The sequence below is a fragment of the Vanessa cardui genome, chromosome 4 (genome assembly GCF_905220365.1).
Source record: "Vanessa cardui chromosome 4, ilVanCard2.1, whole genome shotgun sequence".
Classification (NCBI taxonomy): Eukaryota; Metazoa; Arthropoda; class Insecta; order Lepidoptera; family Nymphalidae; genus Vanessa; species Vanessa cardui.
The window spans coordinates 393-72481 of NC_061126.1; the positions used below are offsets into that span (position 1 = coordinate 393).

At 41.7% G+C, this 72089-nt stretch overlaps 1 protein-coding gene across 2 annotated transcripts; it reads right to left on the minus strand.

The window, feature by feature from the left end:
- Positions 1-12840: 12840 nt before the first annotated feature.
- LOC124544263 (fat-like cadherin-related tumor suppressor homolog) lies at positions 12841-50382 on the minus strand. Of its 2 annotated transcripts, XM_047122735.1 has the most exons (37): positions 50043-50382; positions 39116-39165; positions 32907-35981; positions 32530-32809; positions 32347-32453; positions 32038-32248; positions 31738-31928; positions 31439-31588; positions 31183-31344; positions 30904-31108; positions 30673-30812; positions 30330-30571; positions 29814-30245; positions 29505-29727; positions 29286-29387; positions 28981-29205; positions 28198-28725; positions 27832-28110; positions 25924-26056; positions 25621-25845; positions 25510-25533; positions 24076-24312; positions 23688-23897; positions 23197-23606; positions 22648-23104; positions 22253-22567; positions 20275-20433; positions 19750-20042; positions 19423-19681; positions 19171-19340; positions 18724-18945; positions 16102-18648; positions 15354-15969; positions 14559-15035; positions 14175-14486; positions 13987-14097; positions 12841-13912 (listed from the first exon to the last, which is right to left on the minus strand). In XM_047122735.1, exons 3-37 carry the CDS (start codon positions 35964-35966, stop codon positions 13761-13763), a joined length of 13866 nt encoding a protein of 4621 aa, XP_046978691.1. In that variant the 5' UTR covers positions 35967-35981; positions 39116-39165; positions 50043-50382; the 3' UTR covers positions 12841-13760. The 2 variants fall into 2 exon arrangements, with proteins under 2 accessions (XP_046978691.1, XP_046978692.1); XM_047122736.1 differs by lacking the exon at positions 25510-25533.
- Between the last annotated feature and the right edge of the window lie 21707 nt (positions 50383-72089).

Genomic DNA, 72089 nt, shown 5'->3' on the forward strand with positions numbered 1-72089 from the left:
TATAATACCGACTCTGTACCTCACTTCGTAATCTTTATACCTAAATAGTAGTCAACTAGTACTTAATACGTATTCTCTGCGCGATAATGGACTCATTGAGTCGATTTCCAAGCTAATGGTTTAGCGATAGCCTCGCTTTATAGAGTTTGGGGAATTTCTTGGAGCAGAGACCAAGGTGTAACTCTGAGAGGCTTAACTTTAGTTAAATATTGCAATTATACTCGTGCCTCGTACTGGAGATTAGTAATATACACATGTAGTTCCACATACAATATCGCCACTCACGCACTTAGTTTGTCTATTCTTTTTTTTATATACATATGAGGGTATGTCAGTTTTCCTCGGTATCAATAAACCGGCAATACCTCATTCACATTTTAGTGCTTCGCTGTGGTTACGCCGGAGACAGAAGACACATCGGTCACGGAGTTAGATGAGGTAACCTTGGATATTATATCAAAATCCTGTGGAAATAATATTCAAAAGGATTTGGCAATACGATATACACATTGCACATATTATCACTTCGGGGTTAGACAAGGTATGTGAAGAACTTCTCGAAAATAATTTACTACCCGGTCCCAAACATCAACGTCGGGGACTTTGAGGACCATGGAGCCTGCGGCGATAAAGTCTCAGCGATCGAACTCGTCGAGACCCTCGCAGCAGATGCACTTCAGCAGCCGCGCTAGACTCGGTACGCTACGCTGGTAAATTATCTCATTTTTATAATCAGTGGTCACAGATAACATCTGATAGAACCATACTTTCTTGGATAACTGGTTATGAAATTCCTTTTTTATCTCCGCCTATCCAATATTATAATACATCTACCTCGAAAAATTATACTGAAACAGAGATTTTTCAATTTGATCAAGCTATTAATGACTGAATAATTGGTGCTATTTCACAATGTAAACCCTGTGAAGGGCAATTTTTATCAAGTGTATTCTTGATACCAAAACCAAATGGTAAAACCAGATTGATTTTAAATTTAAAAAATCTTAATAAATTCATCCAAACAGAACATTTTAAATTAGAAGATTTACGTACCACTATAAAGTTAATATCTAAAGATTGTTTATTAAGTACTATAGACCTGAAAGATGAGTATTTTCTAATTAAGGTTAAGGAATGTTCACGATGTAAAATTCGAGAATTTGCACGCCTTGTAGGTCTACTGATTGATTTGATGATGACTGATTGATTCAGATTGTGCTTAATTTATCTTTATAATTCAGCTCGTGCTCAGCGGTGAAGGAAAACATCGTGAGGAAACCTGCATGTGACAAATTTCATAGAAATTCTGCCACATTTGTATTCCACCAACCCGCATTGGAACAGCGTGGTGGAATATGTTCCAAACCTTCTCCTCAAAGGGAGAGGAGGCCTTTAGCCCAGCAGTGGGAATTAACAGGCTGCTGTTGTAGCTATATGTGGAATTAATGTTTCTAAATTTTCCACACGTAGTATTAGACACGCTAGCACATCGAAAGCCCACAATTTAGGGATAAATTTAGACACCATAAGAAGAACTGCTGGTTGGTCTAATAATTCAAAATCCTTTGCCAGATTTTACAATAGAAGGATTAATGAATATAATGATCATGTTTTTGTGTCTAGTATAATTAATACTTGATAAATAATGTTAATTGGTATTTAAGAAGAATACTATTGATTAATTAATTAATATTATTGTTATAATTATTTTGTCATTATAGATATTGATTAAAGAATGTTTCAAGTACAACTATCTTTTTTCAATAGATATTTTACTATAATCTCTCAAGATCTACATGTGTATATTATTAATCTCGAGTAAGTGTGGTGAGTGTATCATTAGTAATGTAAGTTCTATTAGAACTGTTATACCCCTTAGTGTATTATGGTCCTCTTACGACTGTCGCGCTTACCCAATTTTTAACAATAAAATTAAAAAATGTCAAGTGGCAGATAATTTTGTCATATCTGTCGTTAAAAGCGAGCTCTTAAACTGCAAATACAGGTGAACTTTTCATTGCAGTTTTATTTATTTACATAATATACTCTTCTAAGTATGGCCCTTACGGCCTGGCCACGGGAAATTCGCCGACGCGAAATTTCGCGCGATGCGAACGGCGAAGCGTGTTCATTGCTATACGTTTGTCTCATTCGCAAGACACTTCGCCGTTCGCACCGCGTGAATATTCGCGTCCGCGAATTTCCCGTGGAGAGGCGGTTAATAAGGAACACGTGTGTAGTACTTTTTGACATATATACAGCATAAATAAACAGTGCTATCATTGTTTTGTTCTTCGGCTGCTCACAACAATTATCTAAAATAAAAACAATTCCGGTTCACGTTTATAGCAGTCAGTGAACTTAATATACAAAATGGCGAATTATGTGTTCTGTGTCGGAGTGATCCAGTTCCATAGCATAAATAATTTAGCAAAGAGATAATGTCGTCTTTATTTAATAATTTCAATCAAGATCATTTACTATCGGAATATTCCGAAGCGTCGGGTTCACACACCCGTGTTTGTGATTTGTTTTTTTTAAATGTCCTTCGTGTAATATGCTATGGTTTACTGTACACTGTAGTGCCTTTGAATAATAATGGTACAAATAAAAAAAACTAATCATTAAAAAGGCAACGAGGGCTAGACATCTAGGCATCATAAATTTGACAAAAAAAAATAATAGAAAAAAAAGACCCGCTGAGTTTCTTTCGCCGGTTCTTCTCAGGTCAGGGTGTTCCTTTTTCCGAACCGGTGGTAGTGTTTATTTGACAATCAATAAGTAAGTGTAATGCTTTTATATTGAATAAAGGAATTTGAGTTTGAGTTTAGGCTAAAACAAAAAAAAAATACTATTTTTTTTAGGAATCGTTTAGATAGTTTGTATTATTATGTCTTATAAATAAAAAATTTTAATAAAAAGAAAAACAGACTTCAAACAAAAAATTATTTCAATACAAATAAATATGCACTAAAAAGTAATAAAAATAATTGCATATTCAACACATTTTTTAGAGCCCTCCTAAGTAAAATTAAATGAAAAATATTAGACTACTTAAAAGTCGAGTTACGGTTATATAACGTAGTTATAGTTATTGTTATATTCGAAGCCGGTGTCAGCCAAGAAAACCGTACAGTATAAGTATTAAAAAACAATACGAGAATATTTTAAGAAAAATGTACCCTCGAAAGAGCTGCAAGCTACCTCAGTAAAAAAAACTTTTGCAAAAGAGCTAATATATGTCGTACATCATATGCCATCACATCACATACACAAAATTTGATTAAAGACAGTAATAAATTCTGCCCCATATCGCACCCTAACTGTGAGCCGTTCAGGAGTTCTATCACTACATAGTATAAAACAAAGTCGCTTTTTCTCTCCTTATGTGTTTAAAACTACGCAATGGATTTAGATGCGTTTTTTTTAAAAGAAGTGTGATTCGAGGGTAAGATTTGTGTACATAATACATGAACAATATAGTAAAGAAACGCTGATAATTTCGGTACCAGTACTGCACCCGTGCGAAGCCGGAGCGGGTCGCTAGTTGATTATATTATTCGACTATTACAATTACATGAACATAATCACGTTACGGAAGGTGACTCAAATATCCAAATAACCTAAATAAAAGATTCACCCGAGTATCGCTAACGTGCTTCTCAGAATGAAGAATGTTACTAGGTATGCCAAATCGTTTGAAATATTTCCTCAGTAAAGCCTGTATGTGTACAAATTAGAGTCCAACCGAAACTGGTTTTCCAGTCGAAACCGAAACCGAATATTCGGCCGTGGCTTCAGTTTCGGATACGAATCGTCGAGATACGATTTTTTTTATAGAATACTTTTTTTCTCTTTCTACGATCTAATATTAAGGTCCTATCTACAATTACGACCTCTATCGCGCCGCAAACTTAGTAAGACTTTGCCCGGTTTCGATTTAGCTAACACGGTTGTATCCACACGTAAAGAATTAATAAACTAACCAAATTATAGATCAAACACATAAAATTTATTAATCAAATATTTTTTATGCATCAAAAATAATAATTACACGTGGTCATTTTTGTCACACGTTTTTCGTTGTTTTCACGGATTATCGCAACACCTTCGCGAATAATTCCTAATCTTTCTTCGTGATTATCCTTCTTTTTCCTTCGTACTATTTCTCCGAGAATATTTTGAAACTGGTATTTCGAAAGCACATCACGCATTCACGCCCCTGTTTTTTTATTTATTTATTATGAGAATGTCGTCTCCTTACTTCTCTTGCAAATGTTTTTAACTGTTCTGATGTCAGGAACGAAATCTCCATTTTATTGGTTCATTAACTCGCTAATAGAAAATTGACATTCGTCGGAATTTTCTTTCAGGAAGGAGTAAATTGCCTCCATCGCCTCGTCTACCTTGTCCCCGTGGGTCGTCCTTTCTAATCCCCCTCCTCAGGTAGTGCATGATATAGATGAGAAATACATGTTCGATAGTATCGAGCTCCTGCTGCGACGAGTTCAGATATACCATGAATATGCTATTGTAATCGATCTAATCGCTTTATAGTAATATAAAGAACAAATTTTCATATTAGTTGTATTTTCACAGTTAGGCATATGATTATGATTTAGGCAAAGTATTTAGTTATCATTTCGACGGCACGGGCGTGCAATCGTGGGCGAACCGAGTGAGCCAGACTGAGCGTGCTGTACAATGACGTCACACCGTCACCGGCAGCCCGCGTCGTGCGTTACAACATGTTTTACTAATAAATCGGAAACTAATTGACGTCGAATTAATTCTTTCACTGTTATTTTTTATATTTGACAGAAAATATAGAGTGCTAATAATCAAAATTAGTAAACATTCTTCATTGTTCCGTTCCCTTCCGTTCCTTTGTCATGGATCCCATGATCAGAATCTTACTAAACTTCCACTAAACTACTCTTGAAGTATATTCTTTATAATAAAAAAAGAATCATCAAATTTGATTGGCACAATTTTGAGTTAATCCCTATTTATCGCGCATATACATAATGCAAATTTAAGACTTATATCGGTTTCATATGGATACCATCCTCCTTTTTGAAGTCGGTTGAAAATAGTTTGTGCTATTTGTCAATTGTCATACATCGAATTTCTAATTTTTTCGGGCTGTTTTTTTTCTACAATTGTTTCACTTATGAATATTGTATGCGAGTTAATAAAACGAGTTTTTACAAGATAATTGGAACTTTAATTCATATATGAATTGTGATCAGAAAATTAGTGTTCTATTAGTGTTACTCTCGCTGTTCGTCCGTTTCAAGAGACCGAATATTTTCGATTCTTAATCTTTCATTAGACAAACTTATTAATCGTTATTGTCTCAAAGAATTGTAATGTTCGCGTACCGACTCTAGTCGTTGTTCATGCTCATGTTCATCTTCGAGAGATCTAATAATATTGTGGTGCACCCTATCATTTGTCAAACGGTCTTCATATTGAGTAAAAGTTTCAGATTCTCGAGATAAAATATGACGTTCGCGGTCAGCTGTGAGACGCAATTCCCTCTCAGTGGAGGTTTCTGACTCGCGAGACAATATATGACGTTCGCGGTCAGCTGTGAGACGCAATTCCCTCTCAGTGAAGGTTTCTGACTCGCGAGACAATATATGACGTTCGCGGTCAGCTGTGAGACGTAATTCCCTCTCAGTGAAGGTTTCTGACTCGCGAGATAATGCATGCCGTTCGCGGTCAGCTGTGAGACGTAATTCCCTTTCAGTAAATGTTTCAGACTCGCGAGATAAAGTTTGTCGTTCGCGGTCAGCTGTGAGACGCAATTCTCGCTGTGAAGCAGTTTCAGCTGCTCGGGATAACACATGTTGTTCTCGGTCAATGGTAAGCCTCAGCTCTCGTTGAGAAAAGCTTTGAGACGCCCGTGATGTAGCTCGTCTCTCTCTGTCAGCTGCTAATCGCATCTCTCTCTCTGAAGAGCTTTCATTGGCTCGAGAAGTTGAGGCACTAACTCTCATAGAGTTTAACCGATGTGCTCTTTCCTCTGCCGATTCTTGAGAACGCGCATTTCTCATCCTCTTAGCATCTCTCGAATTTCGAGATAAAGATGGTCTTTTTTTAGGTGGCATTGTGTATTTTCAATCAACAGTAACCAAAGCTACCTTACACTTACGAAACCTATTAATATTATATAATAACTAAATATGGTATATAATTAAACACTACTTACATATACAGTAATAATTATATGATATACTTATATAGTAATAATTATTATTATATGATAATTACGAAAATAAACTATTAATATAATTAAACACTACCACAATAACTAAAATGCGTACCTACTACTACTTCACTTATAAAGAAATAAAATTTTAACTAATAATATGCTTAGACTAAAAGTCGCGCTGAAAAGCACGGTTGGTAAATAACAATTATTGTCTGTCAATAAGGTCGAACACTCTAAACGTCTATTCGCATCAACAGCCAAATATAGTATGAAGCTCGCGCGCGGACCCGCCGCCTTTTTATACCTCCCGCGGCGTAGCGCGTCGAACGCGGCAACCGATACACAAAAATAATCCTTATGGCATGATTCTGTATTCACGCGCGATGACTTATAGCGTATTTCATGTATAACTTTGGTGTTTCTACACCGATTTACATGATTCTTTTTTTTATTGAATAGGTAATAATGTGAACTTTTGTAATTAGGGATGAGTGAGAGTATTGTAAACGTAAGAGTAGACAAATATAGTCAGAAAGCGCCGAATTGCTAAGCTTCCGGAAGTTTCACGTGTTATTGTGAGTCAACTATGAAAGATAGACATATGCTGTCGAGGAATTTATTTTTATATAATAATTTAAGAACATTTGTGTCGTACATGATTTCTATGTAGCTTTAACCATTAAGGCTGCACACGCGACGGAAGCTTAAAAAATGGAGTAACTTCTCCCGTTTTCCCAATATTTCCCTTCACTGCTCTACTCCTATTGATCGTAGCGTAATGAAAAGTATACTATAACCTGCCCAGGAGTAGGAAGAATAATTGTGCCAAATTTCGTTAAAATCAAAAATCAAAATCAAAATCAAAATAAACTTTATTCAAGTAGGCTTTTATAAGCACTTTTGAATCGTCATTTTACAATTAAGTGAAGCTACCACCGGTTCGGAAAGTAGATTCTACCGAGAAGAACCGGCAAGAAACTCAGTAGTTACTCTTTTTTAACATTTAAAAAATACAACGTCATGTTAATTAAATACAATTATTTCAATTAATGTATCCTGCTTGGAAGTCAACAGGTATTAACTCCACGCTTTTTTATCATCTACAAAATCTTGTATCGAATAGTATGCTTTTTCTACCAATGTATTTTTAACAAACGATTTGAATTTACTAAACGGCAAAGTTAAAAATTTCTGCGGAATTTTATTATAGAAACGGATACCTTGCCCCAAGAAGGATCCATTGACTTTGCGGAGTCGGAAACTTGGCGTTATAAGTTTATCCTTACTTCTAGTGCATATACAATGATTATCACTGATTTTATCAAAGTGATCAATGTTACTGTGAATATACATGATATTGTTGTAAATATATTGCGACGCAACAGTAAGTATTCCTACTCTGTTAAAAACATCCCGAAGAGAGTCTCTAGCTCCAAGATTATAAATAAACCGAATTGCTCTCTTTTGTAAAATAAAGACAGATTCAATATCTGCAGCGTTACCCCAAAGTAATATGCCATATGACATAATACTGTGAAAATAACCAAAATAAACTAAACGAGCGGTATCAATATCAGTTAGTTGTCTAACTTTTCTAACCGCGTATGTTGCGGAGCTGAGTCTTCCTGTTAGGGATGATAAATGAGAGGTCCACTGAAGTCTGGAATCTAATTCTATTCCTAAAAACACCGTAGTATCAGCTACTTCCGTCGAGTAGTTTTTGTTTCTATAACGAATATACAGACAGACAGACAGACAGACAGACAGACAGACAGACAGACAGACAGACAGACAGACAGACAGACAGACAGACAGACAGACAGACAGACAGACAAAAATTTTACTGATTGCATTTTTGGCACCAGTAGCGATCCCTTATCATCCCTTGATAGTTTTTTTTTAAATAAATTTCATGTACAGAAATGGCCTCTCTACAGATTTATTATAAGTATAGATAATTTTTGATCAACATGCGAAAATAATATGGAAAGTGACAGCCGCCGAAAAAAATAAATTAAATTATTTTAAAAATGAAACCTTTGATAAATATGATGAAATTTATTTTGTATATAAGTTATAGTTAAAAGAAGATTTCGAGCAAATAACATCATCAATGTCAAAGAAAAAATCTTCAAATCAGTCGACGAACTTGTATGAAGTACGATTGCTGCAGATCAATTTGCCAACATTTTCAGGTGAATATGATGAGTGGCAAACTTTCTATGATCTCTTCGTTTTGCTCATCCATGAAAATGGAAATTAAGTGGAGTGCAAAAGCTGCATTATCTAAAGAGCAGTCTTTTGGGGGAACCTGCAAACCTTCTTATAAATTTATCTACTACAGAAATTAATGATGATGAGCATGGAAAATGTTGATCTAGCGATACAATAATTTGAGATATAATACCAATGAGATTATGAAGAAGCTGTTTTATCAAAGAAGTGTAATAACTGATTCGGCGGTTAATTTGAAACAATGCTTGGATACTACTACGGCGTGCCTGAAATCGCTTAACAACTTAGGCGTAAATATTGAGAATTGGGACTTATTCATTAATTATTTAGTTGTTGGATACAGTTAGATAAAGACTCTCGCAAACAATGGGAAGTGCATGTTAGTCAAATTGAATCAACGCCTTACCGATGTGGAAAAAAATATCAAAATTTCTATAAAATCGCCTTAAAATATTAGAGATGATAAATCCATCAAAACAACTAATCAAACAGAAATCATTTCATTTTATTCTACTAATGAGAGAAATGGAGCTATTTCACGTACAAATACCTGCACTATGTGTTCTGGATAACACATACTACAACATTTTCATCATATAGTTCAGTTTTGTCCCCATCAACCTGCTGTCGACGTTGTGGAAAACGTCATCACTTTTTGTTGCACTTTGAACGGAAACAAGAATCAACTCCTTACGAGTCGAAGGAGCTTAACATAGCAACTGAAACGGAAATTAAGGTATCAAGTCACTTTACACCGGAGAGATGCAGGGAAGTATTATTGACCACAGTAGTGGTCAAAATCAAAACCAAAACTGGCTATTATCAATTTGCACGTGCTCTTATAGATCAAAGTTCTGAAGCATAATTTATCAACGAAGCCACTGTTCAAGCTCAGTGGGTCTTGAACGGACTTCAGTAAATGGCCTTATAACAGGAGTGGGAGACGGGGAGACACATACAAAGAGTTCGGTTTCATTTATATTAGAGTCGAGATATCATTCGTTTACAATGCCAGTTGAAGCATTTGTCTTGAGTACATTGACTTCCTTCTTTCCAAATAATACATCTTTAATCACGGACTGGCCAGAAATAGAGAATTATCACTGACCGCAACTTGGAGACAGAAACAGAGTTGATCATATTTTGGGAGGGTCTTAAGAAACATCCATCGAAGTGTGGCCTTATTGCACAGAACACGCAATTAGGTTGGAACTTATCAGGACGTATCGGTAAGACTACTACATCAAATAGAATTATCAATCTCCATCTACAATTTGAAGAGGATCAACTCTTCACCAAATTTTGGGAGACAGAAAGAGGACCACAGAATATAGTTAAGAAAATGACAAGAGATGAGAAAATTTGTGAAGGGTTTTTTTGAAAAAACAACAAGAGATGAAGAAGGACAGTACATAGTAAGGTTACCATTTTAAGAAGAAGATCCACAGTGTTTTAAAGGTGAAATAAAATAACTTGCACTTAGAAGATTTAAACTACTCGAAAGAAAACTATTAAAAAAATCCAGCCTTATATGATGATTATAAAAAGGTGATAGAAGACTGCATAATTCAACGTCACATGATTAAGGTTTCGGATTCAGAAACTAACTCTAGAGTATTTTATCTTCCACATCACGCTGTGGCGAGAGAAGATAAAGAAACTACCAATGTTCGATGTGTTTTTGACGCTTCTTGTAAAGGATCTTAGACATATTTTAATGAGATTGAGACATCATCCATATTGTGTTGTGGCTGATATTGTACAAATGTACAGGAAAATACGTGTACATAGTGAAGATTCAGATTGTGTGAGAATTTTTGAGGAGATTTGATCCGAACAAGACCATAGAAACCTATAAACATTTAAGACATTTGGTACCTCAAATGTCCGTTAGTAAGTTATCCAGACATACTAACGGGCGGTGATGACGAAAATGATATTATTGATATTTACGATCAAATGAACAGATTGATGAAGGGTGTTGGCTATCTATCTATCTACAAAAGTGGAGCACAAATAGCGAGAATTTACTTACTCACATCAAAGCAGATAAAATAAGATCAAATCAAGCTGTAATTTTTTTTTAAAAAAATTTTATTAAAGTTTTACTTATATGTTGGAATAAAAATACAAATAATTTTGAATACTTGCATCTTTTACCTGAAGCAGATATTCCCATAACGAAAAGAAATGTATTATTATCAGATATCGCAAGATTATACGATCCATTGGGATGGATTGCACCTGTCATTATTACAGCCAAGATTTACATGCAGAAGTTGTAGAAGTCTGGTTTAGCTTGAGATGATAATCGTTGAGTGAGTGTTTTGACGTGATTTGATTAACCTAAAAATCATAATTATTCCAAGATGGTTGCAAGTAAAACGTGGCTATTACGTAGAACTTCATGCATTTGCAGATGCTTCGCAAGCTGCCTATGTTGCTACAGTTTACATGAAAAGTAAGGATGTAATAGGAAATATTAGAGTCCATCTAATCACGGCAAAAATTGCTCCAGTGGAGAAGGAAATATCCATCCCACGGCTGGAACTATGTGCAGCTCTTCTTGCAGCCCAATTAATTTTTGAAGTGTCGCGAGTTCTAAATATTCCAAAAGAACGATTACGAGCCTGGTCTGGCACCACCACAGTGTTAGCATGGATAACCGGTGAACCAAGCCGTTGGACGACTTTCGTCAGCAATAGAGTGTGAGAAATATTGACTATTCTGAATATAGATCAATGGAATCATGTCAATTCGAAGGAGAATCCTGCTGAACGTGCATCAAGAGCTATTCAAGCCGAAGACTTGAAAGATCTTAATTTATGGTGGTTTGTCCCATCATGATTCAAAGAGATTAATGAGAACGAAACATATAAGTCCAGTTATTTTATAACTTATATTTGATAAGGCTATTTCTGACTTTTCTAAGGAAATAAAAACGTTGCTAGGAAATGAAGGAACTACGTGGCACTATATACCACCTCAAGCACCAAATTTTGGAGGGCCTTGGGAGGCTTGTGTTCGCTCTACAAAGTATCATCTCAAAAGAGTTACAGGTGACACTACTCTAACGTATGAAGAGCTTTCTGCGGTACTAACGCAGATAGAGGCATGTTTGAATTCACGACCGTTGTGTCCATTGAGTGATAATTCAGATGACGTATTGCCACTAACTCCGGGTCATTTCCTTATTGGAGAACCATTAATAACAATTCCAGATGAAGATTAGGTACTCCAGGGGCAATATTACAGGTCTACAGCGATGGAAACTTGTACAGAAAACGTTAAACGATTTCTGGAAGAGATGGTTAGCTGAATATCTGATTACACTAAATCAACGGTATAAGTGTTCAGAGTGTTAATCTAAATTTATATACTATAATTGTTATATTAGTTTAATTTTACTGTGTCATAGTGGGCGGTCTTTATATTGTTTAATTTAATTTTTATTTTGTGAGTAATTTAAAATAACTATTTCTTGGTGGGCGGAATGTTTAAAATAGGTTGTATTTTTATGTCATAAAATAGTTTGTGTTATATGTCAATTTTTTCTCTTTGATTTATATAGATGGAATTTCTCGTTTTTTCGCGCTGTTTTTTTTTCTACAATTGATTCATCTATGAATATTGTATGCGAGTTAATAAAACGAGTTTTTACAAGAGCATTGGAACTTTAATTTATATATGTAGTGTGATCAGAAAAATAGTGCAGTGTTGAACAAGGATGGTGTAAATTAATTGATAAAACAATAAAAAATTGGCCTCTGGCCAAGTTAATGAGTGCATTTGATTGTTTTTTTTTAATGTTTGGTCCTAGAAGGTCACATTTAGAGAACGCGACAGAGAGCGTCAAAAAACCAACCGTGCATCAAAGAATATAAAAATACATACAGACATCAGATACTCTGAACATCATCAAATTATAACTGGGGCAATGGATAAAAAATTATATATAAATAAAAATCACGATTGATCGGACACTTCAAACAGTGATGGCAGTCAAAGCTCGACTTGCACATTTTATTGTTGAACGTTGATGTGATTTTATTATTTTATTTTTTTACTTGACGACCTCTACGTCAGTTAGTTAGATCTGATTCTATCTAATTTTTATTTTCGATGCCTAAAGATGTATCAGAGACCAAGTTAAAGTAAAAATGTCCAGTCTAAAAAAGAGTTTTAAAATGGTATGGAGGTAAGTAGGTAATATAAATACAAAAAAAAATCTTAAAAAAAAAATGGATGGGTTTTGACTTTTTTTGGCCAACTTGTATTCTCAAAATAGGCTCCCAAACACGCCCACTTGATTTGTCGGACCCTCTACAAAACACCCGTATATAGATGTATCTCTAACTTAATTTAGGATAATAAAACACATGTTCTATAAGTATTACTTGTACTTTAATTCGCTTCATTAGTTGTGTCAAAACTTATAACAATAGTTAAATAAATTATCAATCGTTCAATATTTGCGAACAATTTTAGTAACAAAATCGATGCGCACCGCGCGGCGATCGTTTCAATCAGTCAGGTTCGCCGTCGGCCGCTCTACGCTAATTTCTGTACACATATAAAAATAGATTCCTTACGATAACGGCTAGCCTAGAAGGAGAGAGGTTTTGTAAATGCATACTTTAAAGTCATGATATGAAACTATAGTCGGAGCACCATATTTTTAATCGTACGAAACGATACGGCCCGCCACCGCGGCGCCGCCGCACTCGTCCGCTCGCCCTCGCACCTACATTATATACATAAATACAACAACGGTTACTCTCACTGCAGATACATATTTACAAGTTTACGCTTTAGCTCGGCGGCGCATGCGCGGCGGCGGAGAGCCGAATGTCTAACTACTCAATGTACAATTACACTAACATCTGCGTCACATCACCTAACGCAAAACTCTGAACATCAATCTTATTACAATTTTTCCAAACGATTACATCGACTTCCACTATATAATGCAAGATTCAGCCGTCAAATAGTCACAACGTAATTTGTTACTCGCTAACTTCCCAACTTTCAGAAAAAGATTAAGTAACGGTTTAAACGATAAATTTAATAAAAGTATCGTCACTTTTTTGAACTCGGTCACAATTTAACTACACAATAGTTCATGCTCACTGCCCCCGCGAGCGCATGAGGGTCAGAGCTGAGTGCTGCGCGCCGGCCGTCAGTCGGGCCGCGGCTGCGAGGGGGCTGCGCTCGCGGCGGGCTGGCGCTAGAAGCCGCGCGGGCGGGGCGCGCGGCTCGCGGGGGGCGCGGGGGGCGCGGGCGGCTCGCGGGCCGCGCGCCGGCGTCACACGTCCGTGTGGCGCGCGGGCGGCGGCGGCACGGCGGGCGGCGCGGCGGCCGGCGCGCTCTCCTCCGCCTCCGAGTCCTCTATCTCGCACAGGTTGGCGGACAGGTCGCTGCACGAGCCTCCGTCGCCCAGGAGTGAGTGCCGCTCCTCTGTAACGATTACGTAGAACGGTCATCATGGTTTGTCGTATTTCTTCTTTCGTTGTCGACCGACGAGTGCTCACCGAGCATCGTGATGAGGCTGTGGGCGTCTGGTTCGCGGATCGTACGGGCGCGCAGCGTCCCCTCGTCCCCGGCCGGGGAGTACTCGTCCACGTTCAGCAAATATGAGGAGGCTGAGGGAGGAAGCGCGACATACGGTCAATTGTAAAACTCGAGTGGTCTCACGTCATCGATTCAAAAAAGTACTTACCGTCTGTGAAACGTAGAGGCTCATGATCGTCAGTCGCCGAATCGGTATCGAGTGGGAGAGGGAGCGTTCGTCGCGGCGAGAGGCGTGCGGAGCGCGGGGAGCGCGGGGAGCGCGGCGAGGGCGGCGAGGGGGGCGAGGACGAGTCGGGGCGCTCGGAGCCCGCCACCTCGCTGATGCCGGGCAGCGCGCCGCCGCCGCCGCACCAGTCGGAGCAGTCCCAGTGGTAGCCGCCCACGAGGTGCGGCTCGCCCGCGCCGCGCCGCGCCGCCGCCGGCGACGGCACTCGGACTCGGGTGTTGCAACCTTTCAGGTCTGTTGGCGGAGAGTTCATTTAGATACTTATAATCTCTTCTTCGAAATGGCATGAATCGGAAAAGATCTTACCATTATAAATTTTATTATCGACGAATGTGTGCAGATGCATCTGTTCCGACCAGGGCTTCCGATCGACCGGGTCTATATTGAGGTTGCGTAGATAGTCGGGGGGGATGCCCTCGAGCTCGTCGCCGGCGGAGCCATAGGAGCGGAGGGTGTCGATGTTGTTGAGTGGCGGTGGTTCCGCGCATGAAGCGGGTCGGCCTCGACGCACTGCCTCTAAATTGGACAGTTTGGAAGCGCGAGGCGGAAGTTTCTCGATGGCGCTGTTGAGCGGCGCGGGGGGACCTCGAGGGCGCCTCGTGCGGCGCAGCAAGAAGGGCAGCAGCACTAAGGCTAACAGGAGGAGCAGCGCCGCGGCGGCCACAGCGAGCGGCCAGCGCGCTTGCAGGGCCCACGCCCACAGCTCGCGGAGGGCACGACCGCCACCTGCGGCTTCACCCGCGACTACTGCATCCGAGTATAACGGGTTACCGCAATTCATGCCTGTAAATAAAGTAAAATTATCGTATCGTCACTTAATATGATATTGACTTTGGCCATGGAACTTCACTTCACTTTAAATATACTCCAGAATGTCATAACACACAACGTTGATAGCTTTTTATTGATAATAACTCTTTATTTCGATTAGTTATGACAAAAACTTGGACACAGTAAAAGGAATAAGGGTTAGGGAATGTTAAGGGAATTTGTTGTGGTGGATAAATCCTTGAATGAAAGTTGGACTATGTTTCCGATGGGATATTCTATCGGGTATGTGGCTGGTTTCGTATAAATAAATAACAAAATTGAAGAACTAACCTGTCTTATCGGGCGGACAGAGACATCGGAAAGAACCAGGCTCGTTGAGACAAGTCGCGCCATTGAGGCAGGGCTCTCCGACGCATTCGTCGACGTCGTACTGGCAGCGCGGGCCGTAGTACCCGCGGCAGCGGCACGACGGGCCCCACTCGCCCTCCTCGCACGAGCCGCCGTGCGCGCACACGCCGGCCGCGCACCAGCGCCCGCGCTCGCAGCGCGCGCCCGCCAGCCCCGCCGCGCACGCGCAGCGGAACGCGCCCGCGCCCTCGGCCGTGCAGAACCCGCCGTGCAGGCACGGCTGCGACGCGCACGGATCACTGTCCACTTCGCACTGGCGGCCCAGGAACCTCGCGTGACACGAGCACTCGTAGGCCTCCGCCGTGCTCGCCGGATCCTCTAGGAGGTCTGGTATTTCTCTGCACGTGCCGCCGTTGTAGCACGGCTGGGCGGCGCACGGTCCGGGCGGCGGAAGCGGAGGGCAAGTCGCCGCTACGCGCACGCGCACCCGACGGACTAGTTGTGCTCGTCCGTCGTTGGATGTTCCGCCTTCTTCCAGCGGTAGATATGCACCGCTTAATTTGATATCCGATATGCAGCCGTGAAAGCCGTATGTTACCTGAGAAGTCATATTTTAAATCAATGACAGTTTTAATGCAGCTCAATGATAAATTATATTCATATTTATGTCCAAAACGAAAAAGCTTTTTTCGGTAGTGTATTTTTGACTGAAATCTTTGAAGCGCCGCACCTGTTCGGGGGCCAGCGCGTGCGCGTGGCGCTGCAGCGCGGCGCCGAGCAGGAAGCGGTCGGCGCGCGCGTCCAGCACGGCGGCGGGCGGCGGCGCCTGCGCCTGCGCGGCGCGCCGGTCCACGGCCAGGCGCACGCCGGCGCCGCGCCGCTCCAGGCGCAGCTCGTGCCACGCGCCGTCCGCCACGGGCCCGCCGGCGCGCACTTTCGCTTCGCCGGCTCCGAGCTCCATTCGGAATTGTACGTATCCCTCAACTATTTCTAAGATTGCGAAGTCCACCCGTCCCGCCGCATACAGAAGTGTGCCGCGTGGTCTTCGGGTACGAAAACGTAAACTTATTATTAACTCGTCGTCTAGTAGCCGGGATCCTTCTACGACGCCACGTTCTAATCGATATGCGAGGTATCCGTCGCCAGATAGGTGGGCGACGTTCACGACCGGACGACAATCATCGCTTTCGCAGCAACGATATCCCGGTGGAAGCACACTAGGATCACAGCTGGAGGAGTCGCAGTGGCACGTCGGGTTAACGATATCCGTGGATTCCGTGTAGGGGCGCTCGCATCGATCACCGGTATAACCTCGTGAGCAGGAACATTCACCGCGAAGTTTGTAAGGAGGTGCTACTAAAGAAAAAACATCGGTAGCTACCGCACGAGTTGTTGTGGCTCGTAATTCAACCCGCTCTGTACATGTACCGTGCACACAACCACCGCAAACGGCACGTACTAGTTCCTCTATAACCAATCGAGTTCGCTCTTCCAATCGCTCCAGATGAGCGTGCAATCGGCGACGTAACGAGTCCGCCAGTAAAAACCCATCAGTGCCAGGTGCGCGGACCGCAAAAGCGACGTCTAAGTCTTGTGCTACTTGCCGTCGAGTTCTACTCGGCTCCTTGCCCACGTCATCTCCATACGCTTGAACACTAATAATGATCACATCACTCGGTTCGCAGTCGGTCGCTTCACTCACTGCTCGGATGAATCCTTTTCTATGACTAAGAACGAAATCACGATCTGTTACTTCACGAAATCGAACGACGACAGCTTGTGCAAGCATCTCATCCGATATTAGCAAAACCATAATTTTAACAATTGCATAGCCGACAAATTTTCCATCATTAACTGTAATGTTAAGACGGTAGTCTCCTACGTCGAGTCTTGGTGCGGCATGCAGGGTGCCATCGTGAGGATCTATTTCAAATAAATCGTTCGCAGGATAGGGAGCTCCGTCTACTGGAACTAATGCGTAGGAAACCGAATCGTATGCATCGCGATCAGATGAAAATACGCGACCGATAACACCGCCGGGGAATTCGTCGAGGTAAGAGTTTACGATAATTTCCAGAGGAGTTACGACGGGTGGATACTGAGACTCTTCAATCACTTTTATGTACACCCATGCGTCGGAATACAGCGGCGGCGTGCCGTTGTCAAACACTCGTACCTGTAGCACGTAGCGGTCTTTGATACGATGGTTGAACCGTGTCGCTGATCGTAAGTAGCCATCTTGTTCTAGGCGGAAAGCACCCATTTCATTTCCCGATTGAAAATCAAAAGTGTAAGGTGCAGCATTCGGTGGTGCATCTGCGTCTTGGACGACAAACTTGAGTAGAGTATGTCCGAGAGGTTTATCTTCTTGTACAATAGCTGTGTAGTTGCTCTGCTCGAAAAGGGGAGGGTTGTCGTTGGCGTCTAAAACTTCAACGTTGATCACAGCCGTGGCCTCGAGAGCGGGCACTCCACGGTCTTTAGCACGCACTTCCAGCACATAAGCTGGATTAGTTTCTCGATCGAGCGCTGCCGAAACTGAAATGTATCCAGTATCAGGATCGATACTGAAACATCCATCGCGATCGCCCCGTGCTATCGAATAAGCGACGCGACCGTTGGCGCCGGCGTCTGCGTCATCGGCGATGACTTGCACGATGTGAAATCCAATGCTAGCGTCCTCGCGTACCCGGGCGCCGTACGAAGCTTGCGAAAACACAGGTGCATTGTCATTGCTATCTGTAATGGTTATGTTAATCGTAGCATGATCACTGAGCGGAGGTGATCCACCGTCGACGGCTTGAACCGTTAAAAAGTATTCCTTTCTGCGCTCGTAGTCGAGCGGACGCGCAACGGTGACGACGCCGCTGGTTCGTTGCACCGCAAAGTCTTCACGGTCGTCGCCCCCGACGAGCGAGTAGTACACGTCGGCGTTGACGCCCGTGTCGCGCGAGGTGGCGCGCACGCGCAGCAGCTCGGTGCCGGGGGCGTCGATCTCGGGCACGACGGCGCGGTACTGCTCGAACTCGAACTCGGGCGGGTTGTCGTTGACGTCGGCGACGGTGAGGCGCACGGTGGCGCTGGCCGAGCGCGGCGGCCGCCCGCCGTCCGTGGCGCGCACCACGAGGCGGTGCTCGGCCTGCGTCTCTCTGTCGAGCGGCGAGCGGAGCGTGATTATGCCGCTGTCGCTTGCTAATTCGAATGCGTCGTTTACTTCGTCCACGAATGAATATCGCACTAGTTGGTTCTCTCCCAAGTCGTCGTCCGTAGCGTGCACCTAGAACGATGAAACTTTTAGTTTGAGGTGGACAGACGTATAAGAAAAAGACGTATAACATAAAATGAAATGTACCTTCGCAACGAGGGTTCCGAGCTCCGCGTCTTCGGGCAACGTGACGCTGTATATTGATGCCGAAAATCGTGGCGCATTGTCGTTAACGTCGTCTATAGCGACTTCGAGTTCGGAGCTGCACGCCCACTCGGATCGTTCGCGATCTTGCGCGTGTGCTGTTAGACGATAAACGGCAAGAGTTTCTCGATCCAGAGCAGCTGCCACACTCACGACTCCAGTCTCCTAAAATAAATTACGTATACAGTCTAATAACGTGATAATTAGTGTAGTCTAAACATTTTAATAATATAATATCTTTTGGCTGTTGTACAAGGAAAATTTTGAATATCAAATGTTAATAATTATTTTTTCTCTATTATCTTGTCATAATAATTTTTTTGAAATGTATTTACGAGTATATATAAAAAATGTGGTTAAATTTGTGGGAAGTATAATTTATATAGTGACCTTGTTTATAGAAAAGTTTTCGGCGTGATCGCCAGTGAGGAAGAAACGGAGACGCGCATTGGGGGCCTCGTCCTCGTCCCGAGTCAGAAGAGTCATGAGACGCGTCCCCCGCGCCGCATCCTCGGAGAGGCGGACGCGGTACCGGTGGCGCACGCAGTATGGCGGATTGTCTGTTCACATTCGAGGTGTTCAATTTACACGAAATATACACTTTCGTACATATAGTAATGGATCCTAAATAAATATAGCTACCATTGACATCGAGCACGGCGATGTGCACCGCGGTGTAGGCCGTGAACTTGCCGTCGGTGGCGGCGACGGACAGCGAGTAGGCGGGCTCGGCCTCGCGGTCGAGCGCGCGCGCCACGAACAGCTCGCCCGACGCGCGCACCTGGAAGCGCGCGCGCGGGTCGCCCGCCGCCACGAAGTAGCTCAGCGCCGCGCCCGCCACGTCGTCGTCGCGCACGGCCAGCCGCGTCACCACCGTGCCGGCCGCCGCGTCCTCGCGCACCTGCGCAGCCGCGCTGTCAGTCGTCGCCGATCGTCCGTGGACGGTCGTCGACCGGGCGGAGTGCGTACCTCGGCCGAGTAGGTGTCCTGCGTGAAGCGCGGGGGGCAGTCGTTGTAGTCGACGAGGCGCACGACGAGCGTGCCGCGGGCGGAGCGGCGCTGCGCCCCCGCGTCGGAGGCCAGCAGCGGCAGGCGGTACTCGGCACGCGTCTCGCGGTCCAGCGCCGCCGTCGTCGTCACCCAGCCGCTGTGCGCGTCCACGGCGAACGGGACTGCGCTCTGGCCGCCGTCGTCAGCGTCGCCGTCGGCCAGAGAGAATTTTATCTCACCGTTGGAGCCCGAGTCCGGGTCGTCCGCCATCACTACGAATTGAAACACGCAAGTTTGAATTTCAGGCCAATACAAAACTATATTTTTTTATTGTGTGATACACTGATAGACTGAGGTTTGTAAATCTCCTGAGAGAATTTAATCATTTTTAGAACATCGTTGTAGCTGTGTGTATGTTTTCTATGATATATTTTTAGCAGAAATGGTTGCGTAGATAGTTCAAATAGAACATATTATAATTTATAGTTTTAAAATTGACGTTACGTTGTAAAACACTAGAGTGTGGCGGTGTGTTCTCAGCGAGATGAACGACGTAAGGCTGGGAGTGGAAACTCGGTGCGTGTTCATTCACATCCAGAACGTGAAGTCGCGTGAGCACCATCGTTGCTGGAGCCGGACTTCCCGTTCCCTCCGCAATGATCCCTATAAATATTTTCAGAATATAAAAATTTTACCTTCACTGAAAATCAGTGCTGCCGTCTTTGCGAATTTCACACATAGTACGAATCGTATTTTAAATTAAGTATAGAAAAAAAAAAGTATATAATTTAAATCGTTAATTTTTTTTTTGTGTGTGTGAAATTCCTAGGCCGACAGTAAATGCTGAGTGATTTCCCTTTTTGTGGCATCGTACTGCTCTGTAGGCAGCATTTTGTTTTTTTTTATTTATGCCTCTTTTTAAAATCTTTCTTAGATATTATTTAATTGTATTGTTATTTTAAGTTTTTGTTTTTTTTTTTTTTTTGTTGTATTGTTTATGTCACTGATGTATCAACACGATGCTTACAAATAAAAATTCTTTCTTTCTTTCTTTCTTCTTCTTCTTCTTCAATAAAATTTGTATTATGTTTCCTAAGATGTCCGAAGTTCATTACGAGAGTACATCGTCTGATTTCCGCTGCAAGTCGCTAAATTTCATGACTTCCGTTTCCTACTCACGCCTACGGCGCAGTCCCCCCCAGTCGCCCCATTGCCCCAGCAAATACACGCCGCCAAATTTGTTTGATAGCTTGTTGGTGTGGTACTGCAGGACTCGGCAATGCCCCGGTGGGTGATGAAGGTTGCAAAGTTGAGATATCCTACGAGGCGTTGCGCCTGCATTAGGTTCCAACTGCCGGTCGCAAGCTTCACGCGCAAATTCTGATGAATTTTCTGTATTTTTTCTAAGGGCAGGGACTTGATGTTGGATTTTGTATCCCATACAATTCCCAGAAAGTTTATAATGACACGCTGGTGTCGTAATTAATTTTTTCCAATTGATCCACCAACTTAGGCTGCTCAAAAACGTATGGCCATCTTTACTTGAACTCTCAAAACGTCTCTGTCCTGGTGTATAAGTAGAGAATTATCTGAATTGACCATTAGTCGCAGACCGTTCTTAGGAGTATTTCGGGCGTCCAGTGTGTTACTGAAGCAAACTTCCGCGATACGCGATGCAGCTAATCCGAATGGCAGACAAATCATCTAAGGGGACGACCCTTAGAACTGATCCAGAAAAATCTCCTGTGCTACTCTTTTATCGGAAGATGAATAAGCTTGGCTTAAATCCAGTTTGACTATCCAATCCCCATGTTGTAAGAATTCGGGGACTTGTTGATGGTGGAAAAGATGTAAATGTCTCGGTTTCATGTAGTGATTCAACCGCCTTGAAGTGTTTAATAAAAAATGGAGATATGAAAGACGGTGTCAGGGGAGCGGGTTCTAAACCTCTTAATTGAATTAAATTCTGAATTTCGAATGTGATGCTGGAGTTCGAATCTTTCTAATACATTCAAGATTGGAAGAACCAAATGAGGTGTTTCGTTGGCTGTGATTCCTGTTATTAGTTTTACCACCTGTAATTAATTTTAATATTACGTTAGGCGCATTTTACCCTCTACACTTACACTTAACTTTTTATTTTGATTAGGCGCGATAACCTCTTACTCATTTTGAGGTTTTTCAAGAAACGGAAGACAAACAACACTTGTTTTAAAATAACTTTCAACAAATTCTCAAATCTTGAAAGTTGATTATAATTATTTAACTTTTAACAACAGCTCGTTTGGAAAAACGACGCAACAATGACAAAGTTGGCGGCGTGTATTTGCTCGTCAGTTTAGTTCCAGAAAGGAGCTTAGGGGGCGTGAGTAGGAAACGAAAGTCATGAAATTTCGCGACCTGCAGCAGCGGAACACATAATACCAGTATTTCAAGTAACGTAGCAGTGTTCTCATTCGCCAATATGAAACCTCGAGCCCACCTATGACATGCTCCTGCACGGCCTCGCGGTCCAGCGGCGCGGCGAGCACGAGGCGGCCGGCCGCGTCCAGGGCGAACAGGTCGCGCGGGGCGTGCGTCGGCGCCAGGCGCAGCGCGGGCAGCGGGCCGGCCGGCGCGCGCAGCTCGGCGATGAGCGTGCCGGGCGCCGCGTCCTCCGGCAGGAACAGGTCGGGCGGCGGCGGCACGAGGCGCGGCGCGCGCTCGCCCGCCGCCAGCACGCGCACCGCCACGCCCGCCTCGCCCGCCAGCCCGCCGCCGTCGCGCGCGCGCACCCACACTTGCACCGTGCGGGACGCTGTGCCACAGACGATATTATAATGAAAAGTAGCTCTCCCAGATTGTATCAGAATTTATTTTATGAGGTTGGTCGCTCACCGAAAGCCGAGGCGTTACGAGCGAAGGAGAGGGCACCGGTGAGCGGGTCGACGGCGAACAGGCCCGCGGCATCCGTTCGCAACTCGCCCTCGTAGACTGAGTAGGTCAAGCGCGCGTTGTCGCCCGCGTCCGCGTCGCTCGCCGTCAGCGTGAGGAAGGGAACCAGAGGTGCTCGATCGTGCCGCACGGCCGCCCGGTACTCCCGCAGAGGGAAGGCGGGCGCGTTGTCGTTGAGGTCCGCGACGCGCACGCGCACCGTGGTGTGGCGCAGCAGGCCGCCGCCGTCGCTCGCCGTCACGGGCACCTCCCACTCGGCGCGCTTCTCGCGGTCCAGCGGCACTCGCGTCGATAGAGCCCCGGTGTTCGAATCTATCGTGAACGTCTCGCGGAGCTTAGCCGATGGTATCGAGTACGTCACGGTCCCGTACTCTCCCGCGTCGTCGTCGTACGCCTTCACCTACAAATGCAGAGATATTATTGCCATTCAATGACATTTACATTGGATATCGGTTTGGTACTGCACGAGTCAGATCTTTCGGGGTCACTAACCGTAGTCAGAAGAAGCGGTGGTGGTTGATTCTCTAAAGCGCGAGCCTCGTGCACGAGATGAGGGAAATGAGGCGGCGCCCGGTTGGCGGGCGCGAGGGAGAGCTTGACCCGCGCGAAGGCGGCGTGCGCGCCGTCCGACACGGACACGTTGAGCGAGCGCGGCGCGCCGGCGAGCGCGGGCCAGGCGCGCGCGTCCAGCAGCGACAGCACGCCCGTGCGCGCGTGCACGGCCAGCGCGCGGCGCTCGCCCGGCGCGCCCTGCAGCGCGTACTGCAGCTGCGCCGCGTCGCGCTCGTCCGCGTCCCACGCCGCCACGCGCGCCAGCGCCGTGCCGCGCGCCGCCTCCTCCGACACCAGCGCGGCCACCACCGTCCGCTCCATGCGCGGCGCGCAGTCGTTCACGTCCTCCACTGCATCGAGCCGAACGTGTGAGAGGCGTGCTCCTCTTGTATATTACTCATCGTATATATCACTCATCTTTATTAACTTACCGTTAATAAAGAGATGCGCAGTGGTCAGCAAGCGTGGTCGGCCGGAGTCCGTGGCGGTGAGCAGGAGGTGGTGTGCGGCGCGGCGCTCGCGGTCGAGCGGCGCGGACACGCGCACGTCGCCGGTCACCGCATCGATCGCAAACGGAGCCTCCTCCTCGGCCATCTCGGGTCCCCACGGAGACAGAGAGTAAGTTACTTCGCCGTTGGCACCTAAAGACAACGCAGGGACTTTAATAACATTTCAGTTTAATCTTTTTTTGGGTTCGCTAGGCATAGGGTAAAACGGACCCTATTATTAATACTTAGTGTCATAAAGGATTTATAGTATTAGGTTTTAAAGTAAAAGTAATCACCGCAAACATTTCGGTTCGAAAGGTAAGTTTCATACCGCTATCCGCGTCCGAAGCGTGCACGCGCAAGATGAGGTCCCCGACCGCGGCCGCCTCGGAGACCGTGGCGCGGTACTCGTCGTCGTCGAACTCGGGCGCGCAGTCGTTGACGTCGAGCACGGCCAGCGTGAGCGCCAGGTCGGCGTAGGCGCCCGTGACGCCGTCCGTGGCGCGCACCGTCAGCGCGTGCTCGCGCGCGGCCTCGTAGTCGAGCGCCGCGCGCGCCACCAGCGAGCCTGCGGCACAAACGCGAACCGTCGCTTGCCGTCAGCCGCAACCGTGCGGGTACACGAGTGCAAGCGACGTTTATTACGTTTCGCTAAAATGCTACAATGGTTTCCTTCACAGTGTGGAGCGAGACAGATGCGATGATATGAGTGTGAGGGAGAGGCCGGGTAGAGCATGGTGTGCTGTTGCGAAATATACAGCGAGTGAATAATTTGAATGAAACGATATTAGTGATATAAGCTAGCGAATTATGTTCTTAGGAAGCAATTTCGTAAATGTTTTCTATTTCTAACAAAAAAAGGCCTCAGAATGAAAGCAATGTGACTCTATTATTATAATTGAAAAGCATTTCCGAATCTCGTGTTAATTTTGAAGAAAAGTATCTAATTTTATCGTGGCTATAATACGAGTATCAGTCTACGCTATTTTTTTTGAAAAAAAACTTTTTTTTTCATTACTTCTCGTACGTAGCATTAAAGTGAATACTTTGAATATATATCATTTGTTAGCAATTGAAAAATAATTTGACACAGTTATACGTACTATAATTTGTAAGAAGTTAACTAATGGTCAAAAATAAACCTGTCGGTTAGGAAAACTGTATCATGTTGGTATTCGAGAAGATGCTTTCAATATGGAGTTCCATAGCGATCAACCTCGAGTCCCTTTTCCTTAGTAAGGTTGAAAATTGACTCGCTTATTTCACAACAAAAACAGGAAAACGTGCGTTGATGAAATTTCAAAATATCTAACTTTCATTTGTCAAAATAGCAGAACAAGTAGCGAAAAGGTTAAAAATTATTTAAACAGAAAAAAGTTTAAAATATTAACTGATATTTTGTTTGTAATAAATCATTACAATATTTTTAAAGCCAGTAAAAAGTTTAACTGTTCGAGTACGGAGCAATGTCGTTCAATTATTCAAAGTTTTTTAAACTCATACTATTTTAGAAGTTTTGTATATTTCATTCTAAGGGTACGGTGTGCTCACTACAATACGCTTTTATATCGTTATTATTTCATATAGGTAATAACACAAAAGTCATGCATTCCAAGTAAACGAGGCGTGAAATGAAAACGGCGAAAGTTCGAGGCTATCTACCTCCAGCGAGGAGCGCGCGTCGTCGGGCGATACGACCCCACGGCCATATCGCCCCACGACGCGGTCAACACAAAACGATCACGGGACTCGCGGTAATACTCACACGGACCACTCCCTCTGTCGGGCGCTGCGGGACAAAATCGGCACGTTAGTACGCTAGAGCGCGGTCGCAGCTATCCACGAGCGAGCGCGGGCGCGCGGGGGCGCGACTCACCGGTGTCGAAGTGTATCTCGAAGAGATCGGCGGCGCCGTCGTGCAGCGTGTAGATGAGCCGGCGCGCCAGCGGCGAGCGCGCCTGCAGCGGCGCGCCCAGCACGGAGCCGGGCGCCACGTCCTCGCGCACGGCGCGCGCCTCCAGCGCCGCCGGCCACGCGGGCGCCGCGCCGCCGCCCCACACGCGCACGGCCACCTCCGCCTCCGCGCCGCACGCCGGCGTGCCTGCAGCCACACGTGTACATTGCGCGGCTCGGCGGCTCGGCGGCAGCGCTCGAGGCGCGACGCGGCAGCGAGACTCACCTCCGTCGAACGCGGCGATCACCAGGGTGTACAGTTGGTTGTGCGCGTCCAGGGTCTGCTTCAGAGTTATCTGGCCGGTGCGCCGGTCGACGCGAAAGAGTTCGCCGTGGCCGCGCTTCATCTCGTAACGAACCTGAGAACGAGACCCTTGCGTGAACTTTATATTGAATTGGAATACGTTGAAATAAAACTAGTTATAACGGATTTGAATCGCGTATATTAATTATTTTTGACATCCCGACGTTTCGAGCACTTTAGAACGTTCGTGGTCAAGGGTAGGCTAAGGTGGCATTTGTCTATTTGAAGAACAAAAGAATATTATTTACAACTACCGCCAGCGATTTCTCAATTGGTATCTTGAGCAACGTTCCGGTTGCACGCAGAAGGCACTGACTGTATCTTTAGGTCTTGCAGTCTGTTGGATTTGGGATTTTAAATTTTTAATAAGTGGATCCCAGGTGTTAGATTGTCTTTATTTATTATTATCTTACGTAGGCCAAACGCCTACGCCTTATCAATGTATTAATCAGTTATATATAAAATATAACAATAAACTGAGTGTCGTGCGTTAATATGCATAGTGTTTCTTTTGTGTTGTGTTCGTCAGCTGAGATAACGCAGGTAACGAACTCAATTTTGAAACGTTTTCTTGTTAGACTTCTTATTATCCCTTTAACTCACTTTAGAAACCCATTTCATCACAGCAACTTGCATTGATAACATATTTGCTACCTATATTCCACAAACCAAAATTATTATTAATAACCTAAGTTCAGATCATTGTTATATTGTTATTTTTATGTTAAAAAAATAAGTACTTCTGAAAAGATAATGTTTGTTCCTTTGACCGCAAGTCGTATTGAGAAGTTTAGAAGTAATGTTATGGCTAATCTCCCTCACATACATTTCAGTGATAATCCCAATGTATTATATAACAATCTATTTAAATTAATAAAAAACAGTTTTAAATCTATATTCACTTCTAAAACAGTTAATACAATAAACTTTTTAAAATTCAGTGATTGGGCGACTATTGGAATTTATAAAAGTATTGTTGTATTGGATGTTGATACGGCTCGCTTAGTATATTTCAGTTACTTTCACAGTATAATGTCATACGGTATTATGCTGTGGGGCAACGCAGCCGCTATCCATACTATATTTGTGCTACAGAAGAGGGCTATTCGCGCAATCTATAACCTAGGAGCTAAAGAATCGTTAAGGAATAAATTTAGAGAAATCAAGATATTGACTGTTGCTTCTCAATATATATTCTGCAATGTTATGTATGTACGAAAAAATATTAATGATTTCATGAGAAAATGTGATACTCATAGCATTGGTACAAGGAACAAACACAAACTTATTACTCCTGTTACTCGACTACATAGAGTCAGTAACTCCTTTGTGGGGCAATGTATACGGTTTTACAACAGGATCCCAGAAAGCGTTCAAAATGCCTCTGTTGCCAAATTTAAGAAAATTATTAAGGAACGCTTGTATGCAAAAGGTTACTATACAATTAATGAGTTTATGATCGATAGCACACCTTGGGAATGAAACGATCGCCTCCTGGCTATTTCATCTCATATTAAATTGTTTAAATAATATATGAGACAAATAAAAAAAAACCCGCTGAGTTTCTTTTGCCGGTTCTTCTCCGGTCAGGGTATTTTCTTTTTCGAACCGGTGGTAGTGTCTCAATTGACTATCAATAAGAAAGTGTAATGCTTCTATATTGAATAAAGTTATTTGAGTTTTGAGTTTGAGTTTGGTCACAACGTATGTTTTTCGAAAATCCATAAAAAAGTTGTTAATTTTAATTAAATATTAAAAACGCTATATCGAGAGGGGTTTCGTCCTCCCGTGGTCGAAAGACTAGAGCCGTCTGCACGACTCGAATCTCACCTCGCCGTTGTCATTGGCATCGACGTCGACGGCGCGCACGCGCAGCACGGGCGAGCCCGGCGCGGCGCCGGCCAGCACGGCGGCCACGTAGGGGCGCTCGACGAACACGGGGCAGTTGTCGTTGACGTCGGTGACGGCCACGTGCAGGCGCGCGTGCGCCACGCGGCCGCCGCCCGCGCCCGCCGCGCTGCGCGCCTGCAGCAGCAGCGTGTACGCGTCGCGCTGCTCGCGGTCCAGCGCGCGCCCCGTGCTGCGCACCGCGCCCGACGTCGCGCCCACCTGCCGGCCCGCTCGCTTTACTTCTCCGAACTTCTCTCGTTTTATGCTCCGGACATATTGTTAAAATGTATAGATATGAAATCGCACCTCGAACCCGGGGACCGGATTCAGTATTCGAAACTCGACGTGCTCGTTCAGTGCGGCTCCGAGTACGTTGAGGACGATGATAGTGGCGGGTTTGGTGGAGTTTTCGACCACGGAGCCGTAGTAGTCCGCCTTCTGAAAGGCGAGCCCGGAGTTGTCCGGTTCACGCACGCGCACTTCGACCCGAGCCGTGCTCGAGTAGAGCCCGTCCGATACGCGCACTCGCAGCCGGTGCGATCCCGCGAGCGCACTCGGCTCCGCCACGCTGAGCTCGCCGGCGGCGGACAGAGCGAAGGCGCCACGCGGGTCTCCGTCGATGATGTCGTACTTGAGCGAGGCGAGCGAATTCGGTTGATCGGGGTCGTCGGCAGTCAGCGTGAGCACGCTCACACCGCTCGCCGTTGGCAGCAGGACGATCGCTTCGTACGAGGCCTGAGCGAACGTCGGAGGGCAGTCGTTCACGTTTATAACTTCGATCGTCACCTTGGCGACGCTGTCTGAAGGTAACCTGGGGTTTCCCATATCGATGACCTGTAAAACAAGTAAGTACGTCTTTCCATATAAGTCTTAAGATCTCAAATAGTATAAAATCAGACCCAGAACGCTAACTATTTGTACACGAAATATTAACGTGAGATTGAAATTGTATGCAAATGACGTATAACAGAAAATATATGCTAAATAAAATTTTCACGAATTAACTTATGGACATCGAAAAGGTATGCGTATTCTTTCGTCGCGATCGTTTAAAAACAAAAAAAAGCCGCGCCAAGTCTGACGACATACCTTAACTGTGAACGTGTGGGTCTGCTGCAGCTCGTAGTCGAGCGGGGCGGCGAGCTGCAGCGCGCCGGTGGTGGGGTCGAGGCGGAACAGCGCGGCGGCGGCGGGCTCCAGCACCTCGTAGGCGCGCTGGCGGTTGGCGGCCGAGTCGCCGTCGGCCGCCGCCAGCACCAGCGGCGCGCCCGCCTCGCCCTCCGCGTCCGTCACCAGCGCGCCCACGCCGGCCGCCTGCGCATGCGGTGCGGCGTTAGCATCGTTAGTAGCTCCTTCGTAGTAAGCTTCACCTGTTCGTAGATGTGGATTCCGACCTCTGATACGCGGCCGCGATATTCTCGACGAAGAAGAACCGGCGGGAACTCGTTGCGATCCAGTACGTGTACGGTCACGTGCGCTTTGGCACTGCCCCCGCCCTGCGCATGAGGAGTACACGTGAGCACTCGAAACTAAATGTTTCTAAGTGACATGCAATTTTTATTTAAACACAATGATAGCGACATTGTAAAATATAACACAAACAAAAAAAATACCATGTTGAGGGCGACGATGGTAACATTATAGGTTTCTCGCTTCTCATAGTCTAGCGGGACAGCGAGAGACAACACCCCGGCGGCAGGATTCAGATTGAATTGGCCCTCCCCGCCCTGCAGCGTGTACCAGACGGCGGACGAGCTGCGCGCCTCCAGCGTGGCGACGACCGTCCCCGCGGGCTCGTTTTCGTACACCTCGCATACTATATCGTCCGACAGAAATCTGTCGAGGAAAATATTAGAACGTTAGCGTATCGCGTGCAACGCCGGTGAGAAACGAATCCCATCGACGAGATATCAATAATTCACCTCGGCGGCGTGTCGTCGGGCTCGACGACGATCACGTGCAGCGGCAGCGTGGACGAGCGGGCGGAGGGGGGCGGGTTGGAGGCGCGCACGTGCAGCGTGTAGTCGCGCGGGCCGGCGGGCGGCAGCGCGCGCGCCAGGCGCACGTCGCCCAGGCGCGCGTCCGCCTCGAACAGGCCGGCCGCGTCGCCGCCCACCAGCGCGTACGTGACGCGCGCCGCGTCGCCCGCGTCGCGGTCGGCGGCCCGCAGCGGCGCCACCAGCGCGCCGGGCGCCGCGCCGCGCGCCAGCCGCGCCTCCCACAGGCGCCGGCCCCACTCGGGCGCGTGCTCGTCGGCGTCGTGCACGCGCACGGTGACGCGCGCGAACGCCACGGAGGCGCGGGGGGCCTGGTCCCGAGCCCACACGGTCAGCTCGTGGGTGGCCGAAGTCTCCCTGTTTTGAAACCATATTTATTAAAACTCGGCCTTTTCTACTTTTCGTAAGGTAAATGCTCGAAAAGAAAGGAAGCTAAATTACCTATCGAGCGGCCGAGCGAGTTCCAGGACGCCGGTGAGCTCGTTCAGACGAAAGAGCGAAAGATCTCGCGGAGCGCGCGCCGCGTGCAGGCCGTAGAGCAGGCGCGCGGCGGCGCCCGCTGAGGCCTGCAGCGTCACGAGCGCCTCGCCCGCCCGAGCGGCTTCCGAAACCTCTACGACGTACTCGCTGCGCGAGAACGTCACGCCGCCTTCGTTCGCGTCGTTGATTACGGTTATGTTTATCTAAAATATTATTAAAATTTTACGCGCTGCTTCTTAGTACGAGATACTGCGAGGTGTTTAAATACATTTCTGTTTCTACATCATAATTTTAACAATCTTACCGACGTATAAACCGTGTTCAGTCCGTCGCTTACGGATACGTTAAGCGAGTATCGCGAACGTTCCTCCCAGAGCAAACGTCGCGCCAACACTAGGCTGCCGTCCTCGCGACCCACATAGAACTGATGGTCGGGATCACCGTCTAAAATTAAGTACAAAAATGAAAAATATAATACAGGTAAAGCGTACTATCGATAAATACAAGGCTTCTCATCGGAGGACGGTCACCTTACCGATAATGTCGTAGTAGAGGGCGTCGCCATCAGGATCGGAGGCCTGCAGGAGAGCCAGCAGGAAGCCGGGCGCGTCCAGCTCGGCGGCCTGCAGCGGCGGCACGGCGCGCACGCGCGGCGCCCGCCCTCCGCCCGCCGCCGCGCCGCGCACGCGCGCGCGCGACACGCTGCAGCGCGCCTTGGGCCCGCCGTCGCACGCCCGCACCTTTACATGTCCAGTGTGAAACGTAAACGTCCTCTAGCACCGTCGTTAATCAATATTAGCAAATTGACAATTACCGTCAGATCGTAAGTAACGTGCGCGGTGAGAGGCAGGCGTGGCGAGGCGTATATCCGTCCGGAGTGAGCGTGCACGCGCAGGAGGCCTCGGGCGACACCTCGTGCGCGGGCGCTGTAACGAACGGTTCCGTTTTCTCCGGCGTCGCTGTCGAGAGCTGCCACCTGCGTGAGTTCGTTTTACACCCGTTTAATGACATTTGATATTGTAATGACTGAATGACGTTTAGTAAGCTTTAAAATGTAAGTAAAATTTTACCGTGGTAATATAAGTGCCCTCAGGATCAGCCTCTTCCCACGTGTCCCAGACGAGGCGAACACCAGATCCCTCATCTTCGTCCTCGGCTTCCGCTTCACTCTCCGCTTCCGAGCTACTCTCTTCAGCTTCGAAGGAGGCTGCTTCATCATCCTAAAAAGTAATAAAACAGTTTTTTGTCAGGTAATTTTATGACAGGAATCATCGATCAGAGGATAATTTGAATTCTACGTCATAGTATGTATGTTTTAAAAATGAGATTAATTTATTATATCTTCTGACATGAAGTATTATCACCAGACCTGCGTCGGTTGTGCAGGCACATGCACGTCATAAAAGCGTTGTGTAAAGGCTGGCGCGTGATCGTTGAGGTCGAGCAGGGTCACGCGCACGCGCGCCGCGCCCGCCAGCGCGCCGTCCCACACCGACACCTCGAGCGCGTGCGTCGCCGCGGCCTCGCGGTCCAGCGTGCGGCCCGTTGTCGTTATTTCACCTAGTCAATTGAAAGTAAACGTTCCTATATATTTATTCTACATTGACGTATATCTTTGTCATACTACAGTATTCCACACAAAATATCGTCAGTAGTGAAATGGGCTCACCAGTTTCTTCGTCTATAGAGAAGAGTCCGTCTGGGTTACCGGCAATAATTGAGTATCGCAGCTTGGCGGGCACAGGAGAAGCGTCGGAGTCAATGGCGTGAACGCGGGCCACATGCGTCCCAGCTGCGGAGTGCTCCGCGACGGTGACGACGTACTCTGCTTTCTCGGGCCATGGCGCCATATCGTTAACGTCTTCTACCTCAATGTAAACCTGTTATTAGAGAATTACAATTTGTAATTTTTATTTTTTAGTGTTGGTCTGTTATACTAAAATAATTTTATAATTTATAACAAGAAAGTGTTGCTTACCTGAACGCAAGCATGTCGCGGCACCAAGCCATGGTCTTGTGCACATATCGTTAGCCAATAATGCGGTGTTGTTTCTCGATCAAGGGGTGTCTGTGTTCTGATTACACCTAAAAATAGAAGCAACAAACGTAAATTTATTGTAAGTAATAAAAACATAAAAGCAAAATGTTGTAATTAATTTACCTGAATCATCAATTGAGAACAATGCCATTCCGGAGCCGGCGACGATGTAGTACGCAAGACGGGAGTCACGACCCGGGGGGTCGGCGTCAGTAGCGGTCGCGGTGATGACCGTGGTTCCCGGGGCTGCGTCCTCGGACACCGTTGCCGCGAATGCTTGGCGCTCCGCAAAAACAGGCGCGTGTGCATTTTCATCAACGTCAACTACCTCCACAATCAGCGTAGCTTCTGCCCACAATGATGGTCGTCCACCATCTGTTGCTCGTACTGTGACGCCGTAGACCTATAAATTCGTAATTTAACATATATGTATATGTTTAAATATATAACTTAAGAGACAATTTTAATAGTATGACCAACGACTAATAATTAATACTAACCTGTCTTTCTTCGAAATCTAATCGCTTAGCTGTCCGTAATGTACCGGAAGTGCTATCAACTGTGAAAACAATGTCGTCGGGTGATTGGTCAGGCAAGGAATAAGTGACGATTCCTCCAGCTCCTAAGTCAGGGTCAAACGCCTCAAGTACTGCAACTAAAGTACCGTTGGGTACATCTTCACGTATACGAGCACTATATGCTGGCAACGCAAATCGTGGGGTGTTATCGTTTACATCATCTACAGCAACGCGCACTAATGCCTCAGCACGCAAACCACCACCATCGGTAGCACGTACCGTTATTTCGTAGAGAGAACGCCGTTCTCTGTCAAGAGGTGCACAAACAGACATAACCCCAGTTTCACGTTCGATACAAAATTCGCCTTCACCTCCTCCACTTAGACTATACGTGACGTGGCCATATTCACCTCCATCGCGATCAGTTGCATTCGCATGGAATATTGCTGTTCCATTAATAGCATTCTCGGTAACTCTAAAACTCGCGAGTGTCTTTTCAAATTTTGGGGGGTTATCATTAACATCGAGTACTGTAATGGGTAAAAGTCGAGAAGCTGTGCGTTGTGGGTGACCGAGATCATAGACGGTTATGTTTAAGTAATATTCACTCTCTCGTTCTCTATCAAGATAGCCGATTACTTTAAGCTCTCCCGTATCTGGGTCAATACGAAATGCTGAATCGGCGTCGCCCCCAGAAATTGCGTATACTAAGAGTCCATTATAGCCAAGATCCCGATCACGGGCCTTAAGACGAACTAAGGAGGTACCTAATGCAACGGATTCATTGACTTTGACTTCAACCGGAAAATCGACGAACTCTGGGTAGTGTAAATTTTCCCCATAACGAGAAGAAGCTAGAGGGAAATCTTCTGCAAAATCTATAGGTGCATTGCTTCTTTCAGCAGCTGCTAAAAGCTCAGTCAAACGACGTGCTACAGAAGTATCACGACATTCTAATGAGTTCGATTCAATGTTGCCTCCACTTCCACTGCCACTACCACTGACTAAATGTAATGTTAAAGTAGCTGCATCCGCAAAATGCGTTCCATCGGTTGCCGTAACATTTAGTACGCGTGTTTCAGATCTTATGTCACTAAGATCGCAAGAAAGCACAAGAACTCCAGTGCTAGAATCAAGAGAGAAGCAATTGTCTTCATTACCTCCAATAACACGATATGAAACTACATCTCCAGAGTCAAAATCAATTGCCGAAAGTGTAACGATTTCAGATCCAATAGATAGACGTCGTGATAAATACCCAACGCAGTCAACTCGTTCAAATTGGGGACGGTTGTCATTGACATCTTCAAGGCGTACTGTTAGTCTCATTTCCGCTTGGCGACGATAAGGTAATCCCCAATCACTGGCACGAATTTGTAAAACGTATTCACGACGCATGCTTTCGTAGTCAAGTAGCCTTGTAGTTCTTACTGCACCAGAAAAATGATCCACCTCAAAAGGAACCGGTTGTAAGTTAGCAATGCTATATGATATGTAAGCGTTCTCGCCGGAATCGGCATCACGTGCAATTACTCGAGCGACGATTGCACCCGTGGGACCGTTTTCCACCAGAGTAACTTCTATTTCTTCTCGCTCAAAGACAGGGTCGTTGTCATTGGCATCTACTATAGCAATTTTCACTTTGGCCGAAGATTGCTTGCGTGTTCCGGCATTACCTTGATCAATAGCCGATACAGTGAGTGTATACAAAGATTTTTCTTCAGCATCTAAGTCAACTGCCGTATAAAGAACCCCAGTATCTGCATTAATCATAAATTCCCCACCTTCATTACCACCTACTATTTCAATATATACTCTAGCATTTCGGCCTTCATCGCGATCGCTTACCTTTAACCGAATAACAGGCGTGTTTGGTGGAGCCGTCTCCGGCACGGTTGCCTCATATATTTCGCGACTGAATATAGGCGCGTTGTCATTTGTATCTGTCAATAACACCGGCAACGTTAAATACGACGACCGAGGCGGCTTTCCTGCGTCTGTGGCACGGAGAGTTAGATTATAACCATGAGGCGCACTCTCTCTATCAAGAAGTGCATGCACTACAATATCATACTCTCCTTGCTGTGCCGAGTTTCGTACACGAAAGTGACCATCTGGATCACCATCAACTATTTCTAGACCAGTAATGCGGCCGTGTTCTCCTGTGTCTCGGTCTTTAACTTCAACGATTGCGTATATTTCAGCTGTTGAGTTTTCTATAAGTTCAGGTAGATGACGAACTCGCAACTCGGGTGCATGCAGGTTTGCCTGGATAACACGTATGACTAAGGAGGCTCGTGCTGCGGGAGCGTTGTCACCTCGAGTGATCAGAGACGCTCGGTCGTGCGCTAGCACTGTTATTTCGTAACGCGAACTTTCCACCACAGACAGGGATCGTGTTACAGTTACTACGCCACTTGTAGGGTGTACTGCAAACCGGTCGGTTGTTTCTGCAAGACTATAATATATTTCACCGTTAATACCAAGATCTGCATCCTCGGCGGAAACACGTACAATACTAGAATGTAGGGGAGCATCTTCTTGAACTACTGCTTCGTACTCAGTCGGATAAAATAGAGGACTAAGGTCATTTTCATCCGTAACCTCTACAACTACTACCGTGTCAGCTTCGAGCTGTCGACCATTGGGCAGCTGCGCCGTGGCTCGAATCTCTAATCTGTAATTGTCTCTTCGCTCCCGGTTTAAGACATCAGAGAGGCCAGCGCGTGTACGAATGGAAAGGAAACAATAATCGCCTATGACATGTTCTTCCGCTTTAAAGAATTTGTCGCGATCACCGTGTCTGATACGAAATCGAACTCTTGCTTCAGGACCAGGTAAACGCAAGCCCAGAGGATCGGCGGCGGGTGGCTGGGAGGCGTAAGTCCTCGGTGGGCTGTTCTCCGGTATGCTCACGTTGTACAACGAGTAGTCGAAATGAAAAACTGGCTGCGGCGCTGGGAGAGGTGTGGGGGGGCCTGGGCCGGCGCCGCGCACGCCGCACAGCACCGCCAGGACCAGCAGCGCACGCGCGCTCGGCATGGCGCCTTCTTTATTCTGGAAACATATTTAATTTATTTTACAAATCATACAACATTTTTGAAATAATGTTTTAGTCTGCTTTATCATGAAACTAGCGACCCGTCATTTTAAAGATCTAAGCATACATAGGGACAGACAGCGGTATGCGACTTTGTTTTATACTGTGCAATGATAAAATAATTAACCACTTAGACTTTGGAGTAGTACTGCAAGAAGCTTCATTAAAAGTATAACGCCTCGCCTTGTTGCATTGACTGGTGACTGGAGGGATGGTTCGTTTTTGTGCGCAAAGGAATTCTGCTGCTGGAATTCTTGTCACCACTCCACGCAGTCAAGATTTATAAAGTAACTATTAATACAGTTTTGATATTATAATTAATAATTATATATTTCAATACTTGATGATAACCAAATGATAGCAATGATCGATGATAACAATTCTTTTGAATACATTATATCTATATAATGTATATAATTTATGTAATGATAATGTAGTCATATTCAGAACTTAGCGCTCAGTACCTCCGTTGTTAAGCATGTATAAGGCTTGTTTTATTTTATCCAAATAGTTTGTTTTTAACCAGCCATTAACAGTATCCAACAATGTCTGAATGTTATTGAATGCAAATTTTAGTCACTGATAATAATTAATTAAAACTAAGTAAACAAAACAAAAAAGTAAAAAAATAATCAAGCTAGTATTGAAATGCGCTCAAGAGTAAGACAAGCTATTCTTTCAAAACTTTATCGACTCAAAACGGTAGTACACAATTTGTGTATATCATATCATTGTTTGTCGCCAGATTTTATTTGAAAGTGTTAAATCGATCAGATCATTTTATTTAACTTTTTAGTTTAACTACTCGAGTGAATCTATATACATAAATAGATAAATTATCAGAGAGTTTTGGCGACAATTGAAACAAAACTACACAAATGTCGGTAACCAAAAATATTAATATTAATAACGCACCGCCAAGGTCTGGAATACCCTCCCGACCTCTACTTTCCCCACCACCTACAATATGGGTACCTTCAAGTCCCGAGTGAATGGGCACCTTCTAGGCAAGCGCGCTCCATCTTAGACTGTATCTCACTTTCCATCAGGTGTGATACAGTCAAGCGCTAGCCTATACAATTAAAAAAAAAAAAACATACGACTTGTTCCTGAACAGATTGCTCCGGTTCTAATACACACACATATGTATGTCTTCATAGTCTGGCAGCTACTCTCAAAGCTTACGGATGTACGGTATCAAGGTAAAGTATTTCCTACATTTTTTTCTAACATACGAGTACCGGGGCACGCTGAGCTAATATAGATGAGGGTTCCGACTCAAGGGGCCCAACTCGGTCGATGACATGCGCTTATCAGCTCGTAGCTTATCGTCCATTTATCACGACTCATTATCGTTGAAGTTTCACGCACCTTTCTGTAAAGTTCCACAGCAAAACTAACTGACTTAAACGACTTACTGTAACACTTAAGTTTCTCCATTCCGACCGATCGCAATGAAAGTTGTATTTTCTATCTCTATGTCATCGTAATTTACATCAAATTAAAATTTAATTAAATTTAAAGGAACCGACGGTTCAGCGAATAAACTCTAAGTCGGAGAACCGACAAAACTTTCTGCAGCTACTGTTTGTCGCCGATTGCTTTACATACAGTGTATTTCAATCGAGGGGGGAGTAATAAACGAACCTATTGATTAGCGTATTCCATGCGATTTGTTAATAGATCAGCTTCATTCTGTATCTGTACTACAAACAGTTCAGATCAATATCTTTCACGGTTAATATAGCTTTATTTACATTTCTAACCCATTTAATTACTTATCGAACCGGAATCCATATTGAAAATCATATATTTTATTCATGACCAAATTAAAAGTATTTTTTTATTCGTTATGGCTTGTTTACTGTTGAAACGAATATCTTTCGCTCGGGGTGCACTAGAGTAGGCTGACAATTTTATACATTTTCCTAGTCAAAAAATTGAAACAGATGAATGTATTGATACCAGTTTAACAGTGATACATATTCAATGTTATTTAGATAATTTAATTACTATGTTGCATGATTTTAATTTATTTACAAAAAACTGTATTAATGTTATTGTACGGTCATGTACATGTGTTTAGAAATGTAATCTAGCTGAAAATAGTGCATATCAGTATTTTTTTTATGAATTTGCTCAATGTATTCTGATTGCATACCGATGAATAAATAAGTAACAAAATTTTATTTGTAATCACAGGATAGGAAATACATATAAATATTTTTTATTTTTTTAACAGTTATTTAGTATTTGTTAATTTTTATTTTGATTTATATATTGCAGTTATTGTTTGTTCTTCATTAAAATTGAATTAATTTTTTTTTTGTTTATTTTTCATTATGTACTTTTTCCATTTCTATTTGTAAAATGGTAAATATGTTTGAGTATAATACTAGCTCATAGAAGGTTGTAGATATAATTGGAAAAGTATTGGAAGCTTATGAATGAAATTCAAAATTAAAAATATATATAAATTTGCTTTTATGTAATACACAGCTTTTCACGTATTTTGTTAGTATTTCATTTTATTGACAGCGATCTCCTTTTTTGACTGAAAAAAATCCGTAGAGATTAAAATCAATTGGTTCGAAAATCGTGACGTGAGAAAAGCAATATTATTGTAATAATCACATTAATAATCAATTACAGAAAATATAATCATTATCATCAATTTTGAAGTTAATTCATAAAAACATAAAATATTTGTATTTCTTTCGCTTCATTATCCAAATATATTAAAAAATCGGTCAAACATGGTTCATGTAGGAGTGCGCGGCCCGTTTTTACTACAAAACATATCACATTTTATTTTGGGGACTACCGATATTCGATGAGTTCCGATTCTGATATCCCGGATTCAAAACCCGAATCGGGTCGGTTTATCTGTTACAAAATTCTCCGTAGCAGCTCAGAATTTGAAAATGGACTATGTACACTGTCGTGCCATGAAAAGCACGCAGGCCAATTATTTCTAGGCATGAATTCCTTCGATTCGCATCAGATTCGTCGGCCTAGCTGTGAAACCGAGGAATATGGTTGTGACATCGTGATACTGAGTTCTCAAAGCTGTCCGGACACCATGTCTTACCTCATGTGTGAGTCGTGAGGGCGCGGACGCGGCGCTCGCTCCTCGCGAACCTGCAACAGACAACTCTCTTTGTATTATGTTATTATTATTGCCGAACGCATTATAAACAACTATTTTTTTTATATTTAGTGATGTATAATTGCACACATGGCGAGAGTATATTTCGGAAGCAACTATCTATGAGGTAATCGCAATCGCTTGTAATCAATAAATACTGAAAACCTGTTTTAGTTCACCATCGCTTACGGCTGGTTCGCAAATACCTACTCAATTTGTGTAATAATTTGTTATTGAACCGAGCACATTGTGTTGGTGTTTATGCATAGTCGGATAAGCTTCCATGCAGTCGAGGAGGAATACTTCAATATTCCCAATATCTTAACAAAATAATTCACGTCATCATATGAAGACTAAAACTCATGTTTTGTTTCATTTAAAATTGTATCGAACGTATTATTTCCCTTTCCCTGGTTGTTTTCACTGACAAGTGTCTGTGTCCGAACTGGTAGTAGTTTTTTAACCATCAATAAGTAGGTTTGACGCTTATAAATATTGAATCAAAAAAAATTACTTTGGCATTGGATCAATCAAAGAACTACCTTTATTTAAAATAATACGAAAATGATAGGAACACGCCCTACACCATGCTAGATGATGCTCGAGATTGATTTTTTATGCTTCGAAACCAATTGTTTGAATGAATAGTACGAGTATTTTATAACAGCCTGCAACTTTATTTTAAACAAATATTTTTGCAATATTACTTTCATGGCAAAATGCATACGTCCCACATATCGACTTTTTGGTAAGTTGAGTTTAGACATCGATACATATTCAAGGAATGCATTTTAACAAGACGTCACCACTACGTTTGACGGGGACCTCAGATATGGCGATTGTTAAATACGAAAAGATATAGGCCGCATTGAGGATATAATGTTCTTATATAAATAAGGGATATGTCTTTTATTTTTCTATGTTTTATATATTCATATGGCAGTATTTATATAACAGCGTATTCCGTGGATATGGCCGATATAACATCAATATAATCAGCAAGAGCTGGCAAACATAATAGTAAAAATATGTAAGCTATGCACTGGAGTTTTGGAGATCTACAAGGCCTATCCATATATTACTTTATCTTTCACTTCAGATGTCACAAACAAGTGAACGCGAAACCTAAATTAATTTTCAGAAGACATTAAACATTATTAATTTTATTGTTCAACTTGAATTGGTATGCGAAAGACATCATATTCACGAAGAGTTAACAAGTTAACAGTACGCGCAAGGAATACAGAGGAAACAAATCCGACTTCAAAAATAAACATGTGCACCTCATCGGGTCCCGCAATTATTCGAAGTATTTTTAGGAAGTTCAAAAGCTATGGCAGGTTTTGTTTTGGTTTCATTACATTTTAAACTTTCAGTCACTCAAAAAAAAAACAAATCAAAAATCAAAGTATACTTTATTCAAGTGGGCTTTTACAAGCACTTTTGAATCGTCATTTAACAATTAAGTGAAGCTACTACCGGTTCGGAAAGTAGATTCTACCGAGCAAGAAACTCAGTAGTTACTCTTTTTCAGCATTTAAAAAAATACAGTCATGTTAGTTAATACAATTATTAAATTAATGTATCCTGCCTGGAAGTCAACAGGTATTAACATCTATAACTCGTCTAAGCATCTTCAATGATGAAACCTCTTTTAAATGACATTTAGAATTTCATATATTACACATTAGTCCAGATAATATTGGAGTTTATCGAAAACAATTTACTGTAATTTTGTTTGCGTTTTTCATTTTTTTCCAGTCAATAATTGTGTAAGAATCAGTAACTTTAAAAAAAAAAAAAATGTAACTATTTAGTAAGATATCACCAAGAATCCTCTTTAATATATTTTGCACGTCTACGTTCTTCAAAATGAGACCATGGCCGATATTTTATATGCAGCTAACCCCATAGTCACTAGGCCAAAAATCTCTTTACACTTTTAGTATATAAGTTGTGTCAAAATCAAAATATTCTTTATATGAGTGGGCTCATAAAAGCAAGTTTGTTTATCATCCTTCATAACGTAATTTTACACGCGTAAAGTCGGGACTCAAGACGTCTCAAAGCGCTCACATGAGTGAGTTAGATTACAATGCGCATCGCGCGTACCTGAAAATGTCAGATGATTTAGTTCAACGCTCGACTGCGAACGCGAACAAGGAACCTCAACAATGAGCGTGTCTCCTCTCTCCGCTATGTCTCCGGGCCTCGCTCGCCACTCTTGTCTTCGTTTCAAAAGAAAGGAAGTCTTTTCATAGTACATCTCCTTTTATTCGGAGGATTAAGCGTAATGCGGGCTGCAGGACGGCTGAAGTGCCCTTGTTACTCGAGCTCTAACATTTTAAGGCAGGTAGTCTGCATTGTTGACGACATCTTGTTTTCATATTATATGTATCACGAATGTTCTGCGGCGAAGATTAATCACACAACTTGCGAGAGCGTAGCTCAGCGGCATTGTTGTGGTGGTCCCGGCCGGGAGCCGGGATCCGGGAGCCGGGGGCCGGCTCGTACTCTGAATACTTTAGTTTGCTGAATATATCTGCATTTCGAATTAAGTATATTGTTTTTTGAACAATCACTATCGTATAACGTTACTGCTGCGAATAAAGACAGATAAATCTGACCTCGGAAACATTGAATCATGAATATAAATTCTGATATTGAATTATGTCTGATATAACCTGCCTACGGTTGAATAGATCGCATGGTCAGGCTGCCTGCCTTTTAGTGTTAATGTGATAGTGATAATGGTTACTTGCTTATTCATTCTCTACCGTATAATCCGATTACACTTCGGTGACAGCGTAGCCTGCATTAAGGGAGAACTAAGGGAACGAACTAGTATGAGTGGAGTAATCAAAGCTATTATAACAAAGTATCTACAAGTAGTATTTAATGAATTGACACATTGTACTTGGTGATAGAGTTTGCACTGGACGAGTCCGTCTGTGCGAGTATCACCCACTCATCATGTATTAAATTGCCAAACAGCAACGCTTAGTACTGTTGTGTTTCTGTTTAAAGAACGGCTCAGCCAATCACGGGCACAAGGGATAGGAAGATGGCGTCGCATTGCGATGTAAGGAATCTGTAATATGTGAGGCCCAATAATATTAAAAATCGACTGACAGGTAATGCACAGCCTAAACGGGTGCGGCCGATAGGATAGGACACCGCAGAGGAATTCCTTATAGTAGGTATTCCAATTTTCAAGTACTAAAATAGTTTGATAAGGGATCAGAAACAATGAATTTCCATAAACATTTCTGTGTGAATGTTCACTATTTCTGATATCAGACATATGAAAACAGTATTTAAACTTCTAAGGTATTAATCAAAGACAGCTGGTAATCATAGCTCATATTATCGACCTCGCGTGATGTTGTCGTTGTAGTAAGTAGCTTTAGTAAAACGACTAAAGAACAAAATCTTACAGTATGTTTATTCTTCTAATGAATGGCGAGGACAGATGTAAATTGCGAGAAAAGGAAACCAGAACATTAATTTATGAATCTTTCTTGGGAATAAACTCGTTAAGTTCACAAACATCTTATATTTTCGAAAGAAAATGTCCTCTCGACGTAGACTGATATCTCCTGAGAAGATTTGCTAGTCATCATTTTTGTTTCAACCGTTACATTGGCTTATTTCGTTTCACATTGTTTTAAGAATCGATTTATTGAGATCAGCTGTCAGCGTAATGACGACTCAGTGACCCAGCGAGCAGTAGAGCATTGTATGCGCATAAGTTAAACTCGAACAACGCATTCACTTAGATTGAAACGCTTTTTGTATCAAGCGCGGGACGCATGACGTTGATAGTTGGGCGCAGGCGCAGTGCGCTAGTGACGTCACACGTGACTCACGCGCACGCGCTCTCGCTTCTCACAACACAAATCTTTATTGTTGCATTGCTCATTGAAAGGCACGCCCGTTTGTGTTTTAGTTGTTTTTCAAGATCATATAATAATTACGATCAAACGGAATGTGGTTTTTTAAATAACACAAGTAGCTTCAGTCGGTCTTTGTATCGTTCTAGTTCAAATACATTACAAAAAATATCACTCAATCTAAGTCGATGCTTTAGTATCAGTCCATCGATCAACCTTTGAGAGTTGCGGGTGTAAAGTATAACAGAGCAACATGCATATTGCGCACCTCTAGCCGAGTTTCCGGCCGCACTCTCAGCTTTTGTTTCTAAAAACGACGCTTGCGCAGCCACTCGTGACTAATTTTGAGCGACCAACTTATGTAAATCTGTGTTGCTAACTATATTAAAGATTAACAATATTTATTGTCAAATTATGGCACGGAATTAATGAAGTTTCATATTCCGTATTCAATGGCAAGATTTTGTAGACACAGAACTCAAACATACATCCCCTTGTCACGAAGCTTTATTGCTGATACAAACTTAACGTCTAAACAGTATCGTACTGTTTTGACATTAAGTTTATATCTTAATAATAATGCTTATTTAAATTATTAACGTAAATACATATATGTATACGATGTACGGGACTGAAATGCACAAGTTCGATCGTCGTTTTCCGCCTTATGATGTCTTACTGTCAACCAGCATTGGGCGAGCGCGGTGGACTACAGTTTCACTTTTTCAATTCCAGAAAAAGAGAAAATTAAAAAAAATGCTTTAAAAAGTTGAATGTTCAAAAATTCCACCCTTAAAATGAAGGAAATTTCATACTAAGTTTCATTACATCCAATATTTAATTTAATGAATATAATATGTGTATTAGTAACGATATATCAGATATTTAAGCGGTTTAATTGATAAAAGTATTAAATAACAACTGAACATCGAAATAAACTAGTTTTTATTAAACTCGCCCAATGGACTAGATTTTGAAACATCGGTAATTATTGTCGGCGTCGTCTGTGTGTGCTCATAATCGTAAGACGGACGCTCCCTACAGTATGGCATTTCATTTATCAAGCTGTGTCTATTTCGTGAGATTTTGTATTTGGTCTGGAACTTAGACATTATAATATTCAGTCGAATCTGTAGGTAAATGTTGGTGATTTGTAATACGTTTAGAGGTCTCCTTATGTGGCTCATTACACGGCGAAATAATTATGGATTAAAATCAATACTCGCGTAAATTTTGCGGTTTGATATTAATTTAAGCCAAAAACCATCCCGTGCTTTGAAAGATCATTATATAAGTCTGTTTGTTGTTTATTTCGCGAGCCGGTTTGCAAAAACTGGTGTCAATATATGATTATCTTATTTCAATTACGCACAACAGTTTGCGTATTTTTTACAACTCAGTTGGAGAACAGAAATTAATTTTCAATCAGTTGATTTTGTATAAAAGCCTGCGATATTCTTAGCTTTTGCATCTGATTATTATGGATAACAAGTAATGTAATCGAAAATAAATACGTATATGCTCCATAAATTAGTATATTTCAAGTTATTTTATTTGAATGATCATCTATCTATCTTAATTTTCTTAACATATTCGGTCGTTAGGTCCGGCAGCCCGTTTGATCATTATTATTTAAATTTAAATATTTTCAATGAATGATTTCTCAAGCGATCGGCGCCGCGCAATATCTGTAATCATATGATGTTAGTAAATTTACTGTAGTGGTTTTTAACGAAGAATCGTTGATGATGTCAGCGGTTCAGGCAGGCGGCCGCGGGCGCCGGTCATCGGCCTAACCTTCGCGTCGCACCGCGCCTCCAATAGAGATACGCGCTAAGTAGCTCACTGATTCATGTTGCCGAGATAAATGCTACAACCGTTACATCTATCTCGACGATAGGCGTTTGTTTCTGTCTGTGTTATTATTATTGTGACTGGAGCCGAGCAGAAGACGGACCGTCGGGCTCAGGTATGCGGTAAACATCCCGTAGGGTCGGCCAGGCGACGACTGCAGGCGGAGTGAGGGGGGTCCCAGCTGCTCTCACGCACACGCGCGCACCCCCGTGCTCACAGACGGCTGCGTGCGCTGGTGTGCTGTACTTGCGTGGCCGCCGCCATATTGGGCTCTTTAACATCACCTACCTAACTTAAACCGCTTTCGCTGGGTTGCATGCATAATCACATTCACTTCTATTATACGCGTTAAGTGTTATTGCATGAATACCCAAACAGGTAAATTAATATTTATGTCATTTATAGATTTTGTTTAGTATTGACTACGGAACGAGCAACTTTATTTTGGAAATAAAACAAATTTATATCGTCCCATTTGACTTCATTAATATTTATCACTATAAGTTGATTGTTTTTTTTATAAACTAGATATCGTTAAGTAATATATCTGGTAATACTAATATTTTATTAAAATATTACTATATCAATGCGCATGTTATGATTTGTTTTAGTATATTTAAAACAATCATCAGCGTCAAATCATCCCCTTGCGTTATTTGTTTGCAAATTTTTATGAAACACCATTTAATATATACATAGGTACGTGTATCCAAAAGTACGTAAATAGTGTAAATTATCTATATAGTAACTGCTCTATTTTAAACTCATATTTGTATATATTTAAGAGCTTTATGCTAATGATTCCTATGTCAATAAAATAAACTTACTTTTTTGCAGAAGTTTATACTTAACATAGAGTTTGATTTACAAGTGAAGTGATACTGTGTTATGAACTAAAGTCAAACTATGTTAATCCTCCTCCCTCGTATAATGACGGACAAGGAGCACCATCGAAATGATTTTTTGAGTATAGACCAGCTTGCGACAAGGTCACGTCACGGGACGAGCAGAGGAAGGGGGCGAGATGATCAACTTGTTCCTGACACACTGGTCTGTTGTTACAAACATCTGTCGGACTGAACACTGACTGTTACCGAGGAGATTACTTACAGTCCATTACTTAATTTTATTTACTGTTTAAAATGAGACAAATACTAAGTATCTATATTTTTAACATAAAAACTCCAATATTGAATATACAATACACATTATTACTTGAAAACAGGTAATAACAATAACGTTGGTGTGTCAAAACATAGTTTCCACTCGCCATTAAACTTTTGTTCACTTCACTGTACGCCGCATTCATTCTTTAACAATAAGCAAATTCTTCCAGCCGAAATTCAGGTTCAGTGGTGTATTTATATGATATTAAATTGTATTTTACGTTTCCTGTGTACACAAAAGAGAGAATATAGTTTCCGATGAAAAGGTACAGGGAGCCACTTGAGTTTGGAATGTAATTCTGACATATGGTCTCATCTTCGGAAACCATAAATAAATTAAAATATCTGCGTTATCGAGGTTGGTTATGAGAAGAGAAATCAAAAAGGTTCATTGCAGACATCCTAGCGATTTCAGAGGCATAATTGTCATTCTGCTCAATTCCCTGATGTGCAGTGTTACGACAACTTTTGATAGAAGTGCATACCAAGGCTACTGGCAGATGACAACAAGGTATTTTGAATCCATTATAGGAAGTCGACAGATTAACATGATGTCATACTTGATGGCTGATGTTTCGCATCAACATAATTATTATTGTTGTATGTAATAGGAACGTCTGAAGCATATGGTTATGCTTAATGAATCGAATATTATTAATATTTGGTTTTCAATATTCGCTTATGGACTTAACAACTTCCCTTAAGTAATATTTTACATTGACTTTGGAGAATGATGTCAAAATATAAATAAGTCTTGTAGAAAAACCTTTGTGCAAAAGCTTTGCAAAAGACTATCTGCTTTTAATGAAGATAAAATCGTGTTCTTATTGCTAATATAAATGTGAATGATTAAAGCCATTAGTAAATAAATGCGATCGACTCAAGTTTTTTACTTCAAAGAGTCGCCGAAAGCAGCTGCAGCATATCCCTCGTTGGAATTGTCTATGTTATTTAAATAATATAATTCACCTGAAACTTGGACGCTTTTGTAGCAGTTCTCTTTGATGTTAGTGTTTCCAGTATAATGGGCATGTAACCGTTTTAATATATTTTTGTTCCAAGAAAAAATATATGATTAAAATAAGCTCTGGGTAATTGCATTTGCTTACAACAAGAGATTTGAAAAGTCTTAATAGCTTTTAGTTTTTCCTGTTAAATGCAGGTTTATATTACATTCGAGAAGAAGAGATCGACTACCTGAGAATATTGAAATGAATGAATTTGTAAATTTATCGTAATCTTAAGACACTCCACCAATGAGTTGTGTCCGTTTATCAAATGAAAGTAATATAAAAATTGAATTGTTTTTTTTTTCGAACGAATAACTAAATATGTATTTAATATTTCTTGAGTTTCTGAAATTGTGGCTTACCTGCGTTATATACGTTTTTTAGGTATTATTTCATGATCAGATTTCATGGACCAAGATTTTTTTGAATTTGTAGGAGGAAAGCAAGGTAGATGGGCCAGTAAGTAAGCAAGTACATTTTTTTAAACATTCATTTATTTATCACGGAGTTAACATTTAAATTGTACAACAAGAGAAGATGTTTATAAATGGGGTCAATTACATAAATCACTTATTCTAAATCCACGATAAGGACGCTTCTAGAGGGTTTCTAAAACCATTTTCTGTATAATTCTTCGAGGAAATTCAATTCCTTCAAATAAAACACCATATGGTATGTAATAACGGGACGCTTTTTACTAAGCACGTTATTTATGGACCAGTGAGCAGTGGGCGGCTGTGTAGGGCTGCCCTTGTGATCGATTACAACTGCAACTGCAGGCCGTCCTTCAAAAGTCTTGCCACTTATCGAAACAACTTCCAGAGTCTTTCTTAGTTTCATTGAATATAAATAGCGTACAGTCTTTAATAGAATGTCTCTAGTATAGAAACTTTCTCAAATTTTTATTTTTTTATTTTAGAGATATCCTTAAAAGCCTGTTACAAAAAAGAAATGGATCATAATTACAACTTTATAATCTCAAAAGTTATTATTATGACTCATTAAGACCGTTACGGACTTGTCTGGATATTCACAAATACCTCTTAAATAATTGCATTTGCTAGTGTTATAATAGAGAGGACCAAATACCTCCCAAATAAGATTTTTGGTGTATTATAATATATATATATATATATATATATATATATATATATATATATATATATATATATATATATATATACAAATAATATTTAAAGTGAACGTTTTATGAGTGTATCCTTAATCTATAAACTTCCATCAAACAACAACAAAGAGTATATCGGTAGATTTTGTAATAGCTAGTATGGTATTAATGTTCCTTAAACGCTCTGCCAGGAGTTTTACACTAGAAGTTTTAAAAACGAAAACTGTACTTTCATAAAAAAATATTTAAGAAAAAGCTCAACATTTTTTTCAAATTATAAGAACATTGGTTTTTAAACATTTCTTGGAATCCGGTTGTAAAAGTAGAGAAACACTGCCCCTCAAAAGAATTACTAAGCCTGCAGTCGGGGAACAGAGGTAACAAGTTTTTGTTAGTTCCTGGTAATAATAGCGGGGATATCACAATTTATGGAATTAAATTGATTCCATAAATCAATAACAATTGAAGAATCGTGAAAAGAAGAGATCTTCTAGGTTTCGTTTTAAAATTGTCAATGTACTTCGTCGTTTTTTCCAGAGCTAGTACACGCCGCGTCTCGTATATAATTGACTTTATTAACTAAATCGACCTTTGTCTCGGAGCACACGATGCCATACGCTGTTCGTTGCTAACGACTTATCTGTTATTCTTATATGTTAATTTAAATGAACATTCAACTATGTTTTTAGAAACCATTAAACTACAGCGTAGTTATGTTGATATCAACAAAATAAGGTTACAGACTGTAATCATTGATAGCAGATTGCCAATGACAATCTTTCGTAGTCTTATCAAGTGTGAGCTGCGTGCGGTTCTTTGATTAGAAAATAACGTAAGATTAGAAACATTAACGTAATTGTTTTATCGGTCCTTCATTATAAATGTTTGGTCTCGTTGAAGTAACCATTAATATTTTCAAGGTGATACAGTGCATATAATATATCGGAAGTATCTATTCTGTAACTTCTGAAATCGATGTATTATACATAGGTATATTTTCTAGTTTCGATGAATGAATTTTCAAAACAATTTAAGTAATATGATTGAAGTGGATACTTATGTAATGCGATTCATTAATTCGAAGTTTTCGTGTAATATAAAAGAAATGAAGTTTGATCGACTTAGCTGGAACAGCTTGGCAAAGAGCGATAATAGCCGATAACGCTGACACAAACTCTCTGGCATTTGATTACTCCACCTAACCTAGTTTACTCTTGCTCGTGCTTAACACTGCCTCTTGGTGATCAATTCTCGTTAGCCAGGCTCAGATCACACTCTCCTCGGCTTCGGAATTATAAAAACAAATCCATTACGTACATTCTTTAGGGCGCTGTTGATTATTTAATGGTCGAGTTATCGTCGAATGTAAGTTTGTATCCATATCATTTGAAATTGGCTTCTTGTCGATATGTTTTGATTTTTAAAGTTCTTGCAAGTTCATACAAGTCTAAAGGACTAAGGTTATGACTCATGAATATTTTATGTAGTCATCTGAGTAGGCTGCTCATTACTGGAGAACATTTATTTCTATACGTTTTTGGGGGGTTGCCTGTTGTTTTTTGGGGGTCGCCATAGCTTTAATATTTATAATTACTGTTCTATTTTTTACATTATTACTTACCTAATTGTTTGCTTAATTTATGAGTAATGTGTAACCGATGAGTAATAAAGTTTAAAGTAAAAGTTTACAACAAAAATATTTAAAGCTGCTAAATTTGCGATTTGTTTGAAAACCGTTAACTCTGTTGCGGCCTTGTATATACCTCGCTTCCATTACAGCCTTACAAATTAAAACGACACGTCCGCATGCTATCGGCTTACCTGTACAAAGCCAGATTAATTCGCTTTAAATATCCGTTTACGAATATGAACCGTCACAACCGTGGCTCTCGGGATCGTTTAGAAAGCACAGGCGACTGGCAGGCCGCAGGGCCGCCCGGCACTGTACACAGAACCGGCTAGTACTGCCGTGAAACCACTTTATAACAATACACATTGATTTTTCACCATAATTCACCGAGCACTTTAGTGAACACTTCCGAGTAGTTGAGTTTTTACAAGAAACGTCGACCTTACTCGGTCGAGGATAAGATCGCGTCTGCTGCGAGCGGGGCGAGGGGGGTGCAGAGCGAACGACGATACGTACACCGCGACAGACGTGCGCCGGCTGACTGGACTGCACCGCTCGCGGCAGCGGCGGCGCGGGGGGCGGGCGCGCGCGGGCCGAGGAGACCTGCCCCGCAGCTTGCCCTATAAACTTGCTTTTTGCCCGCTCTCATATCGTGAGTAGGCTGGTTGGCTCCTCGTGCAGTTTTGTGAAAGGCGAATTGCATCGTTGTTGTACGAAATTTCGAAAAACTATTTGACAACTGCATACGACGCAATCGAAACAATATGCGTAATTTCCTATAATGTATTTTTTGGTGTTAATGTGATTAGAGTAAGGACTACATATTCACAAGAGAAAGATCTCCAAGACTATAGCAATAAATGAAAAACAAGATGATCGGGGCGAGCGATTCAATCTTTTTCGCATTGCGTACGAGATGAGCTTTTCGTAGGCGAATACTGAATGGACGGCGAGAAGGCTAGAGATAATACACGCTGCACAGTGAACAGGCCTTTGAACGGCACTCGCTGCATACCGCAGGTGGGTTCCAATCACCGTCGCTCGCGGTGAGTGGGCGCCGCGCCGGTCTCCAGTAAGACGGATGTGACGAAATTTCTTCCGAGCTACTGAGACGCTTACTATCGAATATTAAGCTGTATACAAATGGAGCATTTTTAGAACTATACCTGTAAACTGATCTGGGCTAATTATTTTTATTATTAAATCACTTTCACTCAGTCAACTGGCGCGGCTCTGAGCTGCAGCTCTGCGGACGAGACCCTGAGCAGTTGTGTTCCGGTTCGCTGAATGTTCTCGAGCGACTGCACTCGATTCCCTGCCCAACAACTAATTAATGATGATGATGACGAATAGGCAGCGCGACTCGTACTCATTTGTTTTTTAAATACCTATTTAGATATCATTTAAATCAAAGGGAGTCGTTTCTTCCTGTTCGTGGTTTGATGGATTTCATATATATATATATATATATATATATATATCTTAGTGTATCGAAATCAGACAAAGCTTCCAATTATATATATTACACTGTATTTATTTATTACTTTTATATCTGCTCTGTACACCCCTACCTCTTTCTATAACTGTTTTCCTCTACCTTAAGGTTGCCTGGAAGAGATCGCTGTGTTAGCGATAAGGCCGCCTCTTGTACCTCTTTCCTAACCGTGTATATGTGATTTATTTACTGGTGTACAATAAAAAGTATTTTGATTTTGATTTGATTTGATTAAGTAAAGTAATCGTGCGTCTGACGAATGCTCTCCTACGTTTGACGCTGGCTCTCCTTGGGAATGCTTTGCTAGTGTACTCATACACAGACACCATGCGGGTCGTTGAGACGTTTACGCGCTGGATTCATGGACGCAAACACCGTCTATGGGTGTATGTTAAAACGCCCACGTAACATATAATACTACCAAAATATGTCAATTAAAAATCATGTAGTTCATTTTTGACATATTTAGATCTTAATACAACAAATGCATCTGTACACAGTGTCGGATAAATGTAATTACGTTGAATTAATATGTATTCATATAAAATTAAAAGTAGCTTCGTTTCGATTTTATCTGATTGCAATATGAAATCACATCAAAATACTTTGTAAAATAATAAAAATGAATTTTCGAATCGTTGTGGGTTATCTTTGCGCCCGTAGACTATTGTACTGTACAACTCTTTTATGCGTCGGAGGAAATTGGTTCGAACCAGCAGTTTGCATAATCGTCTTTGAAACCCAAATTTCAAAACGTAGAGGAAAAAACGTAAATCTGAAAAAGATCTCATCTCAACGAAGCGATAACAACTGATTTTATAACCAGACTTTATTGTGATGAATATGAATCAAAAGGAGTTTCCGATAACTAACTAAAAGTTATTGACTCTACAGATACAAATATCAGGCATACAGTTTTATCTCCATAACCTCAGTCGTACTCATATTATGTATAGCGATTCCTACGCAGTAGGAGCTGTCAAGTTATGGAATTCCCTGCCGCGTGAAATTCGACAAGCTTATATAGTTATTGTCTGTCGATACAACTATTGCATATTACATTAGTATGATATGTCTGTGCATAATATGACCGAGTTACTTATGAATTACATGTTATTCTCAAGCTCTTCCAGTACTTAAGGCAGTGCACACCGTGTCGGCTTTTGGTCCGGTTAATCCTGAGTAGAGGTTCCCTGGAAGAGTACTCGGAGTGATAAGGCCGCATTTGCGTAATTTATAATCCACCTGTTCGGTTTTTATATTTTTTGATAATTGTGTACAGTAATTAAGAGTACCATATCAGAACATAATTTACAAAATAATCCCTTATTGATTTACGTATAAGAAATATTTAATTGTTAACTTTGAACAGGTAACCCCTGTCTAATCAAGTCAAATATGTAAAAGCAATTGTGCTCTTAGGCTGCTTTTGGATGGAATCGATGTCGCTTGCCAACAATTCTTAATTCGTATTATCTGAAACTGATGCGCAAATCACGAGCATCTCATTGCTGCTGAAACAAAATTTCTCCTTTAATCAGACATGAAACGAGACGCGCCCGATGTTGTCTTTAATGTGACATTCGGTGATGCTGATTGTGCATTAGCACGTAAGACGATACGGCGACAAATCGGGTGGCAATCAATTATTTGTATTGAAACGTGGACGCGGCGTCGCGCGGCGTCGCGGTGCCGCTCGTTATCTGGGACGAGACTGATTCATGATTAATATTAATAACAGCGGGTGACACACGGTCGCAATCCCTCATAGAGCTCATTAAAAACAATGAAACTTAAGACATTCCTTATCTCACGTACTACGACTGCGACATTATAATATGCTTTATTGGCACCTTATCGCATGTTTGTATTTGGCGCTATAAATAGCTCCCAATTGTTGGTAGCACCATGGCATACAATATACTCTATTACATTGGTAAACATATACTTACATTTTTTTGCTTGAGTTGTTACACATTCAGACAAGTATTACGTTCGTCGTCTGTTTTGTTGCTTATCCATCTGCGACAGCTTGTTTATAATTAATAAAGTAATTAGCTCATGATCCGCTGATAAACAAAACCGTTTAAATCTACTTGATGCATATTTATCAAGAGTTGGTATTGTGTAACATCTTTTTTTATCAAATGGGTACAATGTTAATTTCATTCGCGATAACGTCGATATGTACAAAATACAAACGTACGTCAATACTATTCACTTAATTCAGATACGAATAAGAACACAAGGTACAAGTAATTGCTACTTAAAGTTCGCTCCGTCGCTAAAGCTCTCGGCGGCGTGACTTTGGTTTTTAGGAAATTTGCAGACATTTTTACTCCAACCTTTATCACGCACTTGAGCTTAGAGAAGATAGTCAAGTTAATTTATTGCTTTCACGAACCCTTCCTTTTTCAGTTTTATTACGGGAGCGATCGCTTATTACGTTTGGCCATTGTGCAGATGTTGCATTTATTACGATTCGAGTGCCAGTCTAGTGCACGAATTATGTCAATTTCGCGGCTAAGGATGAATAAACGGTTTCGGAGGCATTGTTACCTGCTCGCATTTTCGCAAAGCGGCAAGTGCGCCGGCAAAACGCGTCGCCCGGGCCGTGGGTCGCTGCAGGCAGGTAGACGCGGGAACGAGTAGGTGAATAAATTGGACAGATGGCAGGCGGCCTCAAAAAAGCAACGCAGAGTCGACCGTTCTCACGGCTGAGCATTTCAGATGTTCCTACGCTATTATCCGCGGCCCCGCGCCGGCTGCGAGGCGTGTGTTTGATTTTGATAACATTTTAAATTAAAACAATATCGGCTTCGGTTTGTTTGGCCTCAGTTTATGTTTACAGAGGACGTGTTTACGTATATCTCACGTTTCTTATACAAAATGTTCGAAAGCAATAGACTGTGGGTATTTGAAAGCGATTAACAATACAAGCGGTATACTATCAACAAATACAGATCACTGAGAACAAAGCCTTCTACTGCGAGTGCAAATAAATTGATTTTTTATTGTTGTAGTGAAGCACGGGGGTGTAGGTATATTAGTCATTTACCTACCACATATACCTACAAGGTGACGAATCACCGCTGCGTGATATCAGAACAAAGATAGTTCACACTTGTACTCGTAATAATTCATTGAAATAGCTTATTCAAACGCATCAGATAGTGTAAGTAATACAATCGAGGAAAATTTACTCTATTTGTACTAATGATAAATAGAGCTAGCACAAGATACCCTGACACGTGCTTTCAAAACAATAAAAAAACCGGTATCGACTAGTTACGTAACTTTGGCAAAATTTATTAAAAAAGGCTAAAAATAATTATAAATTAAATTTTGGTAACTGTTAATTATTTCATTTCAATTTATTGGTAATTTCTCTGAGTATTCAAAATGAACAGCTGTACAGGTTCGTGTAACAAATGACTAGCGGTGAAGGTTAGTTTGGCGTGAAATTGTCGGAAGTATTGTCTGTTCGTGTCTTACACTCATTGGTGGGTTTTGGGCGAGCGGTAGAGTGATCTGGTGTATTTTTAGGAAGAAGAGATCCTTAGAAGCTTTGAAGGTGAGTGATGAGTGAGTGGTGAGTCAGTGTGAGTGGTCGATATGCTACGAGGTCGCATTTCTACATAGATTTATTAGTTACTTTTTATCAGATAACAGAACACACTAAGTGTGTAAGAAGTATTGTTAGTTGCCCCGCGTGTCTTCTGTTGCTTCAATCAATAGATTCCATACTAACGAAGCAAAAACATTAATTTCCATGTCCATATTTTCTTAACAAACTTTAATTCGCTATTAATCTACAAGCATTGAAATAAACCCTTTCCTATTTTATCTGACCTAAGTTACATAACAAATCCTGTCTAAATTTCAAGCTACTAGAAAAACCGGCTCAGGTTGTCCTGGGTCGATCGGTGTGAAGATTAGTTTCAGAGTTTTGTTTCTGATATTAATATTTTTATTTATAATATATTGTTTAAAAGTTGCCGTGTTAAATTAAATTAAATATATTTTGAAGAAAATTTAAAGTAGACAACAGATGCAACTGCTACAAATACCTCACGCATCTGTGCGTCATGTATCTTCGAATAATTCATCCTAAAATATTGCAAATATGCATTTTGAATAATAGAACTTTATTTTAGTAGCATCGTAAACCAGCATAAAGGATATTCAGTGGCGACTGGCAAGGGATACGCAAGTCGCATAGATAATATTATCGTAGTTGATGCCTTCGCGTGTCGAGTGCTCGGCAAACTTCCTCGCTGAGCTGGCTCCGACTCGCGACGTTTACTACGTCAAATACTCACGCAGAGCTGAGTGCTAGTGAATAGAATAATTTTTTAAGTAACTTTTACTAGCGGCTTCCTACCTTACAACGCCAACAGGGATTTCATTGATTATATCATATTGAAGTAACATTCATTGTAACTACTTAGTTAGACGTCATTAGTTAAATAAAATATTCTCGGTGGTGAGTTTTGTGCAGGACCGTTTCTTTTCTGTCGTCAAATAGCAATACTTTGTGTGCCCGTGTTCCAGTTTCAACAGCGAGCCAGTATAATTTAAAGCACAGCCTAAGTACTTAGTTCCAAAGGTTGATTGGCGCCCTAAACAATGGTTTGTTTTTCTTACTTAACATGGGGTTCGCAGCTTGCTTTCATTCGAATTGTTGATTTAAAGACAGTTATTTATAGGACCAAAGGTGAGCCGGTCGTAAAATCATAACAAGATTTGATTGGTAAATCAAAAGTGTTACTATACATGGCCATTACTTATTATATTTTCATTGTGATCGACGGACAGTCATATTTCGTTATATTTTATTAACGTAGAAACGGGAACGCCGGCGCCTTATCAGCTATCTTATCAGCAGATAGCAGGCGCATTCCGTCGACTATCACCTACCGATGCGTGGAACTACCACCGTGTAATAACCGGGCGCGGACGCCCGCGCTATCAATGGGCAATAAAGCGAAGTAGGTTTAGTGTGCCGACTGATTACCGCTGCGCGAAGTAAATATCAAACACCGCACCCACTGCTATGCTCGTGTTTAATTTGTTTGATATATCGTTTAATTTATTTGATTTACCCACTTACTCCGAGTTCATCGCCCTCCGTCGTCTGATATGTTTACCGTATTAAATCATGTAAATTAAATATGGCATGATCCTCGGTATCTTCGATTGGTAAACAATTTTTCATTTTATACGGAAGGTCTTATCACGATTGCAGGTCCGTTTAATTTGGAGAAAGGGGGAATGGTTGTGCCGCAAACTCGTCCGTTCTCTTTATATTATTTGGTATCTTCAGACTGTATTGTAATTAGTTTATCTTCAACTTCCTATTTAAATTGAAAACGCATAAATGCAACATTAAATGTAGGGGAAAGTAAATCATAATGTTTCTCAAGACGGTGCTGGCGGCCGCTACTATAGATTTATACGAAATCTTTGGCAATAAAGATATACCATATTTTCTACTTGCAATTAAAAAAACGAAATAAGTATTAACGAACGTCGACTTATATTTATGTATACTTATAAACCAAATGGATTTGTTTATACAAACCGTATTGTAATATAAGATATTATCATCGTTTATTTCTAAGTGTAAGTTTATTGTCATTTCTATAATTTAAGTACAATCTAAGTAACATTCAGTCCACGCGTATTGAGAGCGCCAGCGACACATCTCAACGATTCGGTCGGACTATTTTATTCTCTATTTCATATTATGTAATAAATGTTTATTTGTGCATAAATTATGCAATCCCTTGTTTAATTATAATTAAACTTGTAGCAAATATTTTTAACGTCATTGTAATTGCGACTCCAAAGTAAATCTTAAAAGATAGCTATTACATTATCACTCGTTACTTTTGAACTTGAATTAAATTACAAATTATTGTGCTATTTCAATAAATTCAAGTTTACTGAAGTAGGAAATTATATCATTCAAGACGTAATTCGATGAAATCTAATAATTCTAAGTAATTTGAATAAGATTAAAGAGTTCCACTTGGAGCTGGTACGTCGGCCTTGTAAGCGGCAGGTCGTTAATGTGCACACACCGCGCTGCGGACAACAAGTGAGAACAATACACAGAGAGGAGCACCGAGCTTCCCGTAATCCTTTACGTTCGATACGCGCCGTTTGCGGGCGCGCGGCCGCCTCACGTGCTGTACTGTCATTACCCGCACGCTGTTAGCTTCTGAAATAGCGGGCTTGTTACAGAGCTGAAACTGAACCCACGCCTTGTACGAACTTTGAGTAAATGAAACGAGCACAGGTACACGATCAGAAATGACACCGCGGTGTACTCTGTGATTTTTTTTGTGTTTTGTTTGTGTTAAGTTGATTTTATTTTATGGATTTTTAATACAACGTGGTCAACAATATGTATAAAACTGCAACATTTTCTAAATATCGCGTTTGCTTCTTTTTTTTGTTTGATTTGTTGCTCCAGGCCTCTTCCGGGAGAGAGAGGGCCTTTTACAACCGATTCACGGGCTATTGATTAACGTACAGTTTTTCTTACAGTAACAACATAATATCCTTTTCTTATTGAATAATAATATTATGTATAAATTAAAACTACCAACCCTCCATGCCTGCGAGAGTAGTAAATAAATACATTCTATTCTATTCTATTCTATTCTAAAGTTACTATTTCTGTATTTTTTCACATGCCATTCAAAACCGTAGAGTAATTGCTTCTTCTCGCTACTGAATTGTATACATGTACAAACTTTAACACTTAAGTGAAACTTGAGGCGCTCCAAGTAACTTAACTTACCCTTTGGCATATAAACTCGAAGGGGCGATTACAAAAAGCTTAAACTTGGAGAAGCAATAAAAGTAGGACAAAAAGTGCGACGCGTCAGCGCCGGTCACGCTCCTTGATCACGAAATCCCGAATCTTGCAACTTCAGGATTCGCTTCGCGCGTAGCGGCCCAAGCGGTCGCGCGTCGTACATTGATATACGATCAGGTGGAGCGGCCCGACGTACGACCCTTCGATCTGCAACGAACATTAAAACGACAGAAACGGCTCGCAACCGAGAAACACGTCTGACGCCGCGCCCGACCGATCGCGCTGACTGAAGACATACAGGGCCCGAATGGAATTTATTTCAGACGCACGGCGAGCTTGTCTGTTTTGTCTCCTACCTGACGCACGCGATTCCGGATCAAATCTCATTATCGAGATCAAAATAGGGTATTTCACTTGCAAAGAGAATATCAAATATATCATTTATAAATGATTTTTCTATTATTTGGACAATCAAAAAGTTATTTATTTATTTCTGACTGCATTCACTACATGTAGCTAAGTCGCTGGACCATTACAAAGTTGACTAACTTTGTGTAATGGTTTCATTTGTCATTTTAAAGAATATTCAGAGCTGCAATAATTTAAATGAGTAGGATTATAAGTCGCTTTGCCTGCGAGAAGCTAAAAAGGAAATAGGACATCCCCAGCGTGGCAATTACAATTTTTCCAAAAGTCTTTCTTAGTGCGCCTCTACGACACAAACGGACGGTCGGACAGAGCAGGACTTTGACAGTCACTTATTCAGTAAACTATATTAAATAAACAAAATATGTTTTAAAGTATAAATAATAAAACAACAACAGCCTGTAAATTCCCACTGCTGGGCTAAAGGCCTCCTCTCCCTTTGAGGAGAAGGTTTGGAACATATTCCACCACGCTGTTCCAATGCGGGTTGGTGGAATACACATGTGGCAGACTTTCTATGAAATTTGTCACATGCAGGTTTCCTCACGATGTTTTCCTTCACCGCTGAGCACGAGATGAATTATAAAGACAAACTAAGCACATGAATCAGCGGTGCCTGCCTGGGTTTGAACCCGCAATCATCGTTTAAGATTCGCGCGTTCTTACCACTGGACCATCTCGACTCCGTGTTTTAAATTATCCGGCTGTATATATAATATGTTATTCAGAAGTTAACTTAACGGTGCCTAATTAAAAAGGAGCATTTCCCCGCCTATGCAGCTCGTCTTAGGCAAGGAAATATTACTTTGCAGATTCTGAAAGGATTTCTTCGTCACTGATCCGCCATAAAATATAACATTGGCACCTTGCCGGCCCACATCTGCGCCTTCGGGCCGTAACTAACGATTTTTCTAGTAATATTATCGAGAAGGAGTATAAGTTACGTTCCCTGGCCGAGCACCTCGCAGGCTACAAGCGAAGTAGAAACGAAGATACGTAGCGCTGGCTGTTCGATTTGCTCGTAGCTTACGACGCGATAAATGCTATCATGTTGTAGAAATGACTCAACCGATGTCACACCTTCGCGCTATTTCCAGGAAGCAAGTCATGACAAATATTTAGCAAAAACAATAGCGGGCGTGATGATGTAGGTAATTGGGCGTGTGTACAATTGTAGAAGTAGAGCGGACGTGTGCAATTAGGCTAGATTTGAAATGGTCGGCGCGGCGCCTCGCGTGACCGCCGCCGCCACGCGCCGGCCCGAGCCGGGGACGCCGCTCGCCCCGAGAATATAAGAAACGGCCATTGTTATTTTATATAAATTACACAAAACCAACTAAATTTAATTGGGTCCTCTTTATCTATAAGTATCGAGGTCACGGCGTTCGCCTGTATCCAGTGCTAAGTAAATAAGATTGTACGCTGCAACTCGTCGCCTTGTTATGTCGAATGTTCTATAAAGACGATATCGTCGCCGGCCTACTTTCGTTATTTGTAAGAATCGGTTTAATGAAAGTTTTTGTTACCCCTCGCACTAACACACTAACACTCCGGAACACTAGCGCGCTCCTAGGAATTAAGTCGATATCTACGAGATCACTCGGGCCGACGGCTGCGAGCTCGTGACAGCGCTAATTACTGTCACGACGATTTTAAAAACAGTTGAGGTTGTTCGTTATAAAATAAATCAAATGATTGAAATGTAACATTCGGTGAGTGATTACGAGCAATAATATGTCACGCGGAGAAGTCGCGTGGCGCGGGCCGACACATGTGCGGAGCGGTAACGCGCGCTGACGACGTAATTATAGCCGCGCTCCGTTAATAAGTGCAGCGCGGAGGAGTGAAAGGGATCGCCGTGATGTCGCTCTCATCGAAAATAACTCCCAGAAGTCCTGCGGCAAAAGGAAGTGTGCTCGCATCTAAAGATACGCACAGCCTCGCTTAGCACTCGTCAATGTGACGCTGGAATCGGAGTTTATTTATACAAACACAAACATACAATGTTTTTTCGTGATTACTGTTTGCAGGAATACAACGACGAATGAAATGCGCAAAGCTGTTTTAGTGTAAATTGATGTGGAGCATATTTGTCAGGATACGAGTACGATGCGTTTGTTATTCTAACATGTTATACGAGTCGCCTCTCAATGCGCTCGAGGGCTAATCCATATCTGAATAATTAATAATACCTATTACCGCAGGCCAGCTCGGCCGGGGATTCAATGTTTCTAGTTTCAAACAATAACCATCTCATATATTGGAGAGTGTGACACGTAAATCGAATTATGGATTATCATATACGGCGTTGGCGTAAAACGCGATTTGTGATAAGTAGGTACGAGAGAGAAACTAACAAAAATTACTTCATAATAAATAATTAAATTAACTTCAAATTTATCAGACATCGAGTATGACAAAAAATGAAGTTCCGTGTGCGTAACGCGGTCAACCGTTCAACTTCAGACGGATAACCTGGGAAACAAATCTTTCTTTTAAAGCCTTTTAAATAGGTACATTTAATTGCACACATATATATTGATATTAATTGATATTAATAAAATATTGGTTGCAACGGAACATCTCTCGATCAAACGAATACCTCTTTAATTTCGGTAAATGAGAATAATCAAGCGCTCGCTTTATAAAGAGGAAGGAGAGAGAAGTACACTTTAGTTTTCTTTTTTAATCTTTGACGACAAAAGTGCTAAAAGTAAGACCGACACTTCATAACAAGTGCAATTAACTTTCTATTCATAGAAACTTTGTCTCTTCACAAGTAAAGTATAAGTCACAAAAGTACTTCTATTGTTAACACGACGGAAAGAAAAAGATCTTCCTAAGAATCGGAGGATTAAGCGAACGCGAGTTATTACAGTAATAACAAGCCAAAGAACAAACGAATCTCGTACGCAGCGTGAATGATTACCATTTTGCGGAACGCAGCGGGATGCGGCGCTGGGAATACGCTCGTGTGTGCAATATTACCGAAGTAATTACCGTAATCACCACGTATACACGCGTACACGGCGTAAATCGATATTTCGTAATGTTGTTTGTAAATGTGTACCCAACATCTACCACTTTAGACGCACATGCACGCAGATTTACTTGGTGGCAGGGCTTTGTGCAAGCCCGCCTGGGTAGGTACCACCCAGTCATCAGAAATTATACCGCCAAACAACAGTACTTGTTACTTTTGAGTTTTGGTTTGAACGGTGAGTGAGGCACAAGGGACACAACAGCTTAGTTCCCAATTGGTGGAGCATTGGCATTGAAAGGAATGGATAATGCTCCATACAGCGCCATTGCCTTTGGGCGGTGGTGACCACTTACCATAAGGTGGCCGGCCCGTACGCTCGTCCACTAACGGTGAGTTACTCGAATGCGGCACGTCACTAATGACGCATACACTCTCTAAGACTGTGAATCGGACGGCGTTGGTTTCGTTTCATTGCTGTGGGTATTGAAGAGTACTCCAGCGGTAGTGCTTCGTTAATTGATGGTAATGGAGGCAGCCAGTCAGGCAGTACAATAACATGTCGAGCGCTAATTGGGCGAGTTCTGATCTAGTTACGTATTAGCAGGAGTTAATACACTTGCATGATTTGCATACGAACGCTTGGTCTACTTAACAAAACTTTGAAACTCGGGTCGTTTAAATTATTAAGTCGGATGAAGTAAAATGGAGTCATGGGAATTTGTTCTTTCAGTACTTGAAAATATTTAGTCGCTACAGTTAATGCACTAAATGAGACGTTAGTTTTTCCTTACAACATTGCTTTTATTAAATTTTACAATAATGTTTGTATACAGATACATATACATATATAACAAGGAAACAAACCTCCTAGCTACATGGTTAGGATGTTTTCGTTTTGAATTTCCTGTAAAAGGAAATCTTCCTTTACAGGAAATTTAAATCTGCTACTTACTCTCTGCATTTTTGGTCTCTGTATATTTTTGTAATTTATAATTTAAATCTGTAAAGCGGTGTCAACGTGGGAGTGAATAAAGACATAGCGTGAGTGAACCAGAAACATAGCGTCTTATGGTTGTAGCTCTCGTTATAATGCGTTTTCGTGTCGAAATAGATCAAAAACATAAAAGTTTCTGTTAAGAAAGCCTATTTGAAGAAGAATTATACAATTTCAAGAGTTAACTATAAAAATAGGAAAGTATTTCGATGTTGCTCCTGCAAAAGTCGCTATGTGTTTTTTTCATATTTTTCGATTACCATGCTGCTTTAATCGTTATTACAATATATGGAAATTATGACGTATGAATATCGCATAACTAATCTATAGAATTTTAAACCATAGAAGTAATGAAAAAACTGATTTCCAGTTCGTGCGTATTGAAATGATGATAAAAAACGGTGTAACAATCGAAAAATATAAAAAAAACACACAACGCGACTTTTGCAGGAGCAACGACGATTTGATATTTGAAAAGATTCGGTATCATATTGTTAATTAAAAAAATCTCAGCAGTAAAAAGTACCTTATTGGGTCCAGCGTAACACCTTTTGTCGTTATAACGCATCCCGTCTCAATATCAATACAACAACAAGAGTATGATCGCGATTACTCCACAGCAGCGCATGCGAGCGTGTCTAGAGCGGCTACGGAATGATATAAATAGTGTCGGAAGCTGCGGCTCACGGCGACCGATTCGAACTCACTCGCCGGTAATGACAAACCGAACACCTCGTAACTCACTGCGGAGCTGAGAGGAGGCTGATTCACACTCCCTGCGCTTTGCGGGCAAAGCAATTTATAAAGAGTCATTAAAATACGAGTTCATATCTGTGAAGAGAAAAGTAGCCACATCTCGGTGGGGACTGGTGCTGTATCTTACCAATCAAACCATTCAACATTTATAAAATCATTTTTACTCGTATAACTATAAACTTCTTATCTCGGCTTCGGTCGCAGATAATAAAAAAATATTATATACAAAAAAGGTCTTATCCCTTGTTTGCCAAAAAATCACTATTCGATCACGCTTTTAAGTCAAATCAAAATATACTTTATTCAAAGGTTCCCTGCGAGCACTTCTGAATCTTTATTTGACATTATTAAATTAAATGTAAAACTACTTCCAATTTTGAATGTGTTTCTACCGAAAGAATCGGTAAATCTTCTTCTATCTTAGTAATTACTTCAATAATTAGTTACTTATAATGATTGAAGTACAATGCGGCTTACACGCCACATGGAAATCAGCCAATCTAACTCTACATATTTTTATAATCTTCATGTCCTTTATCAACCGATTTCCAAAAGGAGGAGGTTATCAATTCGTCTGTATTTTTATTTTTTTTTTTTTTTTATGTTTGTTACCTCATAACTTTTCACTGGGTGGACCGATTTTGATAATTTTTTTTTGTTTGAAAGATAGTGCTTCCCGTGGGGTCCCATTTTTTTTAATTTTTTTCCGATGATGGTATCCATATGAAAACGACATAAGTCTTAAATTTGCATTATGTATATGCGCGACAAATAGGTGAATAACTGAAAATCACGTTAACCAATTTTGATAATTCTTTTTTTATTATAAAATATATACTTCAAGGGTAATTTGGTGAAAGTTTGGTAAGGTTCTGAGCACAGGATACATGACAAAGTAACGAAACGGAAGGGAACGGAACAATTCTGAGGAGCACGTAGGGATACTCAGTCGAATCTTTTATTTATAGGTTATTTGGATATTTGAATCACCTTCCGTAATGTGGTTATGTTTATGTAATTATCATAGTCGAATATTATAATCAACTAGCTACCCACCCCGGCTTCGTACGGGTGCAATACTGATACTAAATATACTACAGAATTTGTGTATTTACGACATCACATCGCAAACTTCTAAAATTATCAGTGTTTCTTTACTATATTGTTCATGTATTATATACACAAACCTTCCCCTTGAATCACACTATCTTTAAAAAAAACCGCATCAAAATCCGTTGCGTAAATTTAAAGATATAGGGACAGAGAAAGCGACTTTGTTTTATACTACCTATGTAGTGATGGAACTCCTATACGGCTCGCAGTTAGGGTGCGATATGGGGCAGAATTTCTTACTATCTTTAATCAAATTTTGTGTATGTGATGTGATGTCATATGATGTACGAAATATAGTTGGTCTTTTTCAAAGTTTTTTTGCTGAGTTCGATTACAGCTCTTTCGAGGGATCCTTGTAGTTTACGCCGCGTGACGTATTAAATCCGCATTTTCGAAAGTCTATTTTTGCTTTATTCGCAAGTTTCCTTTGAAATTGTCCTCGAAGTAGTTTCTGACTCATATAAACGGAACGCTTAATCTATCCATATTAAAAAAAATTAGTTAGTCAACATCAGCTTCACTTAAAATCAAAAAATAAATAAAAATTTTAACAAAAAGAAAAACCGACTTCAAACAAAACACTATTTTAAAACAAATGAATATGCACGAAAAAGTAATAAAAATAATTGCGTATTCAACATATTTTTAGAGTCTTCCTAAGTTAAATGAAATGAAAAATATTAGACTACTTAAAAGTCGATTAACGATTATATCATGTAGTTATAATTATTGTTATATTTGGAGTCGGTGTCAGCCAATAAAACCCTACAGTATATCTATCAAAAAAACAATACGAGAATACTTTAACAAATATGTTTTTTACAAATTACCTTTTACACAATAATATACTGGATCAATTAAGGGGCTCGTATCGCTTCTTTCTTTTGATTGTTGGGGCAAGGGCACCGTGGCTGACACCGGCTCCAAATATACCAATAACTATAACTACATGATATAATCGTTAATCGACTTTTAAGTAGTCTAATATTTTTCATTTCATTTAACTTAGGAAGACTCTAAAAAATATGTTGAATACGCAATTATTTTTATTACTTTTTCGTGCATATTCATTTGTTTTAAAATAGTGTTTTGTTTGAAGTCGGTTTTTCTTTTTGTTAAAATTTTTATATTTTATTACGGTTAACTGTGTGACGTAATTCTAAATCCTGCGTGGAACATCCAAGGTAGCGTATATACGTTATCTTAAGCTTCATGTCGCCTGAAATAAAATAGTTGTCCAACTATTATTTTATTGAGATTTGGTTTGTCCCTTCCCTTATTTCAATATCCATTATTTCCAAGGCGTCGACCGCTAAGCGGAGCCCTTTCGTTACACGGAATCTAATAATGTCATAAGCTCGCCGAAGTCGCAGCTTCCTATTCCGGTCACGGCAGTCGCGCTCCCGCCGGTCGCCGCCGCGCCGCGGCTGCAGCAGACATATCATTACGGGCGTTTCATGAGTCGCGAGTGCGTTTAATGTTTAATGCACCGCTCTTGTTGCAAATTGCTTCTCGGCAGCACTTTGTGCTTTCTCTCGCTCGCAACTGCTTTCCATTCACTTACCGCGTCTCGGTAACTTATCGTCATTCTCATATACTTGTATTATTTTTAGGTGTTGAAGCTTATGAATATTATTTTCGAACATAACGTGTATCAGCGCCCCAGCTACACCGATGACAATGCCACTGCGATAAATATTACGCCACTGCGGGTTCTCTGCGCTTGTATTCCCTGTGCGTGTTCACTTTGGTTCACTCACGAGTTAAACGGAGACACTACTCTACAAACCATTAAGGTATACTGGTATGTTAAGAAATGCAGTATGGGCGGTACCCGCTCGGCTCCCGCGAAGCCCTACCACAGGTGAAATAGCACTTTCTGTTTTGCCATTAGCGAAATTGTGTAATTATATGAAGTACGTTGCCATAGAAGCCGTTCGTCATACTTCATCGCACCGATCTTCGGCGGCAGGCCCACCGAGCACATATCGCTAACTCGCGCTAATTGGCGAGGTTCAATGAACGCAGCGAGGCGTGGGCGCCTGAGTTGATCAACATCTCGTAATAAAAGCCTAAATTAATGCAGCTGTTCAAACAAATATACGATGGTTTTTGTATATATATACCCTGGGCTTTTTTTTTTAAGAAAATATAATTGAATGCGATAAATGTAACATAACATCATCATCATTCGGCGCAAATAGTTTTTTCGAAATCGTGTAATTTACCAGATCATTCTTTGACACTTTTGTGTGGAGTGATTAACGAAAAGGCTTATATTTTAATTAAATCTCGAGCTCGGTCATTTTTGAATCTCTTAATGTAAATAATAAATGATTTGATACAGTATGCTTTTGGAGACTTCGTTGTAAAGCATTCAATTCGACAAGTTCGTCCACAGTCAGCACAGTAACAGTGTATTTTTGGAGTAAACGTAAGTATAAAAGAGGTTTAAAGTTTAAAATTTTGTAACCTTTACGATGCACGCATATGCTACCGATCTCAACAGAACGCCGCAACGATAAACTCCTCTGACTTTTCACACTTGTAATAAGTTAGCATAATTACACCGAGTAAGTACCTACGTCTTAAGAGTATCGCTTCCCCTCCGTCGGGCGCCTCGGGAAGTCGGAGTGCTCCGTAAAGCCGATTTCCTTTCTCTCTAAGTCATTAGGCGAAGGTTAATTAATTGGATGCAAGTGTGTAAGTTATATGAAGATAGCGATAGAGCGCGACTTTGTCTGAGGTGGCGAATGCGGATGTTAAACCCTATTCCGATGAAATAACACGGTCGCGCCCAGGTATTCCGGCTCAAGACTGTAAATGCAGTTTAAGTATTTTCCGGGAAAATCTTTGTATTACATCCCTCATGCTTTAAATGGTATCTGACAGATTAATGTGCTTGAATCTATGGTACGAAGTAAATACACAAATATATGTGTAAAGTCAGTTTTACCGTGTTTGGTACAGCTGGCATCACACACACGTTGACTGCCTACTCCTATCAATCCTAAATACTAACTTCGACGAAATATATGATGAAAATAAATTAACATTGATGGTTATAAAAATAATGTGAATATACTTGAATTTTTGGAAGTTACTGGTTTGTAATCGCGCTCCTAAGAGAAGACTTAAGAGATGTTAGGTTGGAGCATCTATCCCTGCAAACGACATTTATGCATATTTTGCGGTGGCGAGAAGCAACCCATCAATAGACCGCGACCGAAGAGATTAGGTGTCAGGCAACCTGTCGCATGTGTCTGTCAAAACCTTGAGCAGTAAGTAATAGCACCGCTCCTTCCTCGTATGAATGAATTGAGAGCGAGCAAATGCTTATAAAGAATTTAAACTGAGACGAAGGTTGTTAAAGTATTATAAGGCACTTAAGTTGCTGTTTTTAAAAACATATTTTTCGCGTATGGTATAATATAACAGCTTATTTATAGAATTTAATTTGCGAGTTCACGATAAAATTAAACGGTAAAAAGTTAATGACGGCAACTATTCGGGTATAATTAGCGTCGCCGCTAATTGAACTCCCTATTCAGCATGTCTGCTCACCCGCGTCTCCGAGGCTGGCTTGCGCGGCGTCACGACATGCGACTGCCGACGACGCTCAACTGTTGACTTCATCTATTATTCCACTCGGATCGACCCGCATGTATATCACTCGGCGTGAGTGTGCGCGTGCAAGTGTGTGTGTGTGCGTGAGTGTGCGCTTGCAAGTGTGTGTGTGTGCGTGAATGCTCATATCAGTTAGTTTGCAGGTATTGTATTAGTGTGTCAGGGCAGATTTCGATCGGCCGAGAGGGCCCGATAGGATCGCGCTTGCAGCGCGGCAGCTGCTGCGGCACGTTTGATGTGCGGGCACGTCCTTACCCACGTTTCGACGCGTCTCCGTGCGTGCGCGGGGCACTTTCACGACGAACAATGCGGTAATAACAGTAATTGTGTGGAAATATGACCTATTTCTACCACAGTCATAATAATGGAAAACATTTATACCAATATAAAAGGCGAATGATTCTATTTGAATCGACGATGAATAGCTCAAATACTGAATAGTTTCGTGAGATATAGTCGTCGTAAAATGGAAGGTTCCCTTTGATTCTCAAAGGGCAAAAAGGTTCAATCCTCTGCTACAGTGTAAGCGAGCTTGAAATCATTCGGAGAATAAGGTTTGATATAAAATTCTTAAAAAGAAAACATTTGTAGGAAGACGATTAAACGCCAATAAAATAATATTCGGCGTGTTGTAAACGAGTACTGTAGCTAATGCGAAACCCGTGGTTACAGTAACGGTCAGCTTTTGCAATATAAAGATAGGGGCCGTTTTATTTCTATCGTATAAGTAGGCGGACGGGCCATCCGATGGTAGGAGATAACCACCGCTCATATATTGACGCTGTGAGAAGTATTAATCATTCCTGACATCGATATTGCACCGCCTTGGTAGCTGAAATATTAAGGCACAAGTCTGGTGTGATGACACGAACACGGAACACAGCACCACTTGGCGGTAGAATATCTAAAGTGCATGGTTGCCCACTCAGAAGGGCCCGAGCAAAGCCATACCATCGCTTTAGTCGTCAGCGATTCGGAGAAAGCAGCAAAACCTGCTTAGCCCAAACTACAAGTCACTTATAAGCTTGCACAAAAATGGGCAAAATTTAATTGAAATCACATTTTCCCGAAGGCGCCGAACCTTTAGAACTTGTGATTGTTTGCCTGGTGTTTGTATGTTAAAGTAGAAATGTCGCTCGTTAGCGACGCGGATGTCGTGATGTCTCAGCTCTCGCGGCGTGACGCGGGACGCGGGCGAGCCGCGGACATCCATTTGCGCTTAAGATTTACAAAGTCACGCAACACGACTGTGTAAAAATGTCTACACTTAGCATTACTCTCTAATGAAGCTGATATACTGACGTACGTAAACAGTTTACTATTCATAACTTTACAAAAGCAACTGCATCGTTCTGTTTTAATCATCCCTCTATTATAACCCTCGATTCTAAATATTAAAATATTTTGATATTTCATTATAAACGCAGTCTCTTTCTAAGTTACAAAGAGACCTTACATGTTTTATGTAATTGCAAAAATAAACCCACGACAACTTTGAGTATATACGTATAATAATACGTAAAGTGAAGTGAAGTGACGGACTGATGACATCCAACAACTGGACTCAAGGCCGACCTGAACTCGCACTCTTCGGTGTGAGCATTCGCGCGTTCCAACCACAAGCTCATCGGCGCTGCAATAAATATACACACGTCGTGGTAACAGTGTAGCGTACATGAGCATGGAATGTTGGGTTTATTACAAATAATTTACATCTAAATTGAATCGTCCTCTAGATCTTGTGAACTGAAATAATTGAACGGCGCTCCTATTACTTGCGTTCCACTCCGATTCTTATTTGCCTTTATTTTCCGTTTACCGAAACGAGCCTCGTCGAATTTCGTTACTTTCTTATTCCCGCACGTCGAGTATGTAAAATGTTCGTATTATATCGCCCGATATAAATGCTCTATTACTTGTATCCTTCATGGAGCTGGGTCAAAGGCTAACAAGACGACACGGCGAAGTGAGCAGAGGTGGAGCGAGGGTTCGGGAGCGGGTATTCGAGCACCTGTAGCCTCTTTGCGTCGGCCGGGATTGAGTGCAGAAGAGGAATATTCGAACTCGAGATACTCAGCAATTCATAAAATATATATAATATTTGACGATTTAAGCAACTTTATCGATTGCACTAGTTTCGTTTCGAGCTCTAGAATATTCACATTAAGCCTCAAGCGGCACATTATCAAATCATAATCAAGCCGGCAAACACGAATGTGTGTCAGGAATACGAGATAGTGTTATAGCGTTGTGCAAATTATTCAGTCAGCAGTGAGCCGCAAGGACGAAATCAATGACGGCGAAAATAGCACCACGGTCAGGGCTACGAGCGAACACCGAGCCGCCTCCGCCGCGGGTCATCTGCATAATACGCTTCCCTCGCGAGGCGCCACGACGCGAGGCGCGCTGCTGATAGCGCCTAATGTCGCTAATCTGCGTTGCGGTTACGTGCGTCTGTATTCGCGAGATTTAATATGTTTATTTAATTACGAGTCACTTGAGATAAAGAGGACGCAGATACTTATCAGTTTTTTGTTTTACGACTCGTAAATGGGATCAATGAACCCATTTTCAAAAACCAGTACAATTATTCAGCGAATTCGCTCCGTCGGAGTTGTCGAGGCTTCAAGGGTGAAGGCGGAAGCTAGCTCGGCGCTACTAAAACCTTATCGAGATTTAGATTCTCTACGCTCGTTTAATGGCCCGGGATGTAGAAGGCTCAGTTAATACCTGCGACCTAATTTACTACATTCGTAGAGCTCTAGAAAATAGGTGGAGTGTGGTTGAGGCGCGAATCCCCGGTGTCTGCAGGTACTCGCGAGCGACTTAATAGTTCCCACAGAATAGAGGCGGAGACGAAGTAGGATCGTGCTCTGAGTTATAAGTTGCTCACATGCTGCTTTATTATTCAAACATTGCTGTCATTGATGGATTAAACTGTAAAATATGTGGAAATAAATAATGACAAGGAACGAACGCCTGATTCTTATCGAAACTTTCTTTATTGTAGCAACACGATTCGCGTCATGTTCGGCGGGACACACCGACCCGCGAGTGCTGCCGTGACCGTCTCAACTGATAATTGTACGCACGTACTCACTGTGCACCTGCAAAGTGTTCACTGGTGTCACTCCAACGCTTACAAAACGAGACGGCTCATACAAGTAGTCATCTAGCTTTTGAGTAGATTTTTTAAGATTAAATATCAGTTGTCCCATTGATAACACGGTATTTTACACACATAGAGCAGGCACTTGTGTTTATGTTTTCTCTTACTTACTTTTCTTGGTATCTTCTCAAAGCAAATTAAACTTGGCATAACGGAATAAATGAAACGAAACAGTCCAGTGTGAGACGTAATAATATTTTCGGGGCGTTCTGCGAGGAAGGCGGCTAATAGCGCGTTGTTTCGAGTGTATTAAACTTAATGTAATGGACAACAAGGCACGTCGTAACGCTGACGCAGGCCTTCGACGCGCGACTTAATGTGCATAATTGAGGAGCCTCGCCCCCCGACCCCCGCCCCCCAGCGCCACTTGCCCTCGTCTACCGACAGCGCATTCACGGAAAATATTTACGCGTCGATGGGGTGGGAATTATGCCGATAGCTTTGTTGATTGCATACAATTTTATATAAAAATACTTTAATAAGAATGGGAATCAAAGAAGGGGCACAGGATATTCATGATTTGTTGTTATAGTAATAGGCTAGAGTAGCCTTTCCTAGCCTAATACGTTATTTTTCTAGAATAACTAAAGCTGGAATTAAAAGTAAATACAAGAGTTAATCTTCGTCATTAAATACTACATTATAAATATATCAAGTCACAGCCACACACGTGTCTTAATTAGTTAGAGAGCGACATTTCGTATCAATAAGAATATACGAACCTTTAACAATATACAACTCAAATAACTCATGTGTCGACGTCTCGGTCTTTACGACACTCTTATAATATTGTTCCCGTTTATAAATACATATAAATGTATAATTTTCACGTTAAAAATCACAATT

Bases quoted from the DNA above. Each gene is read 5' to 3' on its own strand.
- LOC124544263 (XM_047122735.1), bottom strand. From the start codon at position 35,966: ATGCCGAGCGCGCGTGCGCTGCTGGTCCTGGCGGTGCTGTGCGGCGTG. The intron at 25,846-25,923 runs GTGAGTCTCGCT...GTGTGGCTGCAG, and splicing joins GATCGCCGCGTTCGACGGAG to GCACGCCGGCGTGCGGCGCG. The intron at 23,105-23,196 runs GTTAGTGACCCC...CTGCATTTGTAG, and splicing joins CACCGCTTCTTCTGACTACG to GTGAAGGCGTACGACGACGA.